Source organism: Telmatherina bonti, assembly GCF_933228915.1.
Source record: "Telmatherina bonti genome assembly, chromosome: 22".
NCBI classification, from domain to species: Eukaryota; Metazoa; Chordata; class Actinopteri; order Atheriniformes; family Telmatherinidae; genus Telmatherina; species Telmatherina bonti.
This window is the reverse complement of record NC_136631.1, coordinates 34850228-34921003: the sequence shown is the minus strand read 5'-3', so window position 1 is coordinate 34921003 and position 70776 is coordinate 34850228. Positions and strand designations below refer to the sequence as shown.

General features: G+C 39.4%; 6 protein-coding genes across 7 annotated transcripts in view; 4 read left to right on the top strand and 2 right to left on the bottom strand.

Annotated features, from left to right (window-relative positions):
* hhipl2 (HHIP-like 2) overlaps window positions 1–3345 on the bottom strand; it is a gene marked incomplete at its 5' end in the record, with an annotated part of 10856 nt that extends 7511 nt beyond the window's left edge. The window contains 2 exons of the mRNA XM_079262762.1: window positions 1–586; window positions 2986–3345. The exon at window positions 1–586 is cut by the window's left edge and continues 67 nt beyond it. Coding sequence (XP_079118888.1) covers window positions 1–586; window positions 2986–3345 — 946 coding nt within the window. The remainder of the gene's footprint in view (window positions 587–2985) is intronic.
* Window positions 3346–6701: 3356 nt separating this feature from the next.
* wdr32 (WD repeat domain 32) lies at window positions 6702–16208 on the top strand (the record flags this gene model as incomplete). Its single annotated transcript, XM_079262451.1, has 7 exons — window positions 6702–7165; window positions 7805–7918; window positions 8106–8303; window positions 8601–8803; window positions 11597–11677; window positions 11761–11906; window positions 15837–16208. The coding sequence occupies 7 exons, from the start codon at window positions 6702–6704 to the stop codon at window positions 16206–16208; spliced, it is 1578 nt and encodes a 525-aa protein (XP_079118577.1).
* A 6460-nt stretch (window positions 16209–22668) lies between these two features.
* Window positions 22669–34647, bottom strand: cpxm1a (carboxypeptidase X (M14 family), member 1a). Its single transcript, XM_079262443.1, has 13 exons — window positions 34571–34647; window positions 33396–33505; window positions 31571–31710; window positions 31401–31485; window positions 28268–28418; window positions 28099–28187; window positions 27893–28016; window positions 27011–27207; window positions 26757–26936; window positions 24125–24419; window positions 23265–23404; window positions 23058–23160; window positions 22669–22988 (listed from the first exon to the last, which is right to left on the bottom strand). Exons 1-13 carry the CDS (start codon window positions 34584–34586, stop codon window positions 22684–22686), a joined length of 1935 nt encoding a protein of 644 aa, XP_079118569.1. The 5' UTR covers window positions 34587–34647; the 3' UTR covers window positions 22669–22683.
* An 8383-nt stretch (window positions 34648–43030) lies between these two features.
* Window positions 43031–55146, top strand: LOC306772419 (RING finger protein 145). Its single transcript, XM_079261874.1, has 11 exons — window positions 43031–43252; window positions 43438–43732; window positions 44279–44387; window positions 45226–45317; window positions 46804–47045; window positions 47206–47381; window positions 47477–47617; window positions 48611–48793; window positions 48894–49041; window positions 51403–51759; window positions 54067–55146. Exons 2-11 carry the CDS (start codon window positions 43564–43566, stop codon window positions 54817–54819), a joined length of 2370 nt encoding a protein of 789 aa, XP_079118000.1. The 5' UTR covers window positions 43031–43252; window positions 43438–43563; the 3' UTR covers window positions 54820–55146.
* A 1240-nt stretch (window positions 55147–56386) lies between these two features.
* On the top strand, window positions 56387–62179 carry LOC306772788 (ubiquitin-conjugating enzyme E2 D2-like). Of its 2 annotated transcripts, XM_079262410.1 has the most exons (8): window positions 56395–56827; window positions 57853–57916; window positions 58330–58361; window positions 58544–58621; window positions 59019–59124; window positions 59293–59386; window positions 59577–59626; window positions 61140–62179. In XM_079262410.1, the coding sequence occupies exons 1-7, from the start codon at window positions 56804–56806 to the stop codon at window positions 59623–59625; spliced, it is 447 nt and encodes a 148-aa protein (XP_079118536.1). In that variant the 5' UTR covers window positions 56395–56803; the 3' UTR covers window position 59626; window positions 61140–62179. The 2 variants fall into 2 exon arrangements, with proteins under 2 accessions (XP_079118537.1, XP_079118536.1); XM_079262411.1 differs by lacking the exon at window positions 59577–59626 and having other exon boundaries at window positions 56387–56827.
* A 2205-nt stretch (window positions 62180–64384) lies between these two features.
* Window positions 64385–70776, top strand: part of manba (mannosidase, beta A, lysosomal) — a gene marked incomplete at both ends in the record, with an annotated part of 13736 nt that continues 7344 nt past the window's right edge. The window contains 9 exons of the mRNA XM_079261693.1: window positions 64385–64591; window positions 65806–65900; window positions 65993–66098; window positions 66190–66363; window positions 66874–66997; window positions 67457–67626; window positions 67753–67863; window positions 68656–68807; window positions 68985–69102. Of these exons, the coding sequence (XP_079117819.1) occupies window positions 64385–64591; window positions 65806–65900; window positions 65993–66098; window positions 66190–66363; window positions 66874–66997; window positions 67457–67626; window positions 67753–67863; window positions 68656–68807; window positions 68985–69102 (1257 nt within the window). The remainder of the gene's footprint in view (window positions 64592–65805; window positions 65901–65992; window positions 66099–66189; window positions 66364–66873; window positions 66998–67456; window positions 67627–67752; window positions 67864–68655; window positions 68808–68984; window positions 69103–70776) is intronic.

Here is a 70776-nt window from a genome sequence, read left to right as displayed (position 1 = left end):
TCTCCACTTTATTGTTGACGTGAATGGAGTAGTAGATGAAGAAACGTCCGTTGTACCGATACTTGGGATGGAAGGCCATACCAAGAAAGCCTCTTTCATCCCCCAGCCAAGGTGTGGTCAATACCTCCCCGCTCATGTCCAAAAATGGCTGCTCCAGCCGGCTCCCATCATGTAGGTAGACCCAAACAAAGCCCAGCTGCTCAGCAATGAACATCCGGTGTGTGTCATCGCCACTGTGCAGCATCAGCACTGGGTTCCTGAGGCTATTGGCTACCTCAGTCAGACACAGCTGGAGACATCCTCTTGGGTCCTCAGCCACCTGTCCGAGGTTGCTGTTGAGGTCAGTGCTCTTCAGAACGTTGGGGTAGCAGTAGTCTTGGTCAGACAGGTCAACTATGCTGCAGAATGTGGACATGTCCCGCTCAGAGGTGTCCAGCAGCACCCGGTTCTCAGTTAAATACTTCAGCACGTGGCGACATTTGCCATGAAACTCAGAGCAGTAGCCAAAGCAGAGGCCAGGCAGCTCTCTGACAGGTGTGTACGGATCTTCAGCGTCATAGAGGTGGGCAGCATATGGAGAGCACTCCTGGAGGGGAGAAACAGGACCAAGAAGCAGACCGTTTAGATGTTCACCGTGGAGACCACTAACGCCATCACAGGCGGAGAAGCTGCATAATCACACCAAAGTTACATAATGCCTAAACTCTGGTCTCCTTTAAGAATTTGCTCAAATTCAAAACATCATTTCAAGAAACCTTTTGAACTTATTTAAGAAATAATGTCTTAAAGGCAGAGTATGTAAGATTTCAGGGCGATTCTTTCCACCACCAGGTGGCAAACATCAGGTCGTGAGCAAAACCACAAAACTGCTACCTCCACAAACGACCACAGGTTGGCAGTAATGAGCAAAACTCTCCCTTCACCCCTCCTCCTTTCCAGCTCCAGTGAGGGCAGGAATCGCTTGTGTGCTGTAGTTCAGAGCCGCTCTGCAATAAATGGGCTTTACTCCCCCTACTGGTGGAAAAAAAGTACTTTTTTTTTACTGGTCAGAAAACATTCAAGAAGGGTCTTTGTCATTAATTAAACTTGTATTTTAATAACACATCAAATATAGACAGACTGGAACATACATGTTTAAAAGACTATCTAATTATGATTGTGGTTATTTTTTTTTTATAAATTTATTTTGAAAATACTAAAAATCTTACATACTCTACCTTTAAAGTAGTAATATTTAACTATTTGAACTTAAAAATATGTGTTTCTGACTTGTTCTGATGGCACACTGGCATTTACTATGTACATTCCCTGGAGCAGTCGTTGCCAAGCAACGTCAAAACAGCTGAGAAACCGCTCCTAAAAACTTTTTTTTCTGAGCCTGGAGTATCACATCACAACTGATTTTTGCTTTTTGCAGCACGTCACATGCCAGCAACTGGATATCAACACAACTGAATGCTGATCAGCCCGCGACCCTGACTTGGATTAAGCGGTTTAGAAAATGAAATGAAATGAAAATGAATGCTGATCAGGCCTGATTCAGCAAAGAAATGCAAGATTACATTAATGGAAGAAGAGACAGAAATAAAAGGAGAAAGTGACAGAGTTAATCATAAAACAAGAGTTAACATCAGACTGACTTTTACTGACTGACTGACCTTCGCTTCATGGTATAATAAAGAACTGGTTGTTTGAACATGCAACATTGCTGATTCAGCAAAGAAACTCAAGAAGATTAAAGAGAGTAAGGGACAAAGCAAGAGTCCTTTTAAGATCATCTTTTGCTGGCTGGAGAGAGCCAACAGGTCAGGTAGGATGCAAGATGGATGATGAGTTAGCTGTCAATATGGGGCGCTGATGGGAAACGTTCTGCAGTGTGTCTTCAATGCCAGTATCATGCTCAAATAAAGGTTTGGAGAGAGGTGAGGAAAGACTAAAAGTTTGTGGAAATAAAATTATTCTGGACAACTTTACAGTCAGAGTAATAGATAAAGGGTGTCAGGATTGGTCATAAAAACAGATATCAGAGGCTTAGTCCTTCCAAAGATGGATCATAAAATATCAAAAAGACATTTATATTACTTTGGTCTTTGAACAGCTACCAGGTAGAAGATCATGGAAAAATGAACAGAATCTGGATGGAATCTTAAAAACCAGAAACCAATGTTGGATGTGCAGGACATTTGAGCCCTCAAGCAGCAGTGTACGTGGAAACAGTCATGTCACCATGAACCAAGTAACAACATTGGTTCAGGAGTTCCTGAAGCATATATACATATATACATATATATATATATATATATATATATATATATATATATATATATATATATATATATATATATATATATATATATATATATACAAATATATATATATATATATATATATATATATACAAATATATATATATATATACATATATATATATATATATATATATATATATATATATATATATATATATATATATATATATATATATATATATATATACAAATATATATATATATATATATATATATATATATATATATATATATATATATATATATATATATATATATATATATATATATATATATATTTGTTCTGTAGTCAGAGGAGTCTACAAATGAGATTCGTTTTGGGAAGTATAGGGGAACAAAAGTGATGAGAAAAACCATTCAAACCAGTATGATTATATAGGGGTATACTTTCGTGTCCATGACAAGGGGACTTGCAGATTAAAATTTAGGAGAAGCATGTATTATGTTATCAAGGTGGCAGATTTTCCTGGAAGGTCCATTGTTATTTCACTCTGATATTTTGCACAACAACACAGTGGCTGTTGTTTACTGTGCAAGAGCTGAAAGATTACTGACTCGTCATATAGCATGGATATTAATCCACATCTGGCAATGCTTTATTCTGTCAAATAACGTTATGTATAATATTTTATGTAAAGGTAACATCCCCAGCACACATCTCTGAGAGAATACTCACCTGGCACATTATTTCCTTCAGCAAGTCCTCGCAGAGTTCATAACCTGCAGTTTCCAGCAGTTCAATGATGCCCCAGTATCTCTCTGCGATCATGTTGTCCGTCTTCTGGTCGCAGCAGCCAAAATCCTCATACTGTCTGCAAAACTCAAGGTGCCACTGAGGTTTGAAAGGTGGTTGGAAGTCCAGGCACTGAGGATGAGCTGATGCCGGCTGGGTCGAGACCAGTAATATCAGAGGCAAAACCAGGATCACCCCAGATTGGCTCCGCGTGTTTTTCGGTGAAGTCGGACCTGCAGCTGCGCGTAAAACCGCGCAACCGGCACCGCTTGGACAGACAGCAGCATTCCGCTTGCTTGCCATTTTTTTTGCTATGTCTAACCCTGAAATGATCCAGTTTGCTCTCCTTTATGTAGGCTGGGAGTTGTGTCAAGTGTGCGCGCGTGCACTTGAACGCACACTCACTTAAAAATATGCTGGTAGCTATACACTGTGTGCGCGCTCTGCCTGCGGCTGTGTCTCCATATCCAAGGTTTTTTTTTATTGTTTTAAATATTTTAATGTATATAATCGCATTTTCATCTCATTCTGTGATTTTTAGAACCGTTTTCTAAACTTTAGCAAAGTTGGAAAAGTAATATCCACTATGTTGAGCACAAAAGACGCAGCACACACACACACACACACACACACACACACACACACACACCGCGCCATGGTGTGGAGGCATGCACACATAAGAGCTCACAACACAAACCGTAATTATGTCTCACTTCCATGTAAAAGCGCCCTCGGGCAGTGCTGTTTGTGTAACATCGTACCTACATGTGTCTGTATGCTTCTTATAAACTGTTCCAGCATGCCACCTTCTTATTTGAATATAACCATCAGGTGTCTGATGTTTCTTTTCTGCTGATGCCAAAGTAAACGGGGAGTAAATGTGACTCCCCTTACGGTTTCTGCAGCATAAAGCCTTTTATTGTTATGAAAATATTCGATATGAAATGTGAATCATTCAACATGTGTGGTACCAGTTGCACAAGGTGCATTATTATCAGAATTAATGAACACTTCTCCTGAATTAAGCAGCTTTAATGAAAAATGATAAGTTTGACATCATTTGTTGACTTAGTCAATACAGATGCAGATGAAAATGACTAAATGCATATTGGAAAATTATGTGCCTTTGTATATTCATCCATCCATCTTCCAACCCACTTGTTCCATTGAGGGTGACAGGGAAGCTGGACCCTATCCCATCTTTGTATATCATATTAACATTTTGCTAATAGTGGTGGTTTTACTCTAACTTATTTTCTTGATCTATTCTTCAGCATAAAATGCACAACAATAGTCTTGAAACCCGAAGTTTAGAAGTATTCCTGTTATTAGTTTAATTTTCCACTTGAATGAGAATCCCTTTATTTTCAGAATGAACAAGTACAAAAAACTTTCTGTTTGTAAATTGTTTACATCATACATGCAAAACTATGTAAATATGTATTTGTTTGTGTAAAAACAGTTAGTTTATTTTCAACCTAATGTTAGTAACATCTCAAAAAAGCTGGAAGAGGATCATTTTCATCATTGTGTAGCATCCTCTGTTCTTTTAACAACTGCGTGCAAACATCTGGGAAATGAGGAGACAAGTTGCTGGAGTTTTAGGAGAGGAATGTTGTCCCATTCTTGTCTGAGTGAGGATGTTAGCTACTTAACAGTCCTGGGACTTGTTGTCATGAGCCAGATGTTTTCTGGATGGACTGCAGGCCAGTTCAGCAGCCGGACTCTTCTCCTGTGAAGCCACGCTGTTGAGATACATTAATTTATTTATCTCCAGAAATTTCCGGTTGTTCAAAACCTTTTTTTAAAAAGTTTATTTAATGTAAACTTCGTGATAATTTGCTTCTGGATGTTTATATTAAAACAACGTGGAGTTTAATTATCAATAGGTTACTGCTGTCATTTTAATGGCCAAACCCTCTCGAGATCAAACGATTCTGGATGTGGCTCCAGAGCCATACACGTTACTGGTTAAGAATAAATGGAGATGGTACACATCACAAATGAAGTTTTAGTTTTTCACCTAAAAACAGAAAAATCTTTAAAATGATACAGCATAGCTCTAAACCTCTATCATATCATTGAGCTATGTGAACATTATCTGTGCAATGGCCGGCAGTAAGTGAAGCAGTACAGAAAAAAAATGGAGCTTTTCATTCACATAGTTTAAGTGGAGGTGGGGTGTGGGGGCTTTGTAGCCAGCAAAGCTCCTTAGGGAGGTTGGAGTCAAGGGACGGCCCTATAGACAGCCCATCAAAGAGCTTACAGCTGAAAGGATGAGCCATTGGCTGGAGCTGAAGAGGAGTGACACTACCTGGGCAGCTAAGGCAGTTAACCGTGAGACACACACCCAGGACTGATCAACCTGTGTGGGCCCGCCTCAGCAGACGGTGTATTGTGATAAATGGACGATTCTGATATTGAGGTACACAACTGGTGATGTGTCCTGAGACACTTCATGTTTTAAAGAGTAAAAAGCCAAGGACCTGATACACATCAATAATAACTTCACTTTAGGAGATTAATAAAGCATTAATAAAGGGTGCCTTAGCATCCATTTCAGAAAAAAAGATGTCCTCAAAACAGTTTCTATATATGAATCTTTGCATTCAGCAGCCTTGGGAATATGGATGTACTTAGGTACAAGCTGTACGCTTTGTTGGTGTTGTTCACCTGTTCAATAAAGATCCTTCTTAAAAGGTTTTGAAATGAGGAAATGATAGCGCACTTATGATCTCAATGCAGCAGATGGCAGCAATGAGTCGACTGAAGCAGCATAAAGGAACGGAAGTGGTCTTTCTCTCTTTTTTTCATTGTTGGCATTTGTTTGGGTGAGAAGATTTGTAAAGTTAGTTGAAAGAATCATGACACATCCGTTTCTATTTTTCAGATTAAACTACTGATTAAAGAGACGTATGAGAGCATGTTTATTGATGACCTCCACCAAGGAGGTTATGTTTCTTTTTATTTTTCATCTGTTTGTCTATTTGTTTGTCTGTTTATTTGTTTGTTTGTGTTCAAGATAACTCAAAACGTCATGGACGGATTTTCATGACATTTTTCAGGAGTTGTTGGACATGTGAAAAGGAAGAACTGATTTAATTTTGGTGGTGATCCGGACCACTGTTTGGATCCAGAAACTTTTCAAAGGAAATTGCAGAGGTTTGCGCTCTCCGAGTCCTTTTCTAATTTATTTATTTATTTATTTATCTATTTAGTTAGTTAGTTAGTTAGATTAACAAACCATGTTATTGCAAATCCGGATCACTGTTTGGATCCAGAAACTATTCAAAGAAAATTGCGGAGGTTTGCGCTCTCCGAGTGTTTTTCTGGTTTATTTATTTATTTATTCATTTATGTCCAGGTTTAGATTAACAAAGCAAATAATGCGAAATTTGCCGCCTTGTCTTCTCCTGATTTGAACCTTTATTTTGAAATCTAATCGGTGATCTTCCGGTTTAGTCGGGTGGATAAGGATAAGGCGCTGCCGAGTCTGGCAACAAAACATAATACTATCGTACTTATACGGCTAATATCCCCCGCCATGGCACCGTAAATGTGTGGAGGAAGACGTGGGTTATGCTCAGCAGGTGACTGGGGACAGTCGACTTCTCTCCGTGGAGCCCAGACGTCGCTCCGTGGACGCTAGAGGAGACACCATGAGCTCGGAGCACCGGAGCGACGGCGAGGACGCCGATGAGTCGCAGGACAGGCCCACCGGCACCGTCTCCAACAAAGAAGGAGATCCTGATATTAATGAATCGGACCAGGAAGCTGGCATCGCTCGGAGGGCTTGTCCTTCGCCCGCAAGGAGAAGCGACGATCGCCCGGATGGAGGTGCGGGGTCTCCGGGGCAGGAAGAGCGAGAGCCCGGCAGCAAACTGGCCGCCGAGTCGCAGGCGGGGAGCGGCGGGAGCTCAAGCGCCGACAGCAGCAGGGGCAGCAGCCTGTTTTCCTGGCTGCAGAGCAGGACTATACGACGAGGACTGTTTGTTGACCCAGCTAGGGATAACTTCAGGATAATGACGAGTTTGTATTGCTCCATGAATCCGGCTGTGGAGTCAGTCAACCTGAGCACCCAGACGCATGGAGCAGTGTTCAACCTGGAGTACTCCCCGGATGGGTAAGGCAAGAACATGTCTAACACTCCACATGCCAAATCAGTCATAAAATCATAGACTGATGAAAATAAGCCTTAACAATCTTTAAGAAGACACTCAAAACAGCCACGTGCAAAGAGTAAAACCAGGGTTCAGGACAGCAGATGTAGGAAGTAAATCCTGCAGCCAAACCAGGTCAAGCTTGCTAGTCTGGGGCATATTTGTTTACATGCTGGTGTGAGTGCGGGATATAACAAGTCCTTCCTCTGCAGTGAAGTGTTGCTGATGCCTCAGTTTGCAGCTCCTAACAGGTTGTCTCTGCTCTGTTCATATTTACCTGTGTGGTGGTCATTCAGGAGGAAAGCATGCTCAAGATAGTAAACTAAATAAAAGAAAAGAGCTGTCAGTTTCCTCACAATTTAAGAAATAAATGACTGTTATTTATTGTAAATTTGCTACCTTGAATTATAAGTGGAGCAGATAATTCATTTGTTTACTTTAATGAATGAATTGGACTGTTTATTTAAATGTTCCTTTACATGACTCTCATGAATCTGTGCTATTTTAATAAAGCTGAAATCAGAGCTTCACTGTCAAAGAAATGCATACTTTATTCCTATTGTGTGTCGTGTCTCTCATTTGTGTGTGCACGCTTTTCTCAGGTCTGTGTTGACGGTGGCTTGCGAGCAGACGGAGGTCCTCCTGTTTGATCCCATCTCATCCAGACACATCAAAACCCTAACGGAGGCGCACGAGGACTGTGTCAACAACATTAGGTGCATTTCTTTAAGCTGTCTGAGCTTTTAAAGGAGCGAGATGACAATCTGTGATGACACGAGTCTTTAAGGCATTTCCATTTGTGGTTAACATTCATATTAAACTCCTTTATAAAGCTCACCAAGCCATCCAGATTCATGTCTGCCTGAAAACCTAGAACCGATAATTTACAACCCGTCTTTGCAGGTTTTTGGACAATCGTTTGTTTGCCACCTGCTCTGATGACACCACGATAGCATTATGGGACCTTCGTAAGCTTAACTCGAAGGTTTGCTCATTGCACGGTCACGCCAGCTGGGTGAAGAACATCGAGTATGACACCAACACTCGCCTCCTTGTCACGTCTGGCTTTGATGGCAATGTCATCACATGGGACACTAACAGGTGGGTTATCTTTACAGTGTGCAGCGTGCATATTTACAGGGTTAAACATGAGAAAACAGTCTTGTTCAAACTAGAACATGAAAGTTTGGTCTCTGTGTTCACTGTCACACGTATAGTTTGATCACAATGAGCATAACAAAGTGGTTGAAATGAATCCGTTTTACCTTGTTAGAATAAAAAAAGTCTACTTATCTATTTTAATTTGAGACGTATTTTTTTATTTGAGCAACACATGTTTCCGAGCATTTTCCCTTCGGCGCTGCTTCTTGTCAAACCAAATGATCTTCTTCTCTGCAGGTTTACAGAAGACGGCTGCCCACACAAGAAGTTCTTCCACACTCGCTACCTGATGAGGATGCGTCTGACGCCCGACTGTTCCAAGATGCTCATCTCCACTTCCTCAGGGTACCTGCTCATCCTCCACGACCTGGACCTGACCCAGTCCCTGGAGGTGGGCAGCTACCGCATGCTGCGAGCGCGACGGACTCCTCTCAGCTCAGGTTAGAACAGCGTCTCTTGACATCCACACATATGTCTCTCTTTTCATGATGCGATACAAGAATTTTACTCTTCCTCCGTCTGCTTTGCTCAGCTTGTTGTTGAGGAGAGCTGAGAGTTTCTCTGCACAGTTTTTGCTCTCTGAAAATGTCAGAGTTGTGGACACTCATTCTAACATTTAATCAAATTCAGCGCAGTTTCCTGGACAGACTGTGGTTTCTTTACTCTGCAGCCTGTTGTGTTTCATTTGTTTGTTTGTCATTTTCTTTTCTGGGTTTCACTTTGCCACTTCCTGTGAGCCCGTCTCTTAAGCCTGTTCCATCCTCCACGAGACGCAAGAACTGAGTTCTTGTTCTTGAGGCTGCAAGAACAAGAAAAAACGTCTTGTTCGGCAGGTCCATACATCCTCCAGGAGAAGCAGGTCTGCAGCGGGGAGGGATCACTGCGGGGGGAGATGTCTGCTTTATGTGCAATGAACCCGGTTGTTCCCTCCGCCGAGTTTCCCCGGCGCCTTTTTGCTCAAGATAACTTAAAAGGTTACGGAGGGATTTTATAAATATTTCAAGAGTTGTTGCAAATGTAAAAATGAAGAACTGATTAAATTCTGGTGGTGATCCGGATCACCGTTTGGATCCAGGAATGTTTTAAAAGAATTCTTAAACATCGTGCTTGGTGGAGGTCTCCGCTCTCCCAGTTTCTAGTTTCATATTTAACGAGCAGCTTCGTCCGCGGCAGGGCGGGCCGTGCACGCGGCTGGGCGGGTCGGCAGGGCGGGTCGTGCACGCGGCTGGGCGGGTCGTGCACGCGGCTGGGCGGGTCGTGCACGCGGCAGGGCGGGCCGTGCACGCGGCTGGGCGGGTCGGCAGGGCGGGTCGTGCACGCGGCTGGGCGGGTCGGCAGGGCGGGTCGTGCACGCGGCTGGGCGGGTCGTGCACGCGGCAGGGCGGGCCGTGCACGCGGCTGGGTCCGAGTGTTTTAATGTAAAAATGTTGGTACTTTCGCACCACCTCGATCAGCTGTTTTATCAAAACAATCCGTTTTGCCAGCAACAGCAAACACACGGAAGCAGCAACTCCACTTCCTGCTTTCTCCGTGTTAACCACGCCCACCTCCAATGTCCGACCAATCACACGACACTTCTCGCAGCCCCGCAAGAAAAAAGTTCTGCCAGCCTGGTGTGTCAAGAACTGTCCTCAAACTCGTCCGCGAGAACAAAATGACGTCATTTTCTTCTCAGAGCCTCGAGAACAAGAAAAAAGTTCTCGCTTCTCGTGGAGGATGGAACAGGCTTTAAGCTTTCATTGGCATTGGTTTGCATCATTAACATGTATGTCTCCTGTCTCAGCAGGTCTCCCTGGCCGGGAGTAGCAGTTCCTGTTGTCTGTTGTCTTTCTGTCCTCTTCCCCCCACACAGCAGAGGCAGATGGCTGCCTGTCCTGAGCCGGGTTCTGCCGGAGGTTTCCTTCCTGTTAAAAGGGAGTTTTTTCCTTCCCACTGTCGCCAGTGTGCTTGCTCAGGATGGGAGATTGAGTTGGACTCAACTCAATCTGTTGGTTTCCTTAAATAGGCTGTTATGAATTGGCCTTCATTATGTTTTCCCCTCTGTCTGTAAAGCGTCTTGAGATGGCATTGCCATGATTTGAGGCTATATAAATAAAGTTGAATTGAATTGAATTGGCTCCATGTTAAAGCCCCTTAATCAGCCTTTTAAAACACCCCCACGTAGCTGTTCATTCCCATCAGTCAAAAAGCTGGTTTGTCTCAGATCTCGGCCATTTGTCTGCATTGTGAAAATCAGACTTAAAACCTTGTCATGTGATCTAACCTCAGCTCGCTTGCTGGTCATTAAACTTCTTTTATGTCCCCTACTTACTGAGGAAACTTACATAGCATGAGAGAAAGCCCAATTATTGTGAGAACAACTGAATCCAGACCATTAAAATGTATGAGTGTATTTATTTGGCTGAAATCATGAGAGATCAAAGTTCTCTAATCTGTTCTAACAAACCCAGACAATGCAGTTGGAGGTTACATGTTTATGTTTAACTGGACTCTACAATCGCAGCTTGATTTAACGTTGTCGTTAGGCGTTAGCTTAAACAGTTTTACTGATGGCATATGTGAAACGATGAGAAGTAAAATCCTCTTATCTGAGCATGTCCTAATCAATACCTTCCCTGTAGTCTAATACAGCAGCAACAGACCTGTGTTTTGTTGTGTAGTGGAGACTTCAGAGATGGTTGGATGGAGGAGCACAAATGTTCATCAGAACTTTTTTTTAAATAGTTTTTCCGCTGGCTGAGGCTAATGAAGGACTAAAGTACTCTATGAATGTCCTGGAGCAACCCGACCAGATTCTGGACTTTGACTCTTTGCAGACCTGAAAACCACCTTGTATAAAAGCTCCTTAACCCGGTCGACCTTTGTGGTCTGCAGAGAAGAACAGCAGAACCTTCCAAAGGAAAAGTGTGTCAAGCTTGTAGGATTATTGGCTGGAAGATTAAGCCTGCTGAAGGTGCTTTAACTTGGAGCTAAAGTCTGAATGCCTGAATAGATTGAATGTTTAGGTCTTTTATTTTAACTATATTTATGAAACATTAATAAAATCCTGTGTTTACTTGGTAATAAGAGGTTTTGTGTAGTTTTATGGAGATAATATCATGAATCTAGTATAAAATAACTTTCCACAGGTTACTTGGTGGTATTAACTGTTGAAGATTATTGCTTGCTTTATGTCTCAATGGTAAATTTGAGTTATCATTTGTAAAAACAAATATTGATTTGTGATTTTGTAGATGGAGGAACGTCAGCGTCCAGGTCAGCTGGTACTCTTCGCCAGGGGAATGAGTCTGGCAAGATTCACCCTCACAGAGAAGGTCGGAGACACCCTGTTCCATTTTCAGACTCGTCTCACCTGAGCTTCCTGACTGTACAGTAATCACAACCTCCATCCTCACAGGCCTCTCTCCCAGGAACAGCCTGGAAGTCTTAACTCCAGAGATCCCCGGTGAAAGGGACAGAGGGAACTGCATCACCTCCCTGCAGCTCCACCCGAAAGGCTGGGCTACTCTCATCCGCTGCTCCAGCAACATGGACGACCAGGAGGTGGGAAATATGCAGCTGCTGTCTGCTTTATACACCTGGAAGCAACTTGAAGTTACTGTGCTGCAGTAACTTTAGCTAAAAGCAAACTCTAAACGCAAAAACTATATAAAACTACATATTTGCTGCATGCATCTCTGACAGAGCTCCTCTTCCCTGAGGTTGAATAGGGCTGGGCGATATGACGATACATATGGTTTGGATGTTAGAAAATGCGTATTGTTTTATATGGGGCTCTATCGATAAGGTGCTTTACTGTTAGAGGTGCGACGATATGGTTTCGTCCCGATTAAATTTAGATTTTTTTTGGGTGGCGATTCGATTTAAATTGCGATTCTCATGATTCCTCGATCTTGCTGATTTCTATAGACTAAAAACAAAAAAAAATGTACAAAACTATTTTTGCTTGTCTTTTTTTTTTTTTTTAATTTCAATAAGGAAAAAACAACACAGTAGCCAGACCATCATTCTGCTGCTATATTGTCTAAGAAGACAAGTAAAAAATTCAATAAAAAATGACAAATTTTATGATGGATCATTTTTACTTATTTGAAAGAAAAAAAAATGTTTTCTTTTTTTTTTTTTAACTACTTCTATTTCAATATTGTGAAGCAAAAAATCCCTACATTCGATTTTTTTCCACTATTTACTGCAGTATTTTACGTCAAGATGCGCTTTACAGCATGCATGCTGCAATACATAAACCAACATGGAGAAAGAGGGGAGCAGACGTGTTTCAGAGGATAATTCACTAAAAGATGAGCAGCCGACCCAAACCGATGAGCTTGTTCCTAAAAGAGGGAAATTTCTGTCTGGATGCGGTTTGGATATAAAAAGAGCGACGTGGAACCGACAACAGACTAGCTCACAGTCCCAACAACGGACTCCGACACAACTAACTCATTTTATCAGCTGCGCTGGAATCAGGATAAAGAATACAGAATAAAAAATAGAGTCAACGAACAAAAGCAGCGTCAAGTGGAGGCGAAAGCTCATAATAAACTCCAGATACAAACTCTGCAGCAGGTATTTACCCGTGAAACAACATACGGCCATAGTTCCCACAGATAGAAGAACATCACTGCTGCCGTTGTCAAGCATTTCTTACAAATAACTGATGCATACGGACACAAAAGTACGCAAAAAATTTTATATCGTTAGGTATATTGTTAGGGGGATATAAAATGAGCCATATCAGGATATGAGATTGTGGTCATTATCACCCAGCCCTAATGTTGAATTTTTTGGAAATGGTATAAAAAGATATCTGCAGATGTAGCTGGTCGGTTTTTACTACGACGTTACAATACACCAGATGCCCTGCTGTGATCTAGGGGCAAAAAACTGGTTGAAACCCACCTAGACTGTATAGTTAACATAAATAAAAAGGGATAATGCTAATTCCAGACAACAACAAGATAGTTTTAGGTGGATAAATACGTCTATTATATGAATGAAATATCTCACATTTGTGGGATGCATTTGTCTTTGTGGTAGGTTTTTACACTCTCAGATGAATGATGGAGTAAATCTTTATGTCTGTGACAGAAAGTTGTTGTTTTTAGGTGACTAATGACTCATTTTCTCCCTTGTTGCCAATTATAAGAATGTGTGAACACAGAAGATAAACATTAAATCGTTTTTGCTCACGTGATCAAACATAAATTAGATCATTAATTTAATCTTTTCTGGGTTTTAAACTTGTCTGCCTACAATTTGGTTTCGTTATCGTTTAATTTGATCTGCCATCAAGCACTCATTTAAGAAACTGATCCATATTTCCACCTTTTGATTTAAAATGACTTGTAAAAGAAAACATGCTGCTCCCAGCATAATTCATAATCCATCCATCCACTTTCTAAACCGCTTAATCCAATTCAGGGTCGCGGGGAAGCTGGAGCCTATCCCAGCAGTCTTCGGGCGAAAGGCAGGGTACACCCTGGACAGCTCGCCAGTCCATTGCAGGGCCACACAGAGACAAACAACCACTCACGCTCACACACACTCCTATGGGCAATTTAGAGTAACCAATTAACCTATCATGCATGTCTTTGGATGGTGGGAGGAAGCCGGAGTACCTGGAGAGAACCCACGCATACACGGGGAGAACATGCAGACTCCACACAGAAAGACCACTGACTGACCCCCCCAGCCAAGGATTGAACCAGTGACCTTCTAGCTGTGAGGCCACAGTGCTAACCACTGTTCCACCGTGCAGCCTAATTCATAATCATCATCATAATTATTTATCAAAAACATAAAGCATTTTTTAGTAGTTTTTGAATTATGACATAAAGGAAAAAAATCTGTGGAGGAATTTCGACCCACACTTTACAGAGTTGTCTGATTAAGCCACGTTTGAGGGTTTTTGAGCATGCATTGCCTGTCTCTGTTAATGTTACAGCATCTTAATTAGATTTAAATCTGGATTTTGACGAGGCTGCGACAAAACCTTTTTGTTTTTTAAAGCTATTCAGCAGTGGACTTTCTGCTCAGCTTATAGAGATTCTCCTTCAGGATATTCAGGCAGTGAGCAAAATTAATTGTTGCCTTAAATCTAGCAAATAATCCAGGTCCTAAAGCAGCAAAAACAGTCCCAGACCATCACACCGCCGCCACCCTGTTTGTTGGGATGTGTTTTTATGGGATGTGATCTGTTAGTTTCATACAAGATATTACTACGTGCACGGTTTCCAAAAAGTTCCACGTTTGTCTCATCAGTCCCCAGAAAATTTCCTCAAAAGTCTTGGAAATCATCAAAATGCTTTTTTCTTTTGCTTTGTTTTGTTGAATGTGCGACTGTTCTTTGTGCTCTTTTGTCGGCAATGCTTTTCACCTGAAAGACGGATTACATAACTTTTTGTTTGTTTTGTTTACCTTAAATCTCTGCGTTCTGGACTAGTTCGCTGGCGCAGTGACATCATGTGCGTTTCTGGAACCGCTGCTACGTTCTTAGGCCGAGAGAACCGCATTATACAACTTCTTCATGCGGGATGTTGCAGCAAAGTCTCGCTTCACATTCTGGAAAACATCCTGGCTGTTTCAAACTGATTCATTATAAAATTTTTAAAAAAAAACGCAAGAAGATTAAAAGAGAGAAACGAGTCCTCATAAGATCAACTTTTGCTGGCTGGAGAGAGCTGACAGGTCAGGAAGGATGCAAGATGGATGCTGAATTAGACTTCGATAGGGGGCGTGTCACGGAAAAAATGGCAAAAGTTCTGTAGTGTGTCTTTAAAACTGCAGCCATTTTGGCCCAAATCAAATCAAACTTTATTGGTACTGCACTTTTCATACAAGATCATATCAAAGTGCTTAACATAAAAATAAAAGCAGTTTCACAGTTAAAAACACACACACACACACACACACACACGTTAGCCACACACAACACAACCCAACCCTCCCCCTGACCATTAATGCCAAAATAAAACCTAATAACTTTAGGATTCTGTCGTCTGAATCTGGCTTGACACTGCCCGGTCTCTTTCTTATTGACTGAGTTATGAACACTAACCGTAACTGGGACAAGTCAGGCCTGCAGTGCTTTAGATTTTGGTCTTGGTTCTTTTATGGCTCCTGAAAGGGTTGCTGACGCTCTTTAGGATTCATTTTGGCCGGCAGACCAGTCCTTTGAAGGTTCCCAACTCTTCCTCTTTTTTCTTTGTGAAGATGACTGTTTTTTACTGGAGCCCCAAAACCTTAAAAGCAACTTTTAATGCCTTTGTTTCTTATCTGTTCTGAAGTTTCTTCAGATCGGCGTATGATTGGTTGCTTTTTAAGACCTTTAGCCCACCTCATGTCATCAAAAAGGTTCTTTTTAAGTGATAACTTAATTGATAAAAAGCCTCTAATCCTTTTATTTTGTAACTTATTTCTTGTGCTTGCATTATTTATATTACTAACGTCCATTTTCTTCGTCCTCCTCTTCAGTGGACGTGCGTCTATGAGTTCCAGGAGGGAGCGCCGACGCAGCCGCTGGTCTCCCCGCGCTGCTCCCTCCGCCTCACCCACTACATTGAAGAGGCCAACGTGGGGCGAGGCTACATCAAGGAGCTGTGCTTCAGCCCGGATGGACGGCTCATCTGCTCCCCCTACGGCTACGGCATCCGCCTGCTGGCGTTTGACGAGCGCTGCAGCGAGCTCGCCGACTGCCTCCCCGTTCAGACCAGCTGCCTCAGGGAGATCCGCTCCATCTACTCACACAGCGACGTGGTGCTCACCACCAAGTTCTCCCCAACGCACTGCCAGCTGGCCTCGGGTTGCCTCAGCGGACGCGTGGCTCTTTATCAGCCCAAATTTTAACATGCAGGGGGGTGACCTGCTGGAGCACTGAGAACCTGGCTTAGGAAGTATTCAAGAGTTCCTGTACTGAACATCTGGAGATACATCAGTGAGGCTTTTAACTCTTTGACAAGTTTGACAGTTACACAAATATCTGCATAAAAATCTTCCGTTGTTTTTGTATATTTTTCATGCAGTACATATTTTCTATGATTTTAAACTCTTATACCATCTTTGCAAATATTTTTTTAAGCTCTTCAGCCTCTTTAGTATCATTTTGTATTTCAAAACCATCAAAAAGGACCAGATGTGTTGGATTCTCTGAATGCACGTGTTTTGGATGGTAAGCGCTCAACATAAACATCATCACTCCAGCTGACGTTAAAAACAGAATATTGGGATTTTTTGAGCTTGTGTTAGGTAATGATTACACGGAGAACCAGGTCTGTCGTGGCGTAGCAGGCCGAGTTTGGGTGCTAGCTGCCAGCAGCTGAATACTTTTTCTTTGGCCCATTGACCAGGTTGCAGCAGTGGATGGACTGTTTCAGCCTTTCTGGTCCCGAACAAGAAGTTTTACTGAAGAGAAAAACTTTTAAAGGCATTATAATCGGAAAGGCCAACTGGGTTTTACAGACTTTTCTCTCTTTCAGACTGAAGAAAACTCCAACCTGATGCAACAACAAACTGCTGATGTGTCAAACTAATACTAATTTTTTTTTTTTTTTGCTTTTTGGATTTCCTTCACAAAAAACTTTGGCTTTGTTGAGACTCGACACATCCAGATGTTTTCATCTGGAAGGAAAAACACTAACAATGCAACGTGCTCGTGTCCTGATCGGGTCCTTTTCTGCACCTCCTGCTGCTTTCTGCTGCTTTGTCATGCCTTTGCCCCAGGTGCTGCTTCTCTGCTCTACAATCTGAACTTTGACGTCAAGGACCTTTCCTCTTTACCTTCCAGTTTAGTTTTGTTCTCCATCTCTGAACTCTTTCCACTCCACAGTAGTGTTTAGTGGTTTTCTTGGCTTGTTAATGTCAGCACTCCTTGTAGCACAGCTGGTTTGTTGGATTCAACGGTCACTTTTTGACTTTGTGAGGCCGCTCTTGGATAAGTTGCATTAATGACACCTGTAATTTCTCTCATCTTATCTCAGTTTATGCGTTTAAATGAAACCCATGAATTTAAAGTTTGTGCTGTTCTGGCCGATGGCGTCCTCTAAACTGAATATTCAAACCCATCACCAGTACAAACTAGATACTACTAACTTTTTCTTTTGTATTACAGACCTGTATGAGATATTTTTCATGTAGAATCTCAGTATCTCAGCTTAATTATGTCTGTGATACGCCACATCCACCCTCTTTGATCCAAGCTAAAATAGGAGATTTTACAAAACAGTTCCCAGATTTATAGCTGATTTTTTTAAGGATGTTGTGTAAATTAAAACTGCTGATGTCTTTCATTTCCAAGAGCCTTACTGAAATCACAAGTATGTGTTAAAGACAATGTTGTAAGCATCATGAAGTTGCATCTAGTTTCTCACACTGCGGCTTATTAATGTGTTTTTTTTCAGTGTTTGGGCAACAATCAAGCTCTGTGGTTTTGGATGCACAGGTAGTAGATCTGATGTTTTTGGAATTTTCTTAAGAATTAAGATGAACACCAGCCTAATTTAATGATTCATTTTGTTAGTTGTCTCGGTGGCCAATTTAAGCCTAACTGTCCCTCTTTCACCCATCTCACTATGAAATGAAATGATGACTTTGATTGCGATGTGTACGAGGGTTTCATGTTTCCTGTGCAGTATTAGCTGCAGTGAGAACGCGCCTGATCTTTCACTCTTATGTAACCTGGCTGCAGAACTGACCGACTGACTGCAGAGTAGATGATGATAACTTAAGGTAGATAAAAGCTTAACCATACTATGCATACCTGCCTTTATGACGATTCTCCTTCCTTATTTATGCTTCTACTTTTTTTTTCCATTTTCAGATGCCAAACGATGATTTATTTTTCTTTTGTTCTTTTTTGGGAGTGTTTAGTGAAACATGAGCTGAGAACTAAAAGCGATCATCTGCAGTTATTGTTTTGGTTTTTTTTTGCTTGTTTGTTTTCTTTGTTGAATGGGAAATAATGAGAAAACATGCACCAAATACAACCATGCATCTTTAAACATGCAGATGCTGAATGATTTGGTCCATTTGGGACATGCTTAAACTAAAGCAAACTTATCCAGTTGTTTCTTTCAGATGTGGCTTTTTCTGTCACCTTTAAAGTTTAGATGCTATCATTATCATTGTACAATGTAAAAACCATGCAGCAGCACCCCGTTAATTGTCGGTGGTGTTATTATAGTGAAGGGATTGACGTGCAAAATTTGCCAGATGTGATTTAATAGTTTCCAGCTCACAACATGCTCCTGTAGGTTATGTAAAAGGATGGATTTAAACACTTTGTACCTCAGTTAAACGCTCTAAACTTTTTTTTTATTGTGTGAAATGATTTCTGGTTCTGTTTTACCTTCAGCTCAGTCAGTTCAAAATCTTTTTACTAAATGTTTTCATCACTCCAGTTACAGATGTTAAAAATGCACATTTCTACATATTTTTTTTTACTAATTTTTAATTGACTGAGCTGAATGTTAAAGGATGCTTTATACTTTCTGCTGCTCATTCAATTTCAGTTAGACAAGCTTTTTGAGGTTAAGTGTCTTGTTTGCCATTTTCACTCCTTGTAACTTAAAAAAATGTATTTAACATGGAAGAAATAGGGTTTTTGTTTGGGTTTTGATCCTGTTCCAGTAACACTTGTTTTATTTTTAACATGTGCACCGTCACATAACGAGATGTTAAAAAAAGATGCTGATTTGTTCCTTCAGTTCCCTTCATGACAACTCATCTCAGCAGTTGGCACTAAAATTGTATTTATTATCAACATAATAAAAAAAAAAAAATTAAAAAAAAAAAAAAGCTGCTTTTGCACTGCTGAGTTCTGTGTTTGGGTCTAGTGTTTGCATTTATCTAAATGTATTCTTTTTTAGCATTAAATCACACGTGTGTTGTTTGAAAGTGAAGGCAAAATGTTGTATTTGATCTGCAATTCATGGTAATCCAAAATATCCCTGAAACCACTGATTGAAGTTGAGCCAAACAGTGGTTTTCCACACAAAGGTTGTTCCTTTTGAGTTGCTAAAAAAAAAAAGTTCAAATATTTATATAATACAAGATTAAAGCAAAAGAAGCTTGGCTTTCAGGTACCTTAATAGAACTATTCAGTCTGATGCAAGATAAACAACATAACTGCATCCTAAAAGTGGGCCAAAATGTTGAAATCGCCTCCTATTACCTGGTTGCGATTAGAGGCCGTTAACTCGATCATATGCTCAGATTTATGCTGAGTAAGAGTCAGGACCTCCGTTCTAGCCACTGTTCACAAACTCAGCACTCATTTCTGTGATGTTTAAGATTTCATTTGTGCAGCAAGATCAATCTGTAAATGTCATCTGTCTTCATGAGCAACCTGTTTCAGAGGAGTCCTCAAGACTTTGGTGATCTCCTTCTACACCCTCCAGCACCACCTTAAAGTTAAGACGTGTGGTTTTCAGTGAAATTTCTGACTGTGGTCCTCCTCCTCCCAGGTCAAAGCTGTAGATCATCCAGTGCTAGTTTAATGATGCAATGTCTGCAGATTACAGCTCATTCCTCCCAACAGCTGATGGTGCTCGGGGTCAAAAAATTAAAACTAAAACATCAGCATGTAACGGTGTGTTCAAGTACAGCCTCACATAGGTGGTTGGGCGACACCTGTGTGTGTGTCCCGACCCACTCGTTTCTTTAAGCTCCCTTTTTTTTTTTTTTTTTTTTGCTTAATTTAAGATTAAGACACTTTATAAAACTAGATAGCACAAACATTTATTTGCAAGTCAGAAAAAGAAATGGTGTGAAAATGACATATCAGACCAGCTGATGGTAAAAACTCAGTTTATGTATAAAAGAAACAAAAACTAATAAAGGGAATTCATCATTTCCTTTGTTATGGATCTGGAGTGGATAGTTGTTTTCTTGTTTGTGTCTTTATGTGTAAGTGTGTGTTTTGTCTTCGCAATCTGCTTTAAAGGGGTCCGTTCACCCAAAGTTAATTTTTCTTTCAGTAGAAACATACATGTAAGGTCTTAGAACAAATCTGTGGGCGTGTCTTGACACTTGCTTTTGTTAAACAAGTCAACTGATCCTTTAATAGAAGACAAATGTGGCTTTTGTCAGAAATGGATCAGGTTTCGATCGCTGCACCCAGCATCGGTTCACCTCCCAGTTTTAATTACACTTAGTCAACATAACACAAAAAACACACACTGACAACACATGGACATATTTTGGGGGGCGGGCCATGCAGTGTGCGGTGGGCGGGGCTGCTTTGGTGGTCAATGGGGTCCTGCCACGCCCCTATTTCTGGGGCTGTGCCGGGGGGGTTTGGGCGGGGGAGTGGTGCTGTTCAGGAGGCCTGGGTCTGGGCTGGCCTGGCGGGGGTGGGACTGCTGCTGGCCCTGGGTGGTGCTGGATCGGCTGCATGTGTGGAGTGGTGGGGGGGCGTTGACGGGGGTGGGGGGTAGTTGTGGGGCCCTGATCGTGGCCCTCCTATCCCCTGCTCCCCCGGGGGTATCTCACAGGGGACACGTTGGGAAAGAAAGGTGAGGGCGTGCAGGAGCCAATGGATGAAGTGGTGACTGAATGTTAGGGTAGAGGGGGGGGGGGGGGGGATCATGGTGAAAGAATTTAGGAAAGTGGATGGCCGCTGGGATAGGAGGAAGGGGGGGTGTATGCAGATGGGTGGGGGTGCGTATGTGGGGTTATGTTGGTGGTACAGGGAAGTGATGGGGTGGGTGTACAATGAGGACTGTGAATGTGGATAGAGGGGTGTAGGGAGGTGTGTGTGTGTGTAGATTGGGGTGTGCGTGTATGGAAGAATGGGTGATTATAGAGGGAGCAGGGATGTGTGTGTGAGGGGGTGTGTGTGTATAAAGAACGGGGGTAGGAGAGTGTGAGTTTGAGCGTGTGTAAGAGAATGGGTGGATAGGGTGTGTTTAAGGAGGAAGTGTGGATGCGTGTGGGTGGGGGTAGGTGGGTGGGTGCATGTGTGTGTGTGTGTGTGTGCGTGTGTGTGTGCGTGTGTGTGCACATGTGTGTGCGTATGTGTGTGTGTGTGTGTGTGCGTGCGTGGGTGCGTGCGTGGGGGGTCTTGGTGCTCGGGGAGCGCTGCTGGTGAACTGGGGTGCGGCCTGGCTGCCGCTCGGTGGCGGTCTGGGGATCCCGGCCCTCCGTCGGTGTGGGCTGGGCCCTCTGCCTGCGGGGGTGGGGGGTTGCTTCTGGGCTCTTGGGGCCGTGGGGCCCGCGCTCTGTCTGCCCTGGGGGGCCGGTGCCCGGCAGGGCCGGTCCTCGCTGGTCCGGGCCTGCTGGGGCCTGTTCCCCCTGACTGCGGGGGACTCTGGCTGGGACCCCCCTCTGCCTCCTCCTGGGTCGGTGCATGGCTGGCTCCGGGGTGGGGCGGTTGGGGTCTGCGCCTGGGGATGGCTGCCGATGGCCCCGGTCTCGGGGGTCCTCCTGGCGTGCCTCTTGCCTTTGTGTGGGAGGGGTCACACTGGCATGATCACCTTTTCCGGAACACGTTCCACTCTGCATGTTCTGCATGTGACACAGTCACCGAGTCGTCTGCAGGTTTATTCACTAACAGCAGCTAGTTTTCTCATTTCTGTTTGTTTCTCATTTATATTTAACTTTTTACATTCATAGTTTAGTTACTATGATCTAAAGTTGGCTTGTATGTGTATGTATATGTGTTAATACTGGCGAGGGCGTATATGTTTGTACGTATGTATGTGTGTGTATGTGTGTGCATAGAGGTGTGTGTGTAAATGTATGTATGTGTATATGTATATGTGTACATATGTATATATTTGTGTATATATATATATATTATGTGTGTATACGTGTGTGTATATGTATGTGTATGTATGCGTGTGTATGTGTGTGTGTATATGTATGTGTGTGCCTGTATGTGTGTATGTATACATCTGTAGGTTGTTTTCTTTCTTTTTGTTTTTGGGTTATTTTTTAGTTGTTGTTTTTTTCTCTCCCTTTTCTCTCCCTTTATCTCTTTCCCTTTTCTTATGAGGTGTTTCTTCTCCTTTCTCTTTCTGTCTTTTGTCTGTCCTCTCTGGTCCAGCAGTACAAACTCTACAATTCAAACAACAATACAAAATAAACATAGAAATAAAATAAAAAATCAGAAAGTCAAGGGGATCATTATATCTATAAAGCTTCCCTTGGCAGAGAAAATTTGCTCAGCAGAACACAGCATCCAGACCATCATTCTGCTTGCCTAAATGCTGGACAAGACAAAAAAAAAAAAAAAAAAGAAATGGATCAGGTTGGATCCTTTTTTTCAACATATAATCCAAGTAATTTCCCGAAGCTTCCTATTGCCCCTTCGTCCTGACTCCTGTCACGCTCTCCTTGTCTGCGGCCGCTGTCTCTCCCTGCGGCGGTTGATGGCTTTGGTGCTGGCACGTAGCTTACGGAGCCTCATGGCCCGAAGCCGCAGCTGAAGGTCCCGCGGGATCTTTTCTCCTCTGGCCCGGATCATCTTTAGCAACTTGATGGGCATTTTAGTGAGGTGGAAGTCACAGATTGTGGGATGTGGCTCCATGCCAACGTGGCAGCGTTTCATGAATGGGAAATAACCTTCAGCCCAAACCACAATCTTGTACTCGCCTGGGTTCAGCAGGCGCCAGTAGTCTCCGTCAGCAGCTATGGGACAAACCGTAAATGTAAAAAAAATATGAAAACATGCCAAACTGCCAACCTCTAAATAGTTACCTGATCGGATGTCATGATCGTGGTCTTCCACACTGATTACAGCATTTGCTATGCCCTGGTTGGTGCTCTTGTCTCGGATAACGCCTTTAATCCCTCTGTGAACCTGGATGAAGAGAAAATGCTCCACTGATCAGCTGTTCAGGATATTAAGGCAGGCGGCTGCTTTTACTTTCATTTTGCAGCTGGATGACATGGATCAAGACAGACCTGCTCCATGTAAACCAGCAAAGACTCCTTGTTGTTTTCCCACTCAACGGGAAGCTCGCTGGCATGAGGAAACTTATCACAAGACAGCTCCACTGTCACCTCGAAACAGTTAGTGTGCATGTAGCTGAAGTCATTCATACCTGCAGGAGACACAAAGGTGGCGTGAACACATAAAACCTGTTTGATTTCTCTGATTTTGCCTATGCATAGTGGGGTTGTCACAATCTGAAATGTTCTGTACATGATAGTTATAGCTAAAAAGCATATATGATTACAATATAACCAAAAATCAATAGGAAATAATATAAGTAATAGCATACTGCCTTTAGATGTATGCATATGTAGTTTAATTTAAAATAGTTTTCTTATATGTACAATGTGAGTCTTTGTTTTAAAGGAAACTTAACTATTCAGTAGTCTTTATTGTTTTTATCTTTGCCCTACTTTCGTCTCTATGGAATTAGATTTGTTCCATAATCTCCCAGCAAAACTTTTTAAAACTCAAGCAAAAAAAACAACAATTAAAACTAAAACTTTCTAAAACTCAAGTAAAATAAATGATCTCAAAATCAAAAAAGATCAATCATCATGAAAACTATTAGGCTTTTATTTGGTTAAATTGAGTAGTTTTGTTTATAGTTTCCTCTTCCTGTTTCTCTCTTCTCAGTATTTTGGTTGCGCTTCACAGTCTCTGGTTTTGATTCACGATTGTTTGGTTTAGTTTCTGACACAAACCTTTCATGGGTGGGTTCTTTCAGGGGCGCTTCGTTTTGCTTAGAGATTATGGAACAAATCTACTTCCATACATCTCCGTATGTTGGTTAAAAATCTGTGAAATATCTGTTTGTCTGCTGACTCACTGCCAGGAACTGTGTGCCAGGCTCCACCGTTGATAATGTTGTTGTGCTGCTGGAAGTCCTCGTAATGGCACATGCGCCGGTCCGGGTTGACCATCACCAGGTTGGTCGAGGCGTAGACGGTGGCCAGCCAGCGGAAGAAAGCGTTGTCAGCTGTGGGGGTGTCCTCCTGTGGGGCCCAGTCGCGGGTGCAGTCGAAAGGATATGTAACAACCAGCTCTCCTCCGTGGAGGTTTGCACTCAGCACGAAAGGAATCTCCTGCATCCAGCTGATGACTGCACGAGTCTCTGGTGCCACCTGAGCAGAAGTGGAAGAAATGTTCGGTCATCAAGTATAAGAATGAAAATAAAATACAAAGTAATGTGGTTTGCATTCAACATCCTACTTCAGTGATGCGTCAAACAAAGTTATATCTAAAGCAATGTTTAAATAACACAAACCCTCTTTCAGTTTTAATGTTTTGTTTAGTGAGGATAGGATGGAAAAACAATGTAATCCTAACAACAATGTAAAACCAAGTAGAAGACACAGAAGAAACACCCTTCCGGCTTCCATAAGAGTTGAGAGGTTACATCACAGCCAGCTTCTGCTCATCAGATTACCTTCATTAATCAATTAATAGTGTGAGAAAGCACCTTTGTAAAGGCAGGTGACCAGCAGTTTGCTGGTCTGGAGGACTCATATGTATAAACAGAATGCCAAGGAGGAAAGACATCAGCAATGATTTGCTAAAACATGCCATACTTGTTCAGTATGGCTTGTTAAACACACCTGAACACATCACAAGACATGTGGAACAATGCCTTGTTGTACGAGGAAATCAAAGTGGAAATGTTTGTCATAATGTTTAGTGGCCTGTTTGGAGAAAAACCAATTAATGCTTATTTTGCACATCTGCAAAATAAGCATTAATACCAACAGGCACGGTGATGGAAAGTTGATCATTTGGCCTCTTTTTTTATTCACATGACCTGGATTTCTAGTACTCACTGAAACGACTTCAAACTGCAGACCAAAACAGCTAAGGCTTGGAGGAAGTTTGGTCATGCAACAAGATAATGACCCCAAACACAGCAACAAGTCTACAACAGAATGACAGAAAACAAAAAGAATCAAGAAGTTTAAGCTGATGCAGTTTAAGCTGAGATCTCAACCTGGTGGAAATGCAACTTTAACCACGATGCTCTTCCACAGGAGAGCTTTGATCTCAATGAGATTTTCTCTTGATTAAATAAAGGTTATAAGAAGCACAGAACTCCAAGATTATATAATCTCTCTGGAGTAATAAATGTGAAAAGATGTTTTTTGTGTCTTATCTTCAGTCTGCTGGAAATGTTTCCGCATGTTTTTAACATTGAAACAAGGAAACTGTTAGCAAACAGAGGACGGAGTGGCAGCGCTCAGACTTCAGGAAAACCACAGCTTCTTGGCTCTAAAAATACTTCCTGATCTGAACTTTGCATGCCGCTCAAGTAAAACCGTAAATCTCTTCTTATCAAACTGCATCACGCTACACTGACGGAAAATGTTTTTCAGCACAATATGTTCTCAAACAAACTCAAAAGTTACATATCACCCTTTCTTCATCTAATATAATTTAGGATCCATGGTTTTAACAAGGTCTTGTTATGCTGTATTCCTGCCATGCCGAACTTTTAGGAAATAAAACTGAAACTTATTACATCAGATTCAATAAATATCTGCCTTAAAATATGAATAATATGTCAGTAAATATTAATTCATCTTATTTGTAGAGTCTGGTGTTTTTCAGAAATATTCCTGTTTATCACTCAGATAGATGTAACAATACTAGGGTTTAAAAATATTTTTGTAGAATTTAAAGTATCCAGCTAAAAAAAATACTTATTTCAAAACTACTTAAAGAATTAAAGTGAAAGTAATGAAGGGAAGAAAATGCCATCATAGACAAAAGCTTAGGCCACATCATAGGGACCTATAGTGAGCCAGGGACCTGTAACCCATATATATACATATTGTATTGTATTGTATGATATGATTATTGTATGATATGATATGATATGATATGATATGATATGATATGATATGATATGATATGATATGATATGATATGATATGATATGATATGATATTAAGATGTTAATATTGAAATATTTGGGATGCTCTAAGCCGCCTGTTCTCTTGAGTTTCTTCCATCAGCATCTTTGTACTTGGCTACATACTGTATGTCTTCTATGTCCTTGCTGGACTGTGACGGGATATCATGCACACATTGATGGATTGCATTCAAACCAATAGGGTATCAGAATAGGATATGTTTATACTTCTTATCCAATCACAATCAAATACACTATCCAAATGGCATGATTAGTCTGGATTGTGGAAGTTAAATAGGAGAAATAAGATTATTTTTTAAAAATGAAAGGAGGAGAAGTAAAAAGAATTACTACAGTAAAGTATAGATATCCAAAAGTTCTACTTAAGTAAGGTAATGAAGTATTTGTACTCTTTCATCCAGGAAATTTCAAGCTGGATTTTTTTTTTAAAAAAAAAGGTTCAGCTTTTACCTCACTGTTATTACCTATGAAAGCACACTAGATGGTGCCGAAGTAAAATATTTTACAACAAAGGAAACCAAAGACTGCATCTCCTCACTGTGGCATTTTCCTGAGTGTAGTATTCTGGGATGGGGATGTAGTGGTTGGATACTTTGGATGGATCTGCTGCAGTTTCTTTATCATCCCACATTATGTTGTTCAGGTCAGGAAAGTTATGGTTCAGGTCGATTCCTTCGAACGTGTATCTCCCTTCGGCCCAGCCAGCCAGCTCTGATCCCTGCGGCAGATCCATCAATCAGAAGCAGGATCAGAAACTACATTGGATGTGTTCAAATGAAAACGTTCACCCACCTTCTCATAGGCGGCTTCATATCCATCAGGGTTCATGGAAGGCAGGAGGTGGATTCGTGTCTCAGTGACCAGACGTACAATACGCTGGTTGCCCTTTTTGTATTCTTTGCATATGTACTGCATGAGGTTCAGGACAAGCTCTCTACCGAGTACCTCATTTCCATGCATCCCAGCCACATATCGAAACTCTGGTTCGCCTGCCAAGAAGGACATTTAGAGATTTGTCAAGAAATAAATATGGAAGAATCAGAAAAAAAGGTGTACAACACATTTACTTCCTCAGCTGGTCCACAATCAAACACACATATTGGCCAGACTTGATGGCAGACATTCCTGAGTATAAAAGCTCCAAAGACTTCAGATCTGCACTAGATAAGAACTTCATATAACAAAAAAAAATACAAAGTGTGCAAAGAAAGCCTGCCTGTCTATCTCTTTGGGTCAGCATCCATGTCCATGAACGGTAAAAATCAATAGCAGCTGGTGATGAAAAAAGAAAAATCCTCTCATGGGTATGAAGCAATTTCAGAAATGTGTCATTTTTCTGAGAAAAAAGCGAGAATTGCTGTACCCTCCACTTGATTTATACATGCTTTTAGGCCTATTTGGAGGAGCTCCAGTTGATTTTTAATCACAAGCTTAAAAGTCTAAAAGCAATGTTGCAGAGAAATCAGTTTGTTTACACAAGAGAGGCCTTCTTTGCAGGACACCCCTGCCTCCCTGTGTGGTGCTGCTGCAGAAACCCGGCTGTGTAAACACTGTTGGATGTTGAACTCAGATCGGGCTAAAATGATAGAAATGACAAACTCTCGTCCAGAAAGATCAAAACTTGAGGTTTCATCTCCACTTGAGCCCGGAGGAGAACCATTTGCATCCTCTTACCGAGCTCGTGCTTGCCGGGGTTATCCGATATCTCCATGACGTACAATTTGAGGCCCAAGTAGCTCTTTCCTATAACGTACACGCGGGTGATGTCCGGACACTCCTCAGTCACAGATTTCATGAGCTTCAGGAAAAGAGAGATAAGTCTGAGTAAAAGTTTACAAAGGCTCAAATCTGAAATTCAAATAAATCAGTTTCTCTCTAACCTTTCTCATCTCTTTGTAGTTGTGGTGTCTGAAGTCCAGATCATCCTTTGATCCTTGTCCTTGCTCGGAGGCATAGATATCATCTGGATCTACGAGGAAGCAGCACATAAGTTTACAAGAACCTGGTTTTGCTTTGCTGACTAAAAGTCACCATTAAACGTCCGCTTACCTTCAACCCGGCAGCCGAGTATCTCAGCCCTGAGGCAGATGGTCCCGTTGGAGTACCAGGTCTGTGGATTGATGCGGATGAAACGGGCAACAGTGGGAACTGGAAGGAGCTGGAGAGCAGAAATCTCCGGGTACTGGTTCCCTTCAAATATCTGCACAGTTTAACATGGTGTTACATAGATCTGAACACCTAAAACAAATGAAAAAATCCGGAGGTGGTTTGTCAGGCAATTAAGGCTATACTTAGATTTACATGCCCTTTAAGGCAGACCAATCAAAGGTCGTCTTTCTCAGTGTAAATTAGCCCCAGACTTAGCCTGGTTTACCTAGACTTAACCTAGGAAACTCAGAGCTTCTCCAGGATTAAACTGAGGTTTAACTTGAAGATCTAAGGATGCAGGTTTGCCTTCAGATTATGGGGTCTAGTAATGTGCAGACGATAGGCTGCTTTTCAAACCTCCGTAGAAGCTTCTGGTTACAGCACAGATCAGAAGAGAATGATCCAGATGTATCACTATTCATCTATTTTTCATTGCTTTATTTTCCAATACATCTAATGTGGTTTCATTAAATAGTTTTTAGTATTATTATTTCTGTCTCCATGTTAGTTTCCACTTCTATATGGAGTATCTTGATTTTCATTAAATTTTTTCCTTAAAACTCTTCAGATTTTATAGCCAGCTTTTCATGAATCGTCTCATTTCAGCTTCTGCTGCACAGCAGATCCTGAGGATGAGGAGGGTAAACTAACCTTCAACTCTTTGTAATTATTTTTCTTGTTTAAACAGTGGAGTCAAATGGATAAATTTAATCAAATAAATGAACATCAGAAATATTTTTTACTTTGGTAATCACCTGTTTGTTCTTCAAAGAGTTTTAATTCATCTCCATCGTCCAGGTGTTGATTAACAGTTCTTCATTAAGTCCTACTCTTGACCTAATTTAAACCTTGCCTTGGAAATCCTCAAAGAATCAAAGTGAGTTTTTCTGTTGTGTGTTAAATGTTATGGGTGTCTCTCAGTAGCTGCATCATTTCAAACGTAACACAGAAAACAAAAAAACATTAATTTACTGTTGCAAGCAAATATAAAGATGGTCACCAGTGTAAGAGCTGTAAGTAGATTGTAAGGTGCTAATTAGAGCCCAATAGTTGATGTAAAGTTACCTACAAACAGAAAACTACTTGAGAACACAGTGATAAATATACACAATCCTACTTACTTGACTGAGTTATCAATAGCTGTACTTTTCTGACTGCTTACTTATTATGACAGATATTAGAAAGTGTCTATCTTTATGAATGAATAGGAATAAAAACCCAATTCTTTGACATTTTGGCTTAGATCTTATAGTTCCATATATTCCAAACAGAGCACTTGGCTCTCAGACTGCAGGTTTACTGGTGGTTCCCAGAGTCTCAAAGAGTACTATGGGAGGAAGGGCCTTTAGCTATCAGGCTCCTCTCTTATGGAACCAGCTCCCACCGTGGGTTCGGGAGGCAGACTCCCTCCACACCTTTAAGATGGAGCTGAAAACCTTCCTTTTCCATGATTCTTATAGTTAGGATATGAGCATCTCCTGAGTTGGAGTCTGCATGTACGGGACCCAACTGTCCAGGTTCTGCTCATTGCTCTTATAGTTATGGGTAGTCTAGCCATCCATTACTTATGTAGCAATGGGGATGTTACCTGATGCACTGAGAAGTACCTCGCTCTATTTCTCTAATATATTAATGTATAAATATATGACAATATTGCCATCTCTAACTTATTCCTCCTTTTTTCCGCAGGTCTTCCTGAATAAGTGCAGTTGTACATGTTGATCTGTCTTTCCTGTCCTCTCCACCCCAACCAGTCGAGGCAGATGGATGCCCTCCCTGAGCCGGGTTCTGCCGGAGGTTTTCTTCCTGTTAAACGGGAGTTTTTTCCTTCCCACTGTCGCCTCGTGCAGCTCAGGATGGTGGATTGGATCCAAGTCATGACTCGATGCAATCAGTTGGTTTCTATTATAGGATATGTATGAATTGGCTTGAAATGATGTGTATGTTGATTTGTGTATGCAAAGTGCCCTGTGATTGTAGTGAAGTAGCGATATACAAACAAAGCTGAAAATAGATTTGGTACAGCATGTTCTAGTGTAAATGTGGATGACTACAGACTACATCGCTGCAGAATCGAAAAACAGAATTGGGAGTATGAAGCTGTGAGACTCCAAAACATGTTCAGGAGTTAATTAGATGGCAACATGACTATCTGTGGAAGGATGTGCAAAAAAAAAACAGGAGATAAAATATCTCACAGATATCCCAACAAACAGCTAAAAAAATATTCCAGCAGGACTCTGATCCAAAGCATGTGGTCAAAAATTACACAAACCTGCCATCAGGCCAAATATGCTCCTTAATTTCTATCCAACAGAATACATTTAGGGTGTCGCAAGTACAGCGCAGCAGAGAAAAGTTGCTGCTGAATTACAAACTAGTGACATTTTGTTGTGTTTATATTTTACTATAAGGTTTAAAGTCTGTATAATGACAGGAAACATCTGTGGATCAACTGTATTCATCACAGTCTGTGTAGAAGTAAAAAGCCAGAGTAAAACATTGAATGTAAAGGCTACCAAACATGTTATATCTTTACTCATTAATCAGCTTCTAGGTCTAGATTTGTACCAAAATTTATCACAAAGTCTTTGTGATAATAAAAAAAACTGATTCAGCTGAAAACATGACCTCCTTGGCAGAAATGGTGAGTTTGAAGTGAAATAAAAAAAAATATGCAGACTTTTTTCCCCCTTCTTTTTCTTTTTGTTTCCTGGAAGGAGCCTGGATTTTCCAAAATATGAACACTCACACATGATGATGAACTGAAAAAATAAAAAGCTTTTTGGATGAGTTGCAGCTTCAGATCAAAGCTTACGTGTGTCTGTGTTTGGATTATGTATTTTAGTGTTCATTGCATGTATTTTTAAGATGAATTTATCTTGATTGCCATCAAAGAGCCACTTTATTAGCAGTTAACTTGATGGTTTGTACTAATTATTACACTTTCGACACACACTATTCAGCTTGTGTTCCAGCTGCATTATTTCCACAGGTTTTCTTCAATTTAGTGTAAACAGGAAGTAGTTCTTACCGCCTCTTCTGTCCCATTCATGCAGGTTTGCCAGCTCACAGAGTCATTACTCAGCTGAACTTTGTAGGTTTTGACCCAGTCCCAACTGAGAGCGAAGAGGACAAAACAGTGAGCAGTTAAATAAATCCCATCATGCTCAGTCTTGTTGCAACCTGCTGACTCTACCTGACCTCCAGATGGAGTTTTTGCCCTGCAGGATGACTCCAGTAAACAAGGTGAGATAGATGGCATCCACCTCGAACCACTGGTGCTTGTCCTCGTACTCTGCACACCAAGCTCCATCGTACAAGTCTCCGTCTTCAATGCCTGACTGGAAAGCACAAAGATTTTCTTTTGTCTGCTGCAGAAGTCATTGCACGTACTCGACAAGCTCCTTGCTTGGCCTCAATGTGAAGCGTTCCATAAGAGTTTGGCTTTGATCTGACTGTCGAGTGACTGCTTTCAGAATGTAGAGGAGGACAAGTGGGATTGTGAACAGCGTTCAAACTCTAATATTTCATAAAAACTTCTTTCAAAGAAGATTTTGATAAAGGTAAGATGTCATAAAGGTCATTTTATGAGTCAAGAAAGGCTGAGGAAATAAAACCACAGCAACGTTACTGTACAGTAAGTTCCAGAAGCACCAGGGGGAAACTGGCTACTGTGTTATGTCCACCTTTCTTACACTGAACTGAACTCAATTTTGGCTTCAGAACTGTTTTAATTATCGGTGTCAGAGATTCAGCAAGATGCTTGAAACATTCTTCAGATTTTCCTCCATGTTGACATGAAGCATCACACAGTTGCTTCATGGTAAAGAAAGCAGCTGGAGATGATGTAAGCTTTGCAACGTGGTGCATCATCCAGAAGATGCTACACTGTGCTCATAAGGGGATGGACATGGTCAGCAGCAACACACAGGTAGACTGGGGTGGTTAAACCACATCATGTTGGTTCTAAGAAAACCAAAGAGGACCAAGAAAAATCCCCCCCACACCATTACGCTTCTTAGCCAGTTTGAATTGTTAATATAAGACAGGATGGATCCACGTTATATGACATTTCCATCTAACTCTGATCATATCATGTGAATGTGGAGCAGAACTGGAGACTCATCAGACCAGATACAGTTCTCCATCTTCTATTGTCCGGTTCTGGTGAGTCTGTGTGAACTGTAGTCTCAGTTTCTGTTCTTAGCTGACAGGAGTGTCACCCGGTGTGGTCTTCTGCTGCTGCAGACCATCTGGGCTCCAAATCTTGGTTGGAACCAGTCATTGTTTGAGTTCCTGTTGTTCTTCTATCATCTCCAACCAGTCTGCCAGACATTTAGGTCCAGATAGCTGCTCCTCGATGGATATTTTCTCTTTTTCAGACCATTCTCCTTCAGCTCTACTAATGGTTGTGTGTTGCATTGAGTGATCCCAGCACATCAGCAGTTTCTGATAGACAGAAACCAACACCCATGCCACATTTACAGTCACTTAAATCCCCATTCTTCCTCATTCTGATGTTCAGTTTAAACTTCAGAAAGAGCTCTTGACTGCATCTACATGACGAAATGCATTGAGCTTCTGCCAGGTAATCAGATTAATTATTAGTGTTAAGCAGATGAACAGATGCACCTAATGAAGCAGTCAGTGAATGTAAAAGACGATGTTAGTCCTGTTTAGTGTTGTAACTCCAAACCCTTTTTTAGCAAAGGTTTTTAAAAGATTTCATAGTTTCCTCTTCTTCTGAATTCTAAGAACATACTTTTATTTGGGATCACTTTGTGGAGCTCAGCAGGATTTCTCCTAAAAGCTTAAAGTCACGTTATTTTGGTTATGTTGTAGTTAAACTAGTAAAGTGAAGCTTTATGATTAGGTAGCTTGAACAACTAAAACATCAAATCTTCTTGAGGCTGGAAATATTTGCATGATAAATCAGTGTACATTCATTATTTTTATTAATCAGAAGAATAATCTTGAACCAGTTTAGTGTAGTTGGTGTTTAAAGTGACCTCAGATTCAGGCTGACCTGGATGTTGAGCCTCCCTCTATGAGGTCCCAGACCCATGCGCTGGTAAGAGGAGGCTCGGATCTGGCTGTCATCAACCCGCAGGGACTCCAAGCCAAGAGGAGGACAGTCTGCAAGTCCAAACCAACAACAGTCAGATAAAAGTGCTTGTGTCTTGCATTATCCTTCGCAGAAACAGTTTGTGAAGGGTCCGGTGCCTGAAGGGTTAAACTTTCCCTTCCCTCTCTGAGTGAGCAAACACATGGCTGCTGTAAAATGAGCTCTCAGTAGTTGTTATGTGGAATATCCCTAATCATTCTGGGTCAGTTCAGTGGAAGTGTAGAGGCCCCTCACCTCATCCTCAGCCTGCTTCGGGAAGTGGGAGAAGTCCAGACAAGTGATTTGTGCAGGGTTTGAATGTAATTTGAGACACGTTGTAAAGCCAAATGTTTAGCAGAGCGATGAGACAGAAAGCTACAGCTGCAGGGTATTTTATGGCTTTGCAAACGACCAATAATGTTCCCATCAGTCACAAATGCACGCTGTACTGGCAGGTTGGCTCAGCTTTTTGCTGTGTTTGAAGGGAAATTTTACATGAATGTTTTATGCTTCTAAAAAGAGAAAATTAATGTGGTTTTTTTGTTAAAGTTGAAACAAGTTAGAAGGAATCTTTTCCTCATGAATAGAGTGGAAATAATTTGATTTTTGGTGACTGAATTAGTAGAAAGATAATGAGTCTGGACTGTTTGTGGACACACAACAAGTCTCTGGAAAAACTTTGGGAATCTGTCAGATGAAGAAAACTTTTTAATCCTAAATTTATTGTCAATGGGAATGCAACTTTTTAAATCTGATATCCAAGACATTTTGCAATTCATACTGAATGTGTCCTTTAACACCTAGTAAAGCTATAAGTTCATTTTTTGGCAAAGTTGATTGCATTTCTTTTTTTTTTTTTTTTTAATTATTATCTTAATGATCCATCAAATGATTTGTAATAATGACTTGATTTGTTTCACACATGCATAAGCAGTAATTCCGAGGCTCGAAGTGTCCCTGAAGGCATCATTAATTAATTAATGGACTTCAGTTTCATTATAGGCTCCATTCTACTGGTTTTTTAACGCAGCTTCCAGCAAAAAACAAATGTCAGACAGGTCTTGAAAGAAGTCCAGGTGATAGTTTTAACTTCTTACCTGGTCCCGTCTTCATCTGCGTTTTGCCTCCATCTCCCTCCTGGTTTATCCCCTCTCTGTTTTTGCTGCTGTCTTTGGGCTCCAGCTGTTTCTGTGTGCTGCTGCTGGTGGGCAGCTCCGTCCCTGCTGCTGTTCGTGGCGTCGCTCCGTCTCTGCTCTGCTCCTCCACCGTGACAGCAGCCTCGGTCCACTTCATGGTGGCTGGGACAGTGAAGTTGATGAATGGATAACTCTGAGTCGTTGCATCGTGGATCTGCCCTCCGGATCCTTTTACAGAACCTCCAAAAGCAAGCGCGACAGCCAACATCCACAATGACTTTACCATCTTTCTCTTTGTTTGCTGCTGCAGAGTGGAGACTAGAAAAAAAAAGATCCCGGGTTGGTTCATGTCCTGATGACAGAGCCAGACCTCCATCCATATCCCTCCCCCTCCTCAGTCCCACCTCCCCTCCTCACTTTCTTTCCTCCCAGCCAAAATTCCAGCCCAGTCCTCAGAAAAATAAAGGCAAACCATGCGCTTCAGCATCACTTCAAACATTTCTCAAAGGCATTATGTAAGTGTGTGTATGCCTTTAAACATCACCTACAGTTTAGCCTCAATTGAGTAAAAAAAAAAAAAAAAAAAAATCCACACACTGAGGTCAAACTGAACATAAATTGTAACTTGTTTGTAGTTTGTTGAACGTTTGTCAGCAACCTGCCAAGAGCTGACAGATGCCCATGTATATCATTACCTCGTTCATACATAGTGGCCCTGTAGTGGACATCTGTTTACAAGCTTTTTTTCTTGCATATTCATGAATGAGTATGCTATTTTTGTTAATAAACCCCTGGAGAATACATATGATATGATATGATATGATATGATATGATATGATATGATATGATATGATATGATATGATATGATATGACGTAATGTAATGTAATGATAAATTATTAATTTTGAATATGACTAATAAACAAAAAAGTATCATTGCATTTGTAAAATATTGTATTTAGGTAAAATATTGTATTTAAAAAATGTTGGATTGTTTTTTAATCATTCATGCATGAAAGGGTTAATATGCAATGTGTCCCTTTTAAAATAAAAAAAAGTCTCTGTTTGTACAATCATACTGTTTAAAAATCAAGCATATGTCACAGTCACATATAGCAGCAGGAACAATTTCAACATAGATGTGTGTGTTGTGGTGATGCAAGTGATGAACCTTAGCTCTTCTGAGCAGTCAGCTCATAATGCCATACTGATCTTTTGGGTTTATGTTGGCATTTTTGCTCAGATATCAATATTGCACAATATTGCAGCTTCTTTCTAACCATGCAACCACCTATAAACACCAAACAGATGCATTTTAGCAGCTCAGACTGGTCCCACGAAAGCACCATCTGATTTATCTGGTAAATCTTTCTGTTATTGGCCAAAAGACATAGCCAAGAATTTGTTGCTTTTCTGACTAGAACTTTCTTTTGTTCTTACAAGAGCAATGTTTTGAAGCTCACCCCAACCCAGACCACATCTCCCTCGCTGGTTTCTGTCAGATTGTTGATGACAGCCCTCTGACTCCCATGCTCCCTGTCTAGAGGGAACATGGGAGACAGAGGGAGCTGACTATGACAAAGCAGAACAAGTTTATTTATACATTCCATATATAAAAGCAATTCAGTTTACTCTGCATCATAGAAACAGCATATAAACACAGATGCAAACTGTGAAAAAGGGAATGTGCAGAAAACATAAAATCATATCAAATAATCTCCATAAAAAATTGCTGAAAGCAAACAAATCTAAATAAGTTACAAGAGTTGCAAGTGCTGATTTCATGCAGATGTGCACGGGGAAAGAAATGTTTTGACCTGGAAGTAAAAGTGTGGTGAGTTATGTCTGACACTTTGTTCCACTTCTTTGCAGCATAACAATTATTCTTGACCAGGATTTGTCCTTTAGCTCGCATTTAAAACAGGTTTCTAGAACTGCCTTCTTTCAGAGTGATGCAGAAAAACTAGCCCACACTTTTGTTACCTCAAGACTGGATTACTGCAATTCCTTACTAATAGCCTGTCCCATATATGCCTGAAAAAGAAAAGACTTTAACATGTGTGTTTTAACTTGGAGCATCTAATCAGCAGATCTCAGGGATCTGAAGGAGGTGTGTTACGTTAAAGGTCAGATAAGAAGGGATTAATCCATAAGACACTTAAAAAAACAAGCAATATATTACTAAAATTAATTCTGAAACAGACTGGGAACCTGTGAAGTGATGGTAAAACTGGTGCGATATGATTATATTTAAGTGTCCCAGTGAAATGTGTTGAACACAAAGGGCATTCCCAGTTTCATACAAGTTTTCATCCGATGTTCCTCTGTGTGTTTCCAGGGGTCCAAGGTGGATACGCTGATTGGCTTCAGGGGTTCGCAAATCTACGTTAAAGACTTCAGTTTGAACTTCATTTAGCTTCAGGAAATTTTTTGCCTTCTAAGATTTAACCTCCTTTAAGCCGTCTGAAAAAACCCCAAATGGGAGCTGAACTGTTAAGATTCAGGGGAAATTTGACAGTGATCTGAGTAACAGCAAAAAGAAACCCCATGTTTCTTAAGAATGGAGCCCAGAACTGAATATTATTGGTAGGCGCATCATGGCTCTGATATTTCAGGAAATTGTTGTATTGTATTAGTTTATACAATGGTTTTCTGTGATTTTTACCATATAATTTTACAATGTTATAATGTCTGTGTCCATGAATGTCTCATCATTGTCTTTGCTCATTTCAGATTGCTGATCTATATGGGTTGAGTCTTTGTGGATGTGAGGCTGGCTGTGGTGGTAGGAGAAAATTGCAGAAGCTCAGCTCTTCAACTTTGTCTTGTCTTTATTAGTCACAAAATAAAAACCCATGAGTCAGCCATGCACCAGCGAGCAGTTGGACAAGCAATATTCAACAGCTGCTCAATCACAACAAAATGCTCTCTCGTGCCTGAAGCTTCTCCTCCAGTTTCATACTGGAGGCCCCTCCTACAAGACAAACCAACATTAATTGACATTCACTTTAAAATTAATGCAATGCCTAGACATCAAATTTACTACATATGCCAACCTACCAGAAAAATTTAGCCAAGTTTATAAACAATCCAACATGGCTCAATATATACATATAAAAATAGATCCTTCAGAAATGATCTGTTACATTAGCATGAACAGGAAACACCCCTTCAAAGTATCTACACACAGTACATGCCATTTCACCTGCTCTATAAAGGTATTTGGACGCTCACCATTCTGGTTCACCTCCTCACCAGGAGGCATGGTCTACACAGTGACAGTGGGATCATTTTGTTTGAATGATCTTTTTTTGACTCTATTTACATTCAGACATAATCTTTTAACTAATAACCTTTCATGGTTTACATTCCCTCCTCATTTATCAGCTGTCTCAACTGTCTAGCTTTACGTTGTCCTCAGCTTGTTTGGTTTCTGAATCATGATCTACAAATCATGTCTCATCAAAATAATTCCTCCTCCCCTTCCCACAAGAAACATCTAACACAAAACAGATGAGAAAATGTTAACTGTGTAAAAAACACATCCAATATGTCCTCAAATAGTTCTCTGTCTCCTCCTGCTAAGACGTTTGCATGAGAACAGAGATTACAGGAAACAAACTTGCTCCTCATATTATTAGATTTGCGCTTGTCTCGTAATTGAGCTGCAGAGTCAAACATTCCCCATATTGTTAACATCGGCTCAGCGTGTTGCAAAAGAGAACAGCATAAAGTAAAATAAGGAATTCTGTCAGCTGAGTATGTCTACCATTTGTCCACAGAACAACAGAGGGAGAAAAACAACGTTTGATGTGTCAGGTTTGGTGCAGACAGGACATAGTGATGAAATGTGAGAGGTTCATGTCCTCAAATGCAGATCAAACAGCTTCAAGATGTAACCATAATGTAGCTCACTCAGTAATATGACACACTGTGTTTATTGATGTAAGACATTTCAGTTTTTGAAGAGTTTTTAAACCTAAATGGGGAGGAGAATTAATCTTCTTTGTTGGATTCTGTAAACGTGGCATTAGTCTGGGGAGGAAAATATGCTTTAATGTTCTGTGAACTGAAACACATACACTCCCTCTGGACTTTAAAAAAAATCCAACCTAAGTTTTCATGAGGATTTAATAAGATATAAAACGAACAACATGATGACAAAACGCCTCCTTCTTTCCTTCATATAAGATTGGAGACGTTTCAGCCACTCAGGAAGGAAAGCCACTTCTTGTTATTAGTCATCTTTTTGTTGTTTTTCTGAGAAGCTGCAGCTGCACTTTTATAGCTAAACGTCTCGAGTCATTCAAGGGAAAACTTTCAGATTTCCTCAACTTAATCTGAACATTTCATTTGAACATGTCTTTGTGCAAAGACAGCATGATGTTGTATTGGAGAAAGCCTGTTTAGAGAAACGTTATGCAGAACTCTGAGGTCAGAAATGAACCACAACCAACATGATTCAATAAATGGATATAAAAAAGGAGAATAGAACTGTATGCATAAATTTGGATTTTAGCAATCTGTGCCACATGGTGTTCATCAAATATAGCTGTCTTTTCTGCAAACAAAACTTTGTTTCCCTTCATCCATTCTGAGTACTGTATAAAAGCTTCTTTTATTTCTGCACACTTGTGCCAGACCAGTGCTGTTTTATTCATGAACTTTAAAAAAACTTCTCGTGTTTGACACCCCCTTTTAAACGACCCAGGAGTTATTGGTCTTAAACAACTGATTTCTTTTTAAAGATTTTTAGAAGTGTGAGGGGAAAAAAGTAGGGGAAAAAAAGAACAACTACTATCCCAAATCCCTAAAAAAAACTGGGACACGGTTACATGACAATAAAAGGCATGGCAGTGATTTCATAATCTCATGTTGTTGTCCCACATTAGAGAGTTTATGAAGAACTGGTAAGAAACCAGTCCTGTTTTTAATTTAGTGCCCCCTGAAGCTGTAATGATCACAGGGCATCCACATTTGACGTTCAGCATTGTCTTGTGCACACAAAGATTTCATCTTTGTTCTCTGAATCTTCTGATGAAATTATAGTCTGCAGATGGTGGGATCTTCATAGGCTTCAGTTTTATGTTGAGATATAATTTTCTGAAATTGTTCCACAATTTTTAGATGTGGTTTATTGGGGATTGGCCATCTTCTCTGCATATTTATATCTGAGAGGGTCTTCATACTAAAATATTGCATTTTAACCTAATTAGTTGTCAAATGCTCCTTTGTTGTATTTTCATGTGATTTTATATTCCACAGAGAATAAAATGTTGGTTTATAAGATTATCAAACCATTGCATTCTGCTTTTAATGACATTTTACGATGCACCCCAACTTTTTTGGGAGAAGTTGTAACACACAGTGCTACTTTATGCATCTAAGTTTTACTCTGTATTTAAAACAACAACAACATAACATTTACTTTCTACAAAAAGTAGTACAATTAGGATCATGTGAATTGTACAGCAGACTTTTGTCAAAAAGATGTGCATTATCATTTATAAAGGATGGGTCCGCTCCTTTACAATGAGCCAGGTGATGACCCAGGGAGAAGTTAAGACAAGGGGCGGGTGAGGAGTTTACATCTTAAATGGAGGGGTGAGCATTTGCCTCTTTGCCAAAACAAAACAGGCATAGATCTTTCAGGGTGCGCAGACTATTGCTGACAAGACAACTATCTGCTCACACAAAATTAATATAAAAAGAGACAAATGTTCACAAATTGTTTCACAAATATTTTTTTTAAATGAAAATAAAAAAATATTAATGAACACAGCATTAATAGAAAAGAGTGAAGACTTTTGTTCAAGATTTTGCCTGGAAGGTACCTGAAGATGCATCTCATGTAAATGCATGGTGGGTCAAATGGCTTCGGTTCAGGTGATAATTGTATTGATTGTAAACTTGTAAGTATTTTTGGGGTATGAACAAGTATCTTTTTGTAGAGAGCATAATGTGACAGCTAGACATGGGCAAGTGGATTAGAAGTAGTCTACGACAAAACACAATTCATTGTTACAATATTTTTTCTCAGTTTCCCAACATTGATCAAAAAGTTGATCAATTTACCTGATGTCACTTTGTACACGCAGTATCTGTAAAGGGTTCAAACATCTTTCAACTTTGTCTCATCAGAGTGTATTGTGACCTTCTGTAAAAGAAAAAAAAGAAAACAATTTTATATGTATATATATATATATATATATATATATATATATATATATATATATATATATATATATATATATATATATATGTATATATGTATATATATATATATATATATATATATATATATATATATATATATATATATACATATATATACATATATGTGATGGCCAGACCAATGGCCACACATATAAAGGCGGTAAAAGCACCACATTGTTAGTTTTCTTTATATTTAAACTTAGTTTAAATGCTTTGGTTTCTTTTTGTTAGTGCGCACATTAAGGACCCACTGTATTTTCAATTGTTTGCGTTTTGGTTAATCTTGTTTCGTTTTTACTGGTGCTGAAGGGATTAGCTTGGGCATTGGGGGGCAGGAGTGTGCACAGGTGGGAAGCCAGTGAGCAGGAAGTGCTGCGGGCCTTTGGGAAGACCTCATCTTCAGAGGGGGAGATTAAAAGTTTAGTTTAGTTTCTTCAAATGTTTGTTCATTTTCTTTCCCATTTTTGAGTAGTTTGGGTTTACCTTTTGTTAGTAGTTTTGTTAAGAATAATTAAGCTAACAGTTAGGTTCTGTTTCTTTGTCTAGTTTGTTAGTATGTTTAATGTGTTACCCCATATGTTTTGTAACTGGTCTGATCAGCCAGTATTTAAGTTCTCCTTTGTTTGTTGTTTGTCAGGTCAGTATGTTTTTGTGTTATGTTGATTATGTTCCCTAATCTGTTTAGTTATTTTCAGACTTTGATTTAGGTTTTGCTTAGTTGACCTCTTTTAAAGGCCTAATTCATTTATATTGTTTTGGCAAATAAAACCTCTTTCTTTTGAAGTCACCTGTGTTCCTCTTCCTTCGCCAGCTTGGTCCCTCACAATATACAAGAACTCAATATATACATTTCATTCCATTTTGATGTTTTTTAGTTTCAGACAATGGAATCTGGAGGAACACGAGATGGAAGAACCATCATGGGAAGAAAAGCCCCTGCATGGGATATACCACTGGCAGATCATTGAAGTGGCCGATATAAACAAGTCCTATCAATGTCTGGAGAAGGTTGGGCTGAAGGTCAGCACAGAGGCACTGATCATGGCAGCACAGGAGAAGGCCCTGAGCACCAGAGCGATTGAGGCCCAGCTCTACCATACCAGACAGGATCCCAGGTGCGGACTATGCAAAGGAGCCCCTGAAACAATCCAGCACCTCACAGGAGGGTGCAAGATACTGGCAGGCAAAGAATACATGGAGCACCATAACCAAGTAGCTGGCACAGTGTACAGGAACATCTGTGGAGAATATGGACTGGAGACCCCTCAGTCCCAGTGGGAAACTCCCCCCAAGGTGGTGGAGAATGAGAGGGCTAAGATCCTCTGGGACTTCCAGATCCAGACAGATAAAATGGTGGTGGCCAACCAAGCGGACATAGTGATCATGGAGAAGCAGCAGAGGAAAGCCGTAGTGATCGATGTATCCATCCCCAATGATGAAAATATTAAGAAAAAGGAACATGAGAGACTGGAGAAGTACTAAGGCCTCAAGGAAGAACTGGAGAAGGCCTGGAGGGTGAAAGCAACAGTAGTACCCATGGTGATCAGAGCATTGGGGGCTGTGTCCTCAACACTGGAGAAGTGGCTCCAACAGATACCTGGTGAGACATCAGACATCTCTGTCCAGAAAAGCTCAGTCCTAGGAACAGCTAAGATATGGCGTAGGACCCTCAATCTCCCAGGACTCTGGTAGAGAACCCGAGCCTGGGGAGCTGGTTAAACTGTGTCCACGGGAGGTTTCTTAACAAATAAAGAAAATGAGTTCGATGGAACTTAATTTCCTGGCCTAGAGCAGCTAAAATTTTTAAAAAAATAATTAAAAGTTGTTTTAGGAATCATGCAAATGCAAAGTTATCTACTGAAGTCAAATAAAGACCAGACATAAACATTATATAGCAAGTTGGAACACTTTCTAAGTTTATGAGCAAGCCGAGTCAATTAGGTTTGTTCCACCAGTGTGGTTAAAAGGGACATTAAAGCCGTCTGATATGAGCAGATCATCCAGCTGATGCCTGACTAATCGTATCATTAAATTAAAATATAAACACCTTCCACCAGGCTAGCTGCTGGGTGACCCGGGCGGTAAATGGTGCAGACCCGGTGATTCTATTTTGAAATCCAAAGTGCATGAAGATGATTGGTTAAGTCAGACATGACGTATTACGTACACACAGGAAGTGGCCACGCAAGCGCTTGGAATCATAACATTGCATGTGAAGTCCCTTTACTCACCCTCATATCTATTAAATATATATTTAATTTCGCTCTTTTTTTATTATATCCATATGAATAATATTTAAGGTAATAGTTGCAGAAAAGTCAAGATTTTTGCGTGTTAAAATGTGGATATTCGCTATGAAAGCTAATCAGCAGCAACTAGCGTTTACTAGCAAATGGCTGCTCTGCTGTGATGGCTGCCACTGTGCGAAGTAAGTGGTTTGATTTGTTTTTACATTTTCTATTCTTTGCAATGGTTTTTATGCTTGTCCTATCTTTAATGCAGTTGATATAGGTCGCCAAAGCAGAATATTACATCTAAATTTCGAAGTGGCTGCCTTAAGGGCAGTCTTAAGTCCTTTTCAGGATCTTTAATTTTGTTTTGTCTTTTTTTTAGATGACAAAACGACGATTAAAACTGTAGCGAAGCTGCTTGGAGCCCTTAACCTAAACAACGCAACACTTAGCGAACAGCATGTAATGTTTGGTTTCTGTGTACACTCTAAACCTGGTGGAAATCGAGATGCCTCGCCTGGAAGAAGTGGCAAACATTGCCCTGAGGGTGCCCAGCATCCTGCTTCTGGACCTGCTGTATAAATGTGATATTGAAGGTTTGACAGAGCACCTCAAGGCTAAAAATGAGGACATGCTCTTCAAATACAAATATGTCATCTGGAATATTTACTATCTGGGTAAGTGGATGTGAATCAGTAAATATTCATTTTAGTTTAGGTGGCACTAGACAATTCATTCAAATGCAGTTTTATGGGTAAGGTTTTGTTCCTAGACATGCATTGTGATTTAATTTCTCAGCAAGTCTTTCTCATGCAAGTCTGCAACAGGAGATTATTTAAGCTGCACATCTTTTTATTCATTTAGTATAAATAAATTTGAAACTTTGTTTAATTTGTGAGATCTTGAACAGCTCTTCTGTCCTTTCATTACTCCAAAGGTGCAGATTTCATTGGATTTTTTTGCGTGATGTGATGATCTCTCTGGTATCTCAGTGTTTTCATGCCAAGACTTTTGTTCCACATGAAAGTAAATAAGGAAAATTTGCTCTTAATGTTGGGTCTTTACATAATAAGTTGAAATAATAACCTATATATATTTTTTTTTTAAAAACTATTCAGATAAGCGACAAAAACAGTATCTGATTGAATGACTTATTTTGGGTATTCTCATTTTTGCACTTCATTGTGAATTTCACATTAAAAAGCAAAGTTTTCCTTGTCTAGGTCACCTGGTAAATATGGTGGTGTTAATTCTACCATTGAGACACATTGTGACGCTCTACCTCCATATCCTGGTTGCCCTGCTCTTGTACATGGGGCATCAGATTTCCAAGTGAGTCATCTGTAACACTTGTAAATTTGTTGTACTCCAATCAAGTCTCTCTCCTGACAAAACACAATAACAATAGGTATGCTTTCATAGACAGTAATAACCTCAGACATAAGACCTTCTTGTAAAAACTACATTAGCATGTCATCAGTATTTTCTAATGATATTAAGTCAACCAAATTAAAAACAATCACATTTATGTCATATAGAGTTGCACGGTAAAAATCATGCACATACCTTAATTACCCTGCTCTGGAGGTTTTAGCAGCATTTAGCGACACAGTGCATCTTCATGGTGCATGCCTTTCACACCTGCTCAGTCTGTGCAGAACAAAATGACTTAGGGGTTTAATCAGTGCTTCAGTGGCAAAGGTAAAAACTCCAAGTAATAAATATTTCAATATGAAACTCGTGTAAATATTGTGCTATTAACATTAAGACCAAACATATTCACTGTTACTGTGTTCAGACAACATTCAGCCACATTAACATAACGTCGTTATGCAGATGTCAATTACATTATAAACACACAGCAGTGATTTTATAAGGTTTGTTTACTGTTAAAAGAAAAAAAAAACTAAAATAGTTATTTGAATAGAGATATATGATTTAGGAATAATTTTGCATTGATTAAGTTTAGTTATAAAACACATTATTTTGTTGTAATAAAGTATACTTAAGAAAATAAACTTTGTTTGAATAGCTTTTGCAGTGTTTTTACATCTCAGTCCCCCCAAAAAATCCTCTATTTGGTCAATGTTTTTCATTATGTTTGTGGAAAGCAAACCCATTGCATTGAATGTGTATTTGTAAATCATCTCTTTTCTTGTCAAACTTTTAGGGATTATGTTCGCGAGGAGCTGCAGTACAGATATGAAGGAGCAGTCTACCTTGACTCCTTGGCTTTCAACAGATTTTTCTCTGCGATGACTAGTGAGTAACAATTAAACTTTATTGTAAGTACTTTGCATTAACACGCAAGTCGGGGCATTTGATTAAAAAAGACTTGTGAGGATTTGATTTTATGATACTTAATAAATTATATATTGTAAATTTCTGCCTTCATATGGGTTTTTATCATATTTCTTATTAATTAGTTATGTTTAGTTATTCATCCTGCTAAACACAACTTTTAAAGAAGAAATCAAATGTTTTGAGAATTCCTAGCCACGTTTCAACCCAAATTACCTGGAACTTTTAGACACAGAGGCTTTTTATAAGAAGCACAGACTGCCTGAGTTGACTGAACAAGATATCTGTGAGGATTATGCAAATTATGTGTCTGAATTTAGCTCATTTTAGGGCATAAATACATAGACTAAGTCTTTGGCAGGGGTTTGAGTTTTTAATGCAACTTTAAATAAGAACAAAGAACTTATAAAATAACAAGGCCGTCACCCTAAATGATTTATTAAATGATAAATTCAGTATACTGTGGAATAAACGTAAGCCACTTGTCACTGCTTTATCATTTTTGTTCCAAACAGCCAGACTTTTCATGTCTGAAATGGTCTTCAGTAACAGTTCACCAGGCTGTTTGGACGTTGACTTCTTTTTTACTTTTTTCAGTCCAGTTCTTTTGCCAGATCCTTTATAAAGGAATTTGATCTTCTTGTTTGCCATCTTAAGTAATGTCTTTAAGAAATAACAACAAAAGAAATCCAATAAAAACCTGACAGAACTGGCCAGATGCATCGGGGCCTTCAGTGTTTCGTCATGGGTTGCTGTGAAGAAGCCATTTGTAAGGCAGGGAAACAAGTGAGAAAAGGCTAAAGTGTGCCACATCACACAAGAACTGGACTGGAAATCAGCCCCAGCAGGTCTGGTGGCAGGATAAATCCTTCCCAGAACCTGGACTTTAGCATTATTGAAGCAGTGTGTGATCACCTACACAGACACAGAAAAAAAAGGCAGCAAATATATAAATAAGAGCTTTGGAAAAGTTCTCAACAAGACTATTGCTGAAGACTTGAAGAAAGTCAAAGAGGCTTCGGGCTTTAAATAATGAACATGTTCAAAACAACCTATTTATTTGTTCAATTAATTAGAGTTGTAAAACAGTTTTTTCCTCATATACTGTAACTCCATTTATGTTTGCATGTTTTAACAAGTTGAACAAAATTCCTGTTTTCCAGGCAACATATGTAAAAAATTGAGTGAAATTAAAGCTATGTTTACATCCATATTTTTATGATATGTATTTAATGTATATGCTATGTACGTAATCACATTTACACTAACATGTTTAGTTGTACTAACAACTAACGGCTCTAAATGCTGTAAGTCACTGGTCAAAAGTGGATACGTTGGCTGTGTTACTGTAGCTGGTTGTCGACGCCATCGTTGTCCTTTCTGGATGTTTTGTAGTTTGAGCCGAAAGTGTTCCTGTTGTAAAGTTGTAGCTTTATGTTCTGCCCAGGTCAGATCATTCTCAGCACGCTGTGTGCCTTCTTGATGAAGACCAGAAAGGTGTGGTTGTTCTCTGCTCACATGCTCCCCCTGCTGGCCCGACTCTGCGCTGCTCCTCTCGCCACTCTGCTAACGGTTAACACGTTCTCCATGGGCCTGACCGGAGCCGAGATCGCCTTGTTCCTTCTCTCAAATATATTTGTGCCATATCGTCTCGCAAGGGCTGCCTATTCAGAGCTGCTTCACCTCGAGGTGCACCATCCGGACATGTCTTTTACTTTTATATTAGCTTGATCGTATTGAGTCTAAGCATTCACAGTGGCTCCACACTTCTTTTAGTGCAGAGGTGGTTTTCAGTTAAAACGTATTTATTTTTACACTCCTCGCTACATCTGGTTTTCCTGTCTCTCAGGTGATTGAGCTGTACAGACTTCTGGCTGTGGGAATCTCCCTGTGGAACCAGTTTGCTGTCCCAGTGCTCTTTAGTGTCTTCTGGTTTGTTCTGTTCATCGTCCAGCTGTGCTCAGACGTCATGGCTGCCAGCGCCTCAGCGACCCATCAGGGAATCATGTTCTTCCTTCTCACAAGGTGAAATGTAGTTGTCATTTCTACATACACCTCCCTTTGCATACATGTAGTCCATGATTTACTGTTTTCATTGCTGCGTTCGCTGACTTCTGCAGTGTGTCTGAATGCTGTGCCACACCGTACTCGCTTCTGGGTCTGACCTTTGTGGTGTCCTATATGGCTCTCGGACTTCTCAACCTATGCAAGTTCTTCCTGGGAGGTTATGCAGCTGTTCAGAACGAGAATGTCATGCACAGGTGAGAGGCTCCTACTGTTTATCTCATTGCTGTTCAACAAACAGAAAAAAGACACTTCAGCTGACCTGGATTATCTTTCACTGAAGTTAACTTCTCTTGTTGTCAAGAGAACAAGTTCACCTTGTTCTCTGCTGGTAGTTCAGGTGCTAAGAGCAAGCTGAAGACTCAGCTCTTCAAGGAGTACTTCTGCACTTAGTTTAGATGTACAGCTGGGCTCATATGTATTCATCCCCTTTCATTAAAGAAAAGGCTGAATTTACAACAGTCACTCAAATAACTGGAGACTTAAAAAAAGGAACGATAACTAAAAATTTGCAAAAAATATAAGACACTGTTTTTTCATTTAATTGAGTTGAAGAAAGGAAAAAAAACAAACAAACAAACTGGTCCTGGACAAATGAGAGACTTTTCTGTTGAACAGTGGGACAAAATACCTGTCAACAGGTGCAGAAGTCTGACTGGGAGGAACAGAAAACACCCCTGAATACTGGCTGAAAATATGTTTTTGGTCAAATTCAATATTCGGATATAATTTTATCTGAAGCATCTAAGTAATCTTGTGCGATATCTAACATTCATAACAGAAATCTAAGCGCTACAGAAATTTATGTAAAAAAAAAAGATCGAGAAGTGCTGTTTGTTTATTTAATTGCCTGATTTGTCTGATTTAATTTAAAGGTGGGCAATATTCAGAACTGCAGAGTTTATTTTAAAAGTCTTGGTGGAAATGTTTGATTTATTTTATTTGTCTGTAAAATATTAAGATTGTTCAGAAAAACACATGCAGGTTATTGGAAAAAGTGCATGTAGGAAAGTTACAGATTGATTTTTTGCTTGAATTACATAATTGGTGATGACAGGAAAATTTGACTGTTTCAGCAACCCTTCGTCGAATTACATGTTTGCGATGGAAATGATGAGATGCAGCACCAGAATCATATCAAACAGATCCCAGCCATTTTCTCATTTACTCTTTGTATTGCTTGTTGCCAGAGGTGTGACGGAGGGCGTCACGCTGCTCCTGCTCGCCCTCCAGACAGGCCTGTTAGACATGCAGGCGCTGCAACGCACCTTCCTCCTCAGCATCATCCTCTTCATCGTGGTGACATCAACTTTGCAGTCAATGATTGAAATAACAGATCCGGTTATTTTAGCCCTGGGTGCATCACGAAACAGGTAACAGCTGCTAAGATAATCAGATTCCTCTTGTCAACACAGGTGAAGCTGAGATCACCGCTAAGTTTTTCTTTCTTATGTGTTTGTCCTTTGCTTTCAGGAGTCTGTGGAAACACTTCCGTGGCCTCAGCATGTGTCTGCTTCTGCTGGTTTTTCCTGTGTTTATGGCTTATAAGATCTCCCAGTTCTTCCACATGGACTTCTGGCTCCTCATTCTGGTGTCCAGCTGCATGCTGACCTCCCTTCAGGTAAGCATAGTGTCTCGTCTGCCTTGTAAAATATGGAAATAATAAAGCTGTTTGTTGCGTGTATCTCTATGGTCAAGTAAACACCATTTTAAATACTTTATATCGCTAAAACTTTGTATTTGCTACTCAAAACTATTATTGGTGATAATCAATGGTGGCGTGACTTATCAGGAAGTTTGGTAGGATTCCCTGCATGAATCATGGACCGGTGTACCATTAAAAAAATAGGTCTACAGTCTAAGTAAGAGCAGGCCCATATGAGAAGAGTAATTAGTGGTAATATGCAGATCAATACTGAAACATCTATTCCTCCTACATCAACAATATATACCTGAAGGATAAGGATATCTATCATAAACATGCAAAACCAGGCGCCGAGTTGCAGCTGCGTAGGATTCATTCATTGCTGGTTGAGCAGCCTGACACACAGTGATAATGGAGATATTTCAGCTCCACAAACAGTAAAGATGTTCCGTTTGATGCGTGTGTACAGACCACAAACCTATTCAAACATCTGACAATCAATCCCAACACAGAAGCAGGGGTGATGAGGTTATGATGAGGCAACCTGAAGAGGAGAGGAGAAGGACAGGTGCTGCAGGGCGGAAACAGATGTTACTCCAAGTCCTTTGGCACTGAAGGCAGAGTCTAGACTGGAGGGAGAAAATGTGGAGCTGTGTAGCTCTGTTACTGGAATTTAGGGAAGTGTCAGCTGGTTTATGTTTTTTTGCTGATGTTTAAACAACAGAAAGTCCCTGCAATCTGAAAACTGAGGCTTTCTGTTTCGTTCAAATGTGCAGGAATATGTATTGTTATGAAATAAGGAATCAGAATATGGTACAATAAAAAAAACCTGCATGCATTCAGCTTGGAGTAATACGTCCCTGAGATCACCTCGATCCCACGGGCCGAGATTCAGCCTGGGACATGCCGAGTAGCTCGTTATTTTGGCCAGGTGTCATTCTACTATTCAGTACTTTCAATGAAATAGCGACTGTGAACTTTTAAAGAAACAATGGCTGAAAAATATTTAATAGATAAGATGGAAACATGTTGCCTCTATTTTAAGTTACATTTTGGTCTTTATTTTTGTCTCTTGAGGTGTGAGTGATAAATCTCTTTTACTGTGTGTGTGTGTGTGTTTAGCTTTGGCCCTTTATAAAGGGAGGTATGAAAGCATGGAAACTAATTTCTTTAGTCATTTTTTTTTCTAATCGGTGCATTGATACGGGAGATTAGACTTTTAGTGTCTTTGTTATCACAATGAAAACTGCAGGATTGTAAGTACTAAATATATATATATATATACACGTTTTATTTATGCATTTTATTCCACATCCTAAAGACGTGGTCTGGTCTTAAATATAAAAGTCCAGAGTGAAAACTGGTTCCACTCTGGCCCTGCTGATAATAATGATCTTACCTGAACACACACACTTGTTTTTGTTGTTTCTGCCTCATATTTCTCTCCAGTGTTCAGCCACAACAGTGAGGTGTGCTTGTTCATTAATTATCTCCTTCTGAATGATATCCATTTATTTTTGTGTTCTTACAAAAAAGTTGAAAAGAAAACTGATTGGATGTAATTTCATTTTGAGAAAAAAATTATTGAAACATAAGTCCTGACCTAAATACTTTCCAACATGTGAGTTTGTTGATTGTGGGATCATTGTGTAGCTTTAGTGCTGATAGTGTTACATTTTAGCTGGAAAAAGGAAGCTTTGTTGAAATTAAATGGAAAATGGGATATTATAATGTAATTCAGGGTTTTTTGTTTGTTTGTGTTTAGTTTAATTATTAATTAGACTAATTCAAATAAATTCTTGCATAAATTCTTTTACTTCGTAAAAATAGGTGTTTTAATCATTTCTGCAACATTTATCACAGATGAAGCACGATTTATTGGCAGAACTGAAGCAAGTTTGGAAGTTTGGCGCCATCTAGTGGTCAAATCAGAAAGTACACTCTTATAAGGCATGCTGCTTCCAAAAGTTTATATCCCACCTCAAACTAAACACATCGCTCCTGGATCTTTTTCCTGGCAATAATCAATAAAGTTTTAAAAAAATAAAAGCATTTTTTTGTTGAAGCTTTCTGTCAAGTTCATTTCAAAAGGTGCATGTTGCTCATCTGCTCCATACATACATGTAACTTAAACAAGATAAGCATACTGTTTTTTATTCTATTCTACAGTCATTTAGCAGACGCTTTTATCCAAAACGACTTATATATGAAAAATTTTTTTTGAAAAAAAACCCCAAACATTTATTTGAGATTTATCATACTCCAACCTCTGTCATTATGTCTTCTACACTTCTTTAAAATATTTAAAAAACACTTTTTTTTTTTTGTTAATTTTAGGTTACAGGCACTATGCTAATCTACTCCCTCTTCATGGTGGAGCTGTTTCGCAGCGACCCGATTGAGAGCCTGGATGAAGTGATCTACTGGGTGAACGCTGTCAGCAGGGTGCTGGAGTTCATGGTGGCGCTCTGCGTTGTGGCTTACGGCACCTGGGAGTCACTGTTTGGGGAGTGGAGCTGGATGGGCGCTTCTGTCATTATCATCCACTCATACTTCAACGTTTGGCTCAGAGCTCAGTCTGGCTGGAGGAGCTTCTTGCTCAGACAGGAAGCGGCTAAGAAGATCAACTCCCTTCCAAAAGCCTCAGCTGAGCAGCTGCAGCAACTCAACGACGTCTGCTCCATCTGCTTCCAGGTCTGTCGCTCAGTCGAGGCGAGATCGTCAGTGATAGGATGTATTTAAAGCTGCGAGGCAACCACAAATTACACTGTAATCCTCATGTAGTCTATACTATATCGGATTTTCAAGATCATGGAGTCTTTAGTCTTTTCAAGTTATGCTTTATTACTTCTAGATTCAACAAAAACCATCTCTGTAGGGTCAGTATTTACCATTACTTGTTGATCTTTTGTGACTAAAGGCCTTTACACATCTACTCCAAATATTTCGTCCGAAAAATTTGCACTGCAATATTTTTTAACACATTAATGGGAACATTCACATTGGTAACAAAATCCCATCCAGCGATTTTTGCGAGATTTTTTATTTTTATTTGCATCCGACAGATATATAATCGGATATGTAACCGACAGATGCAGTCAGAGAAGACATGTTGACTGATAGATTACTGGTTGCAAGCTATGCAGGTGTCACTTTTGCTGCTATTTCCTTCAAACTTTGGATCATCATAGCTGAGCGTCGCTAGCAAGCAGCTAGCTGCTAAAGCTGATCCTCCAACTGTCCGTTCTGAAGCAACCAGCTTCAGCTTCTGGATTAAACAATGAAACTTCACAAGTTCTCCTCTCTTTTCTATTTTGAGACGTACTAGCATCTCTTTTTGTCTTTTCTTTTGAAGCATCAGCACACTGTTGCCGTGGTTTGATGTGGAATCCAGCTTGCAAATTTTTTTTAGAATTTTCTGAATTATTTATAATCTCACATTGCACTGTGCAAAGACAGAAACGTTGATGATTATTTGCAATTTTGTGTCATTTATTGGCATCGGTCCTGGTGTGTAAAGGCCTGAACTCATCTAGCAGTAACTCACCCACATGGTTGTTTATTTCTGAAAGAAAAAGACTAAGTTCGAGCTCTGCAAGATTAATTTAATCTATCAATTATCTGTATTTGATAAACTTCCACTGTCTGATTTGGTGGAGTTCATATTGAGCAGATTTTTGTGGTGATTTAAAAAAGAACCAAAATTTTCTTTTAGTGGCCAGGAAAAAAACAGTTTGCATCCCTTTTCCAGGTAACACCAACTAAAATAATCAACACTAAAATAATCTGGAGAAAAATTAACATATTTAGGTCTGATCATTCAGTTTGAAGTGAGGATTTTGTATAAATGTCGCAATCAGTCCCTAGATATTTGACACGATTAGTGGCCAACTGGATAAATCGGGATATACTTTGTTTTCCTAATTTTTTCTTTTGAAACTAAAATAATTAAACTTGACTCAAAGTAAACTAAATTAATAAAAACTAAATTAATATGCCACAGTCTGACTGAAAGCGCCTCTAAGATGCTGAAGTGCAGCAGATGCTGCTGTTTCAGAGGAAAGTTGCCTGCTGGATTTATGACATTGCAAAACAAAATTCCACCTGATTGTTGTTCTTTTTTTCTTATAATTAATTGAAGCCAAACACATAAAATACTATACAACTCAATTAACAGTGACTCAAATCAGAATATCTAGATTTCAGCATCATAAGTCACACATGAAAAGGGAAACTTAGTCAGAAAAGCAGAAAAACTTATTTCTTCGTCAGTTTGTTTTACCTGGTCACATCAACTGCCTTTTTCAATAATTTGATATTTTCAACCTTAAAAACTCACTTAAGATTTTCTTCTTTTACCTTGTAACATCAGCTATCCACAGTAAACTGAATGTAAACAACACTTAGATCTCACAAATAGCAATTATTAACTTCTTGAAATGCTTCAAGTGTTGCCTTTGTGCAACGCAAGATCAAGATATGATGGTACAAATCTTTATATCTAAAATTTTTCAGTGCTTACTGGCTTCTTGGCTAAATTGTAAACACTGGACATATCCCACTATGCATGTGTAATATTTAATTTGCATATGTATTAAGCCTGATATGCTTGTTCCAGTTTGACTTCCTCTTTTACTGGCTTTTAGCCAGTTTTTGTTTGTTTTACTTCACCTCAAAATAAAATGTACAGATGTCCATCACTGATAAGCAAACATGATGTATAAAAAACAAACAGTACATTCATTTTATGTAGACTAAAATAAGAGAATATTGATGACATATATGAGGGAAATGAGAAAGAATTCAATGAGGTAATATTTAAATGATAGTAAAGATTCAGCATCAAAAACAGAATGGTTATAGAGTCTAAAATTAAAGCAGTATTGTCATTATTTCTTAAATAATCAGAGAAATAATAATGCATCTAGTTGACTTAATACACGAAATGTTGTTACAATAAGTCAAATTCTAGTTCACAAATATTCTTTGTCTTTTCCACAGGAAATGGGCTCTGCTGTGATTACATACTGTGGACATTTCTTCCATGGCAACTGCCTTCGCAAATGGCTGTATGTGCAGGAAACATGCCCCATGTGTCACCAAACCGTCCGGCCGACACCACCAGACGAGAGCCAGGCTTCAGACGAGGGTCCAACAGCTCCATCTCAGAGAGAAGCAAACCCTGATCTGGCTGCAGAAGGAGGAGATGAAAACCTGGAAAGCAGCGGAACCGAGGAGATGCTGAGTGACGATGCAACTCCTGACCACAGCGATGAGCATGAAGGGAGTGAGAGCTTCTGGAATGGAAAACATGAAGACCAGCTGACTGACACTCACAGTGAAGTTGCCCGAGGTCTTTGTTTCAGCGGGAGTGGAGACTTTGTTGGGTTTGTCATCCCGGTGTCTTCAGGGCGCCTCAACAGCTCCCATTCGGAGCTGGGTAAAACCTCTCCCCATGACGTGCACCGCCAAGCTGAGGTTAACGGCACGGACACACCTCTATCGCCCCCGACGGCTGGGGATGAGGATGACTCTACTTCCTTCCATCCCGACCAAGATAGGACTCCTAAATCATGGCACAGGTTTGATTCACCAGAGCCAAACAATACTGATGAAAATCAAGACGCCGTCTCGTGTGGAACGAGACTCGCTGATCACCAAACATCTGTCAAATCATGTCATCAAAAATCTGAACTCCTAGACGGGAATGACTGTGCTGAAAGTTGTCATGGTAACCACACATCTATAGACTAAAGACAGGGTCCGAGAGGTGCAGTCAGTCCTACAAATGAAGCTGTCCTCCTCGGATGCCACTTGTTCTGGTAAAAGCACAGGCAGCAGGGACTACTGCTCTGCTTCAGTGCCTTGAAGGGAGTAAAAGGGTAATTCTTCATCATGGAGAATTAAACACAGTTGCCTTTTGTATGTGAAACAATATTAGAAGTTCCTTTTTCCAGTCATTGTAATGAATGTGCTACTTAAATATAAAAAAAATATCTGGACTAAAACAGTTAAATCATTTTGACTTATTCTAAAATTGTAAAGAAAAAGATTATAATTAATACAAATTGTAAAAAAAAAACAAAGCAATAATAATATATCAGTATTTACTGGTCTCTACTGAAAATGTTTACTTAGAAAAATGGAATTTGTTCTATAACTGTGTACTTTTTTTTTTTTTTGTAGCTTTCATGCATTTTTGTTAAAAGTGGCAAAATGAAAAGCTTCATGATGCATCTTTATTAATCATGAATCAGCTTTTCTATTTTTGTCCTGCAAACAGTTTCCCAGTTAAATTTCTGCTGTGAATGTGTACCTTTTTTATGTTAATATTATTATGTTAGTATAATAAAAACATGACTGTTGCACAATGAGTCAAAAAACATGTCCAGTTTAATCTATACAGAACATAAGTTTTGCATCTAGAAAGTTGCTGTAAGTTTTGTTGTTAAATACTCATATTGTCTTCCTTGACACAAATACATTATTCTTTTATAATACTTTTGCTGATATAAATGTTTTTAAGAAGTTAATTCTTTATTTAAATCAAATTTAATTACTTACAAAGATGTCTTATTGTGTCTTACAACTGGCCAAAATCCTGTGTATCCAAATCTGATGTTCAGTCTTTTAACTAAAGCAATTACCATTGTTCAATTTTTTCTCAAGAAAAAACTAACAAAAAGTTAAAATTTAATGGCATTAAAAGTAGATTACATATATATGATAGATAGATAGATAGATAGATAGATAAAGGGTTAATGTTAAGGTAATATTTTGATTGGACCTATAGTTGTGTTGGCAATTAAACTATCATTTAAGATAATTACTTTTTATTTTTTTCCTGTAAACAATAAGAGAAATATAACTATTTTTTTTATTGGTCAAAAGTTTGTCAATTGTTTTATCAAGGCTATCCGCACTAAACTTATATTGTATATATCTTAAGATTTACAAGTGATATGACAAGCTTGTTTAAATTTAAAAAAAAAACAAAAAAAACAAAACTTCTGTATTTGCACAACAAAACTGTAAGAAGACACTATTTTTTATTTATTTATTTATTTTTTATTTCACTAGCTTCTGGAGAAGCCGTATGTTGAGTTTCTTCCTCTTGCTTCTTGTTCTCTGTCATTAATTACACCTGCTCTCTGCGTGGTGCGTTTAAATGTCACATGTGAGAACGGGTTCCGGTCATTTACAGTAGTAACAATCTCCTTACTTACAAAAAAAAACATACCTGAAAATTTAATGTAAGTATAAATAATGACATTTGGCGTTGCTTATCTTATCTTTTTTCCTCACTCCAGCAACCAATCCGTCCTCACATCCGTCGCGTCACGCAGCACCAAACGCCGCCTTCACGTCAATAAAGCTATATAGGTAGAAAACAGCCTTTACTCAGTTATCGACATCGACCGAAACCAAAAGGAAAGGAGATTATCTCGACCGGGGCTGCGACACCTGGCGCAAGCACTTATTCAGTTACTTAAAAAACTAGCATTGGACGCCTAAACTACGGGATATTTGACAGTGTTACGTCTAATTTGTGAACTCCGAATACGCATACGTAGTTTTAGCTTGCTAGCCAGCTAACTACGCTAGCTCGAGAAGAAAGGCCGTCGAGTTGACACAGCGTCAATACTTTAACAAAAAGAATCATCCTGGAATATCACAACTGTTCCTTACTACTCGGATCACAATATCTTGAAGTTAAAAACCTGAACACAAAAAGAGGATGGCATTGAAAAGGATCCACAAGGTAAGATGACATCGTATCTGTTAGCTAATTGTGTTAGCTCGCCGGGCTAGCCTCCCACAATGCAGCTGTATTTAGCGAAGCGTGTTCGAGGAAGTGACAACTTTACGCTTCTTCGTGTGTAATACTTTAGTATTTTGCGAGCTGAGTAAAATATCTACATTTTTTACAGTTTGTGGTGATTTATACGAGTAAATTTTAAGTTGGGGAGCACCATACAGCTAGCTTGCTATTGTTAGCAGTTTCAGGTTCAGTCTGTTCAGATCGACGTCGAAAAGAGGCCGCATGGGTTGCCCAACACTTCATATCTTCACATAAAGACACATCACATCTGAAAGCTCATTAGATTCAAGATTTTATTTACCACGTTGTGATTTTTTGGTACTCTATAGTTATGATAGTTTGAACTATTGCGATACTTGGTGTTAACCAGAATCCATGAGTCATATCTTGTGCTGAATCTGTGTGTAATAGTCAGACGTGTTTATGATCCATTTCTTTGGCATGTACTTTTTTTCCCTTCTCCCTTCCTAGTCTACACGCATTATGTTGTATGTATTCTGACAGTAAATGAAGGAAACTACCAGTGGAGACAGTGTTGACACCGTGGCTTAATTTCTTCACTGTTTTCTGGAATATTCTCTGAAGGAAATCCCTCAACTTGCTTTTGAAATGTTTTCTGAAGACAAGGGTGGGGCAATAACCCCACCTTACTCTAAAATAGCCGTACCACTAAAAATAACAAGACCATAGTATAGTATATGCATAGGTCTCATCTTGCTGTTTACTGTGAGGGTGATTAAAAGGTGGCCTCCGGCCCAGAACCAGTGCAAGGTTGCACTTGGAGGTAACAATATCAGCAGGATGATGTTAAAAGACACACAAACACCTTCTAAATATCCATTTTTGCATTCATGCCCCAGTGGTTTGCTGTCCTGTTAGGTCCTTTACACTTGTTATTGCCTGAAGATGACTGTGGTTAGACTTGTTTTTGTATTGAAATGTTTATTTATTTTTTGTATTGACAGGAGCTGAATGATCTGGCTCGTGACCCTCCGGCACAGTGCTCAGCTGGCCCAGTGGGTGATGACAGTAAGTGTGTGTTATTTCTTTGTTGTTTTGGCCACAATACACTGAAACCTAGCTGTTTCTCACAGATCAAGGTGACATCTTATGTTTCTTGTTTTGTATGTACAGGTAGCAGTCCAAATACTGAGTAGTACACCATAAATTTGATCTAAGGATAACCTTATAACTTGTACATTTTGGCAAACAGATCATTTCCAAGCCTAAAAAACATATTTTCTATGAACTGAAACTAACAAAACCATATTTTGCAGCTCAGAAAAAAACATTGTTATCCAAGCTTGTAAGAGCTTGTAAAATGCATAGAGGAAATGGCATTCCCAGGAAGCTGCACAGACAGTTTAGAGGCTTAGTTCCCGTCAGATCACATACCTGTGACCTTTCACCATTTTCTAACATTTGCTTTCTGTTCTCGGCAGTGTTTCACTGGCAAGCAACAATCATGGGACCTGTAAGTGCTTTATGACATAACCATTGCTCTCTTTCCTCCATAAAGTAGGATTATAAATGTCGATGCTGTTGCTACTGCTTGTCAAATAATTCATGATAAATGTGAAAATTTGCTATAATAAAGCTGAGGACAGGCATTGCTTGTGATTCCTACCTGTAATACTATAATGCTCTTGTTTTCAGAGTGACAGTCCATATCAGGGAGGTGTTTTCTTCTTGACAATTCATTTTCCAACAGACTACCCCTTCAAACCACCCAAGGTATACCACTGTGTGCTTTTGTATTTTCTTATACAATACAACTTTATGTATAACGCACTTTAAAAACAATGTTGACCATTGTGGGGGGGGTTTAAAAAAAAAACAATCAAAATATAAAGAAAAATAATTAAAACAATTGAAATTCTTTCATAAATGTGAATAATTAACAGTATTTCTGTCATTTCACACTTTGCCTACTCACAACAAAATCTTTTCTAATTTACAAAAACTTTATTTCCCTTTTGACACAGTGAGCTTGTTTTGTTTGTAAACATCCATGAAACCTGTCATTCCACAAGCTGGTACGCTGTGTTGTGACGAGGAATGTAAATTGTGCTACGCCTATGTTGTGTGCCTTATTCGATACTTGCTCAGGTTCTTTTTTTTTCTCTTTCAGGTTGCATTTACAACAAGAATTTACCACCCAAATATTAACAGTAATGGCAGTATCTGTCTGGATATTCTCAGATCACAGTGGTCTCCAGCACTCACTATTTCTAAAGGTATCTATATATTCCTGGAAAAAAGCCATTTAACAACAACCGTGTGACTGAATAGTACTTTATGTACTTTCAAATAATCCATTTTTCCCCATTATGTTGTCAATGTGTTTAATATAAACTGTTTGTAAATGTTTTTAATAGGTTTATCTTTTTATCATTCTGTTTTAGTTCTTCTCTCCATTTGCTCACTCCTATGTGACCCGAACCCCGATGACCCACTAGTGCCAGAGATCGCACGAATCTACAAAACAGATAGTCAGAAGTAAGTAGATGTCATGTGATTTTGTGGTTATTTTAGACATTTGAATAACCAATTTTTTTTCACCCAAAAGGAACCAATACCCCATATGAATTTAAATTAAAGAAAAAAAAATCCTGGTAGTTTTTACATAGACTGCAGTTGCTTGTGATATTTCTGAGGTCAGCTGTGTAATCTAGTTTCACTTTGTTAGGTATAATAAACTAGCTCAGGAGTGGACAGCAAAGTATGCCATGCTTTAGGGTAAGGCGAAGAGCCAGCGCTGCATCTTGGCAAGTGTTACTGGATTGTTTGTATTGCTAAAATCTGGCCTCTGTGGCATAACCAGATGCTTGGGCCAAAATATCTGACTGTAACACTAATCTGTCTGTACTTGCAGAGTAACCTATGGATCATTTTTGGCTTGGGTCTTTGGTTTAACTTTATATTGTGCATCTTGATTCCCTGCAGATGGTCTTTTTTTGTGTGTGTGTGTGTGTGTGTGTGTGTGTGTGTGTGTGTGTGTGTGTGTGTGTGTGTGTGTGTGTGTGTGTGTGTGTGTGTGTGTGTGTGTAATATTTCTTTTTAAACGTCATCAATATAGGCCAAAGAAAGGGGGGAAAAAAAATACAGAAATTTCAGGATTTCTGTTTGTTAACCTTGCTTTCAAATTTTCCTGCAGTTGATGCACACATTTCTCTGGGTTTTCCATTGTCCAAAATTAAATGTCTCACATCAACGCATGCCAATATATAAAGCTCAAAAGAAGTATTCCTTTGTGTAGGATTTGAGATATTGACTTGCAGGGACTTGATGTAGGCGATCATTAGTTAATGAGAGGTTGCCTTTATTTCCTCGAGTAGATGCATGTTGACGTTGTCAGCAAGCAGCACAGTGAGGTGGGTTTCCTGCTGTCTGAGCAGATTGTGTTCAACACACTGAAGAATGACTATGAAGCTGCTGCATGGCAGTACAATATGTGGGAATAAAAGCTATAAATTCATCATTTTTGAGTCAGGTTAAATAATGGGGCATTCCAGTCTTTTTGTTTTGCTGTTTTTAGTACATATAAATAGTTTTTTTTTTGTGTGTGTGTGTGTGTGTGTGTGTGTGTGTCTGTGTGTGTGTGTTTATATGTATATTTTTCTTTTCTGTAGACAAAAAAAAACAAAACGTTTTGTACCCTTTACTTGGGTGCAGACACAACTATAGAACGCTTGCATGTATCCATGTGGAATAATGTATATACATACACACTCTGGAATGCACTTTTGCACTTTTTTGAAGTGTATATAAAATCAACAATGTTTAAAAAAAAGAAGTCTGTTAAGGAAAGGAAAAGGGTTTCCTGAAACACCAAGTAGGACATGAAGTCCTTGCTTTCAAAGTGTGGTGGTGTTATGATTCATGTAATGTGGGTTAGTCTGGGTATTGCTTGTGTTAACAGTGGACCAGTTTGGTCAGAAGCACCGTGTTAAACAATTAACTGCATGTAAACAGACACTGACTTCAACATGAACATTTCCCCTCAGACAGGTGTGGGTTTATTTTATTTTATTCAGATAAATCTTGCCTGACATTTTTTGTGGAGGTGTTTTATAATAAAAAAATGCTTATACTGTTTTTAGGATTGTTCTGATAATCCAAGATGTGAGGGTGCATGTGCTTGACAGATTTTGAATAAAAGATGTTTTTATGTCTATTCAGGATAATGGAGAATTAACTAAGGCAGCATTGATGGAAAAATTTGCTCACTTGAAACTTTTTGTCTCCGCAGATACATCAAAATGGCAAAAGAATGGACACAAAAGTACGCGATGTGATGGCATCATTTGGAAAGCTGGTGAAAAATGTTGCTGGTTTAAACATAAAATACAGGATTCTGTTTTCATTTTTCACTTTGTTTTTGGTTAATCAGAGCATTTTACCCTTTTTTCTTTTGTTTTTTTCCCACCTGCGTGCTCATAAGAAGATAGTGTTTTCTCTAGGTCACAAGCCAGTTTCTGTAAGATTTTGACTTTTTTGCATAGAGTGGGGGAAGGGTCAGAAAATGGTTCCAACACTTGGCTTAAGTATGATTCAATAATTTATTTTCCCCAAATTTGGTAATCTTTGTAAATCACTTTACACACACATACACCCTGAAGCAGTTTGTTTCCTGTTGCTGAACAGGGAAGTCATCATCGTGATGATACAGTCAACAACTTACTGGGGTGTCTGAGAGCACTTGTCTGCATTTTTTAAAAAATTTTTTCCTCATACCCTGAATTTTAAAGTTTCAAATTTGGCATTATTTTGTTTTTTATTTGGTATCAGAATTGGAAAATAAAATTTAAACTGCGAAGAAACTGGTTTGTGGCTTCTGTCTGTCTCCTGGACTGGTGTTTCATCAGTATATTCTTCTGATCAATAGTATAGGAATCTGTTATCTGAGGAAAGAAGTGTATCTTATTCCACTATCTAAGTGTGTGTACAGAGAGGCACATCGGTATATATCAATGTTAAGGATACAAAATATAAAAAAATTCAATGTTGTATTTTATGCATGTTAATAAAGTTAGGCTATATCTGATGTTTCTGCAAATGAAGTGGATTGTAAGATCGAAGAGTTGGAAAATTTGGGTCCCCTCAAAGGTTTTCCATTTCTTTTTGTTATTTAGAAGCCAGTAGACGAGCAGTTAGATTTTTATGCCCACTCAAACACTGTCTTCTTGTAGCCCTGAAATATTGATGCAAAGCTAATGGTTGATAATCAACTTGTGGCTCTCTTTTCTTTTTAGTTTCCCTTCAATAAAGTTACTTAAACCATATTAAAAATCTGTGTCTTTCATGAATGCACTGAATAAAATTGCATCTTGTCATGTAAAAGGTCAAGCTCTTATGAAATTTGTTTTCAGTGTTTATATTTAGGTTTATAAATAAGCCTGCTTGAGGTAATGCAGGCCATGTGAGCTTGACATATACACTATTCACAAAAAGTTAGGGATATTCAGCTTTTGGGTGAAATTTCACAACAAGCCTAAAATGCATTCAAACCTGTACAGGTGAACTTAATGTGATCTTCTCTAAGCTTTTAAATGCACATGTCCAACTGTTAAATGTTTCAATAAATTTTGCACAAGTTGCTGTTCTCTAACAAGGAGCTTAACGGCAAAAATCACGGCAGGTGTGTGATCCTTGAATTGACCAATAAATGTCCTGGTTCAATTAGAGCTGGTGTTTAAACAGTTGTCCTCATCATGCTGTTCACATTTTGACATCCTGAGACCAAGACGACACCTAACAATGGAACAACAGTCCCTTGCCATTGCCATGCTTCAAACAGGACGTTCTCAGACAGAAGTGGCCACTGAGCTTGGAGTGTCACAGAGTGTCATCAGCAGGTTGCAACAGAGATATGGAGAGACTGGAAGAGTCACAGAAAGGCCTAGAAGTGGACGTCCTTTGGCCACATCCCGTGCTGATGACCGTTACATTGTGAACACTGCCCTGAGAAACCGGATGATGAATGCCACTCAACTCCAGGCACGTTTAAGAGAGGTGAGAGGCACCCAAGTGTCACGTTAGACCATTCCAAACCGTTTCCATCAGCGTGGTCTGCGTGCTAGACGACCTGCATGGGTACCTGACCACACCACCAGGCACAGGCATCATCGTCTTGCATGGGCCAGGGAGCATTTACGCTGGACGAGGAACCAGTGGGCCTCAGTGCTGTTCTCTGATGAAAGTCGATTCACACTGAGCAGAAATGATGGCCGGCAACCATGTTGGAGACGTCAGGGAGAGCGCTATGCATCAGCCACTGTTGTCACCAGGCCAGCTTTTGGTGGTGGCGGTGTTACAGTGTGGGCAGGGGTGTCCACTTGGTACAGAACTGCCCTACACTTTGTGAATGGTACAGTGACAAGCCCATACTACCTGAATAACATCATTAATCCAGTGATTGTGCCCCTACATGAACAGCACAGGCCTAATTTCATCTTCATGGACGACAATGCTCCTGCTCATCGAGGCCGCATCATCAGGGAACGGCTGTTGGAGACTGGTGTACCTCAAATGGAATGGCCTGCACTCTCTCCAGACCTGAATCCCATTGAAAACCTGTGGGATCAGCTGAGCCGTCGTGTAGAGGCTCGAAACCCTGCACCCCAGAACCTCAATGACCTGAGGGCTGCCCTTCAAGAAGAGTGGGATGCCATGCCTCAGCAGGCAATAAGTTGCCTTGTGAACAGCATGAGACGTCGTTGTCAAGCTGTAATTGATGCTCAAGGGCACATGACCAGATATTGAGACGTTCAAATTTTTTGTTGTGGTGTAACTACCATTGTTGTTACCTTTTGTGTTGAATGAGTTTTTTGAGATGAGGAAATCAGTAGTGCATCCTTCTACTTAAATGTCTTACTTTTATGATATTATATCACTGTAGCATGAACATATTGCATTTTCCATAAATTTCACCTGAAAGCCAAATATCCCTAACTTTTTGTGAGTAGTGTATGTGAGATGCATCATCCTGGTCCTGAAAGAGTTTTCTGCTGAAATGTTATTCATGGGATCAGATCAGTCTTGCACTGGTGATGGCTTTCTTTCTCAGCCTTCTTTTCTGTCTCGACACCTGCACTGAGTACAAAAAGGTATCTCAGGACATAGCTGGCCCGCAAATCACTTTATCGACTTTCATCCTACTGCAATCGATATGCTTCTGCCCCAGCAAAGCACTCTTATTAGAAATGGATTAGGCTTTAAATATATATTTTCAGAAGGCTTTTAGTAGTTCCTCGTGTTATTTAATAACACTTACAAATGTTAGAATATGAAATAATGTTAAGAAGTGAAAGCTAATTATGTTAAACTCGACTTTTACTGCCATTCAAGTTATAAAAACATCTTGTGACTGTATTAACCAGGAAGTTTTCGCGCCACAGTTTAATCAGCTGACTACCGTGTGAAGGTCACGTGACAAACCCGGAAGAAGACTTGAGAAGTTCGTGCTTTTGTTATGTTTCTATTAGACTACAAGCAATGGCGGAGCGGATTAATTTAATTTATTTAGCTCTCTTTTGGTCATTTTCCGGACTTTTCTCGGGACTTTCTACGGGAGCAGAGCAGTTACTGGAGCTGAGCTTAAACGGAAAATGGAGGCTGTCAAACTCTAATGGATCTCTGTCTGTTCCTGCAGAAGTCCCTGGTTGTGTTCATTCAGCTCTGAAGCAGCAGGGACTCGTCCAGGTGACATGTGTGCAGTTTGGACTCTTTTGGCTTTAAGTCAGGCCTGTGCTGTTAACTCTTATCTTTTAAATTATGCAAGAACCTATATTAAAATGAGCCCCACTTTGTTTTTTGTTTTTTGTTTTTTGTTGTTTTTTTTGTTTTGTTTTTAATGAATTTGTTTCTTTTTAGAGCAGTCTGCTTTCTATCATAACCATTCCATAATCATTCCAAAAATGTTGGGGTGTTGTAAATAAAAACTGAATGCACTGGTTTTCATTGAATTATAAAATGTCTCAGGATTGACATCTGATATGTTGTTTATGTGCTAAGGGGAATAAATTTAGTTTCACGAGTGATAAAAATAATTTCATTCTGTTTTTATTTACGCAGCATCCCAACTTTTATGACACAGGTTGTAAAACTGCAGAGATGTCCACATTTTTTTGTAAACACATTTTTTAAGTGTTTGCAACCTGTTTACAACGGATTTCTCAAATATTTCATTTCTTTTAAACATTTTTTATTCTATTTTCTTTTCCATAATATATTGGCATATCCAAAAAACAACAGAAAATATACTCCAGAGTTACAACAACTACTGCACACCATTGTAGTACATTTCATGTAAAATGCAGGTCTGGTTTATCGAGCTCCATATTCTCCTTAGTGATCACCATTAGTGGTGCACATCACATTATTGAGACTTGCTGATCAAGCAGCATTAGTTGTCTTATACTGCATGTGATGGACTTTTGGCTCTTTGCATTAAAATATACAATAATTTTTTTTTTTTTAAATTGTGTTTACTTTTAGTTATTTTATTTATTTTCTTTTTTATGTAGGCTTATATGTACATATGTATGTATTTATTTTTGGAATGTAGTGTATACATGTGAATATTCAGGTACATATGTATATAGCTGCAAAGAAGTTATCCTTGTGTTAAATATAAAAAACCAAACAAACAAAAAAACCAAAAACATACAATAAGTCACAAAAGAAGACAGTCAGTCTCTTCAGACAAAAAAACTTTTCCAAAGTTTATTTTCAGAATCAACACACAGTTCTGCTCTTTGGGCTTTTTTCTATATGAATAACTAAACCAAAATACAAACAGGCTTTTTTGAACTGCTGTTGGATGCAATCTATTTTATTTTCCTGCAGCAAAGCAAAGGCACTTCAAAAAGCAGACATAAACTAAATATTAACCCTTGTTCTCACATGTCATCCAGGACCCATATTTCAGGTTTAATGATGTGTCGCTTCGGTGGATTGCACTTGACAGCTGGACATACACAACCACATTTACCATGTCAGCACAGCTGAGGTGAGTGTTGTGATGTGGTTTCTAATGAGAAAAAAACAAAATGCAGCAAGTTTCCTGTGCTTGACCCATTTTCCTCCCCTCTACATGAACAGGAGCAAACAGAAGGTGCTTCTTGTTTTTGATGGTGTGGACACCGTTGCTTCTGTCTCACTCAATGAGATTAAAATCGGAAAGACAGACAACATGTTTCGTAGATATGTAGGTAAAGCTGGAGAGGGGACGTTTACGATGCAGTGAACTCATTTTTATTAAGTGTTTTTATATGTGTCCTCTGAAATGTGTTCTGTAGGATTTCTCAGTCAGAGACCTGCTGAAAAATGGTGATAACGTTGTGGAAGTGAGTTTCCTGTCGCCAGTTCTTTATGCTGCTGAGCGGAGGAAAGCTCATTCATCCTACAGAGTTCCTCCTGAGTGTCCTCCAGATGTCCAGAAAGGGGAATGTCATGTCAATTTTATTAGAAAAGTAAAAACTCTACATGTCACGGTTTTTTTTTTTATTGTTGTTGGGTTTTTTTTGTTGTTTTTAATTTTTTTACAAAATTTAACTATGAATTATTTTATTTTATGTTTAATTTTTAATTTGTTTTTTTTCATTTTTGTTCATTTTATTTTAATTTATATTAAAATTTAAAATTTATTTTTAAGTTATTTGATATTAAATTAACATTTTATTTAATTGTTAAATTGTTTTAGATTGTTCACATTTTTTAAAAATTTTATTTTGTTTTATTTTATTTTATCCCCAAGGGGAGATAAATAAGACATTTTCAACCAAAGGATGATCCTAATAAAAGTGGTGAAGGATTTGATCAATGATCAGGCTTTTGCGACACATTACACGTGGTGAAAAATGAATAGGATTATATTTTCATTGTTATCTACAACACCTTTCATCTAGTTCTTCATCTCATTGTATTCAGCTTTGATTAGTGCATTTTCCGATGTCTGCATTGCATGATCTTTCGTGGTGCAGGAGCAGAGCTCTTTCAGCTGGGACTGGGGGCCTTCATTCCCCACTGTGGGCCTGTGGAAAGGAGTTCGACTGCAGGCGTTTGATGTGCAACAACTTATCCAGCTTTCCTCTCTACCTTTGTACAGTATGTACTAGCCATTCTTTGTACAATACCAACATTTTCCTGGTCTAGGCTATATGTAAAATGATAATTAAGACACACACGTAAACAGCCTGTCTGAGGATCCCTTGTCTGACAGATGTTCTGCATTATTTATTTGTTGCATAAGAGCAGTCGTGTAAGATGTTTAAGCTCCACAAATGCAGGTAATATTGGATGAGACCTGACTCAAATTTAGATTCTAGATGTTTAAGTTACGGTTTAATTCAGAAGCAAAGATGTCCGAGTTTTATATAGAAAGATTTGGGGAAAGTCAGAGCTTTTTGCTCCATGTGCATTCCTGAAACTCCAGCTACTTCCTGCATGCAGAAATTTCCTCCTCCAGACAAAACAAACAGAAGTCTGGCATTTCTCCAGAATTTTTTAAAATTTATTTATTTATTTGGCTGATTAGGTGATCATTTCTGCCTTCTGTTTGTCCAGATTCCAGCTGCTCTCAGTGGAGACTGCAGGTGGAACTTCTTGTTGATGCAGTTCAGACAACAAACATGGACATCAGGCTTTCCGTACCTGAGCTGGACTCAGAGCAAAGCTTCCAGACGCAGTTTGTCCAGGGAAAAAACAAGTACAGCTTCATCTTATTTATAAACAAGGTGCCTAAATCACCATGAAAAATATTTTAAAATGTATTTATATTTATAGATTTTATAAGTAAAGTGGATTTATATGTCAGAAATGCTTTGCGTCATAAAGTATTAAGCTTTTTATTTCCAACATAGAGCAGCCAGGTGAAGCTTTGGTGGCCAAGCGGACATGGTGACCAGCCTTTTTACCGCCTCACTGTCGAAGGATTTCAGGATGGATCTTTAATCCTGAGCACAGAATCTAAGGTCAGACTGAACTCCTCCATCCCAAATGTGTGTATCTGATCAAGCGATGAGGAATAACTTAACTCATTGGCTGCCAAAGACATCTTCTGACATCTTCTCGAATATGAATCATTCACTTCCAATGATGTCAAGGGAGGTTTTTTGCGGTTTCTGTATATGTAAAGCTGATTTGGCTGGATGTGTGTCGGGGCGTCCTTGGAGGTGCACACCCAGAGCGCCCACCCTACGCAATGTAAACATGTTCCAAGTCTGCACCTTAAATACGCCCCAGCACGTGTTCTCGACCAAATCAGACCTCAATATCTGTCGTCTCAGACCTTAATACTGTGTGTGTCCTGAAAGATAAGCCAAAATGCCCCAAAACGCTGACTGTGTGGGGCTCGCTGCTAAAACCCCGGCTGGCAGCCAATGGATTAATCACATGGTGGCAACAGGAAGTAAAGAAAATTTTATTTGTTATAGAAGAGTTGAGTTGAAGCTTGAGGTTATAAGCAATAAATCTGAGTTGAATTTTCATCTTATTTCTGAGGCGAAGTCCAGACAAGGTTAGCAACAAGATGAAAAAACATTTTCCAAATAATAAAATACATGCGGATGTATCCTGTGTGGAAAAGCTTGTTGTCCAGATTCAGACAGTAAAAAAGTTCGTAACTAAATTTAAACTTTTTTGTTGTTTGTTTTTTTAACTTTGAAAACACGTTTCAATGTTTTTTAGTATTAAAACACTAATTTATTCTTATTATTTATTCGACTGTACGGTTTGTCTGTTTTCTTCTTCTTGTTTTTCTGCAGGTGTATTTTCGCGCGGTGGAACTCATCCAGGAGCCAATATCTGGATCTCCCGGCTTAAGCTTCTATTTCCGGATCAATGGGCAACCAGTTTTCATCAAAGGCTCTAACTGGATTCCAGCACACTCCTTCCAGGACCAAGTCAGCCCTGCTGTGTGAGTTTAGTTAAACTGCAGGATTATCACTGCTTATTTTTTCATCGTCACAAGACGAGCTGCTTCTGAGTTTATTTAGAAACAAACGCATCACCATTGAACACGCCTGTCTTCTGTGCTCTGTTTGTGTGTGTGTGTGTGTGTGTGTGTGTGTGTGTGTGTGTGTGTGTGTTCTAGCTTGAGGAACTTGTTGCAGTCTGCCGTGGATGCAAACATGAACGCCCTCAGGGTTTGGGGAGGAGGAGTGTACGAACAGGATCTGTTCTACAACCTTTGTGATGAGATGGGAATCATGGTAACTGCTGCGTTTTCTGACCTACAAACGTAGAATTTATTCATCATAATGTAACCAAACCTCTTAATAAGGCCTTTCACCTTGTTCTCTGCTGGTAGTTCAGGTGCTAAGAGCAAGCTGAAGACTCAGCTCTTCAAGGAGCACTTCTGCACTTAGTTTAGATGTACAGCTGGGCTCATATGTATTCATACTCTTTCATTAAAGAAAAGGCTGAATTTATAACAGTCACTCAAATAAATGGAGACTTAAAAAAAGAATAATAACTAAAAATTTGAAAAAAAAAAAAGTAATTTACTAATATAAGACACTGTTTTTTCATAATAATTGAGTTGACAAAAGAAAAAACAAACAACAAACAAAACGGTCCTGGACAAATGAGAGACTTTCCTGTTGAACAGTGGGACAAAATACCTGTCAACAGGTGCAGAAGTCTGACTGAGAGGAACAGAAAACACCTGACTGGAGCGGAAACATTAAAGGATTGTTCAACTAAATAGTAGTTTATAAGTGATGTAATATGTAATAAATTATCTTATTTGTTTGATTTAAAAAAAAAAAAAAAAAAAAAAAAATTTTATTGAACCAGAATTAGAAAATAATGTAATGATTTTCATAAAACTTTTATTTATTATTACTTTAGTCAATTTCAGCTTATTTTACAGCTTATTTCAGCTTATTTTCATCTTATTTATTTTCCTTCTTTAATGAAAGGGTATGAATAAATATGAGCACAACTGTATTTGTTAGAGGAATTGGAGAGCTTTGCCCAGTTCTTTACAACAGACATAATGCTATGAATTATTTGTATTTTAACATAGGTAATATTCTGAAGTGGGAAGGGAGAAAAACAAAAACACACACACAAAACAAAGCCTGTAACACTAGATGTAAGGACCTGCGTCCAACTGGACAGTTTGGGATCTTTGTTCCGTTGCATATCCCAGTTTTGCCTCACATTTGACTCTGAATATTTTGGCATACAGACAAGTCCACAGTCCCCTCAGCGACTGCAAGGTGTCCAGTTCCTGAAACAAGCGCACATGAGGGGTTTGTGTTAAAATGTGCGTTTGGTTTTCCTCAGCACAGTATGACCAAACATTTTTTCATTTGTCTTGTCCGTTTACAGGCAACTTTGTCAGAAGTCACGTGGTTTTCAGATTAAATTTAGTGGATTTTAGCTGTTTCTGTTTAGTTTTTTTGTTGTTTTTTTGTTTTTTTTAGGAGAAGATCATTTCTCCTGGTAAACCATCCAAACCAGACATACCATCAGTACCATTGTGTCTAAACAGTAGAGTGAAATGGTCTGTAGTGTCGGAAATGTAGTTTTCTTCCCTTCCACATTGATGAGCAGCAGCATTTGTTTTTTGCAGATCATTGCTGATGTCTTTCCTCCTTTGTATACTGTTAACACTCAACATAATGCCCCAGATGAGCAAACTGACTCGTTCTTTACACTCTCCTTCTATATTTTAGCTTAATTTTGGTTAAATTAATATGTTAAGGGTGTAATATGTCCTGTGTTTTTGTTCTTCTGAGTTTATTCAACTCAGTTTAGGAAAAAAATCTGATCTTTTTCCTTTCTTATGTTTTGATACACAACACTTTAGGACTGAGAGTGTTGACCTGTTTGACACAGTCGTATGGTATTACAGTGCTGCTTTGCCCTCTGGATGC

Coding starts and splice junctions, on each gene's coding strand:
- cpxm1a (XM_079262443.1), bottom strand. Junction 28,017..28,098: donor ACTACAAAGAGATGAGAAAG/GTTAGAGAGAAA, acceptor CTTTTCCTGAAG/CTCATGAAATCTGTGACTGA. Junction 22,989..23,057: donor CGATCATGACATCCGATCAG/GTAACTATTTAG, acceptor TTTGTCCCATAG/CTGCTGACGGAGACTACTGG.
- LOC306772419 (XM_079261874.1), top strand. CDS start 43,564: ATGCCTCGCCTGGAAGAAGTGGCAAACATTGCCCTGAGGGTGCCCAGC. Junction 45,318..46,803: donor ATTTTTCTCTGCGATGACTA/GTGAGTAACAAT, acceptor TGTTCTGCCCAG/GTCAGATCATTCTCAGCACG. Junction 47,046..47,205: donor CAGAGCTGCTTCACCTCGAG/GTGCACCATCCG, acceptor CCTGTCTCTCAG/GTGATTGAGCTGTACAGACT.
- LOC306772788 (XM_079262410.1), top strand. CDS start 56,804: ATGGCATTGAAAAGGATCCACAAG. Junction 56,828..57,852: donor CATTGAAAAGGATCCACAAG/GTAAGATGACAT, acceptor TTGTATTGACAG/GAGCTGAATGATCTGGCTCG. Junction 59,125..59,292: donor AGCACTCACTATTTCTAAAG/GTATCTATATAT, acceptor ATTCTGTTTTAG/TTCTTCTCTCCATTTGCTCA.